The sequence below is a fragment of the Quercus lobata genome, chromosome 5, assembly GCF_001633185.2.
Source record: "Quercus lobata isolate SW786 chromosome 5, ValleyOak3.0 Primary Assembly, whole genome shotgun sequence".
NCBI lineage: Eukaryota > Viridiplantae > Streptophyta > Magnoliopsida > Fagales > Fagaceae > Quercus > Quercus lobata.
This window is the reverse complement of record NC_044908.1, coordinates 88,823,264-88,893,419: the sequence shown is the minus strand read 5'-3', so window position 1 is coordinate 88,893,419 and position 70,156 is coordinate 88,823,264. Positions and strand designations below refer to the sequence as shown.

Sequence of the window (70,156 nt, the reverse complement as noted above, 5' to 3'; positions counted from 1 at the left end):
ATGAATGTTTTAGAATCTAAATTTTTTAGGTTAAGAACATTTATAATAGAGTACATGAAAAAAACCTAATGTAGGTTTAGTACAAGGAAAAAGAAAGATAGAAATGTTTTAAAACTTGATTAGGAGAATTCAACGAATTAATGTTTTCGATATCTTGGATCAATAATCCATAAGGATTGAGGGATTAAAAATTGTATAAATCATACGATAAGAGCATGGTGGATATAGTGAAAAAGTGCATTAGGAGCATTATGTGATCATAAAATACTTTTTAAGCTAGAGAATTTTTTTATGTGATTGCTATAAGACTAGCTATGCTATATGATACAAAATGTTGGACTATTAGGTTTTTTCTATTTATTTATTTTTATTTATTTGAGAAGATGAGCTATTAAATAGTTATGTCCATAAAATGAATGTAATTGAAATAAGAATATTAAATTTGATAACTGGAAGTACCAATATATATATATATATATATTGTAGTGGGTTCAAATCTCGTTCGGTTGACTTTCCTACAATAAATTTATTAATTGAAGAAGTGTCTACTGAAGCTCAACACATCATGAGTCGTGGGGGGGTGTCCTTAGGGGAAGGTGCTTGAAAGGGTCAAAGATAGTGTACCTAAGAGGATCAAAGAGTGTGTACTTGAGAGCATCAAAGGTAGTCCTTGGGAAAATGTCATCGGGCAAAGGGAGTTCTTAGGCAAATCTTTGCAGCAAAGTCAGAGAGTGTGTTTGAGAAGGTTAGAAAAAGTACTCTAAAAGGTCTACTCAACCAAATGAAGTCCTTCGGCTAGTCTCCTCAGCCAAGTCAGGGAGTGTGTATCTAAGAAAGTCAAAGGGAGTACTTAAGAAGGTCTCCTTAATCAAAGGGAGTCATCGGGTTAGTCTCCACAGCAAAGTCAGAGAGAGTGTGTACTTGAGAGGATTAGAAAGAGTACTCCAGAATGTCTCCTCGGCCAAAGAGAGTCCTTAGGCTAGTCTCTTTGGCCAAGTTAGAGAGTGTGTCTGAGAGGGTTAGAGAGAGTACCCCTGAAGGTCTCCTCGGCCAAATGGAATCTTCGGGATAGTTTCCTTGGCCAAGTTAGAGAGTATATATCTCACAGGGTTAAAGAGAATATTCCGGAAGATCACCTTGGGCAAGTCAAAGATAGTTCCTAAGAGGATTAGAGTCCTAGTAGAATGAGAGAGAGAGAGAAAGAGAGAGAGAGAGAGAGAGAGAGAGAGAACCCCCCCCCCCCTTTTTTTGGAAAATGGGTCTTCCTTTTTATAGAGAGATGTGTGACCATAGGAGTCCAAAGGAATATGTGGTCATGGGTGAGTAGAGAATTTGTGGTTGTAGGAGCTCAAGGGAATATGTTGTGGTGGGTGAATATAGAATATGTGATTATAATTGTTTTTTTTTTTTTTTTTTTAATAGTGAGACCCCCACATAATTGACTTGTCATGTGCAAATAAAAGTAATCAATGTACTAGTGAGGAAGTGTGATTTGATTCAAGTCACAAAGATGAAAGGGAAATAAGAATATTTAAAATAACACTAGTACAATAAAAATTATGAACAATATAACTAATTAAATAGCAAAATGTATAATTTTAGATAAGATATAATGGCATAAATGAATACATTAAAGTAACCTTGATAAGTTTGCGGATCATTCGTATAGATGGTTTCAAATTTTGGGACTAAAGGTTTGTTATTGTGGTTGGATGAAATTTGAGGGACATAATGGAACTGGAAGAACTTCTAATACAATTGAATTGTGATGAACTCCTAATAGAGTCAATCATTTGCTAAAAGAGATGGTCTTAGACCAACCTAGGTCACCTGAAGGCGAGTGGCCAAAAAGGCTATGATGATTAAGTCAAAAAACTAGTAGAGAAGATGAAAAATGGAAGACTTCCAATTCATAGAGCTTCTTAGGCCTATTTCAATAGTGGGGGAATATTTATAGAGTATAGAGAGATATTTTTGGCATTGATTTGACCTAAATCCTGGCAATAGACATGTCAATTGATTGTTCTGTCAAGCCAATAAAATGAATGTATATCAAGAGGAAGTATACCCTGTTTCAGGTGTATACTTCCTCCCACTCACAGCTAGGTAAGTCCCACTAACTATGAGTGAGAGAAAACATGCACTTGAAACAAAGTGTATTTTCTTGTGTATCTAAATAATAGACCTAATATGCAGAAGAACGGGACATGTACATAACATTAAATGTGATAACTAGAGTTCAAATGCTAAGATAAGCCATGATCCTTGGAGAATTTGTATTTTATTTTAGGGCTGTGGAGCCCATTGTTATAATTACTTTTGTGGGGAGGACAGGTCACCCAAGCTAATAGCTATGAGCCTTGCCTTCCTTATAATTATCCTATTTGTTCTATTAAATGATGGTGAATATGTTGCTCCGTAATTGTTAAGACTTTACTTGTCAAACAAACTAAAAGGCTACCAATAATAATTATAATTGACACTTGCAAGTTCATTACAGATACTCAAAAATAGAAATGGATAGTATAAAACCATTTTCACAAATCCATTGTAGTGTAGTTGGTTAGGAATAAGATAGCTCATACTCATATTCTTCGTCATGAAATGAAACTATCACGCGGAGCACAAGCCCAAGATTAATTCCATCATGTGTTCCAAGCCCGTAGGAAATTAAAACTAAACGGAAAAGTGTAGTAGTGGCTTTAGATAGAGATAGAAGACGTACAAAAAAATATTTTTTCCTCACAAAGGAGACTTGTGAGCTGTCGTTGGATAAATATAAACTAACCCAAAATCTTAAAAGTGTTGTGCTGTGTTGTGAAGAAGCTGGGAAATCTATTGAGCCTAATTAGAAGAGGATAATTAAACTGGTCAAGCTTGGGTATTAAGGAATGTGTGCTATAGCTTATTGCATTACTTTTACTAATGTGGACTTGTAATATGATGGTTAAATTAATGAAGTTGTTGTAGTATTTGGGAATGGCTTACCAAATATTCTACTGTATTTTTTTATTAAAAAAAAGAGGAAAAAGTCTTATGTAAATGGTGTGTATTGTCTTAAGAGAGACTACCTCAACTTGGTTTGTAGAATATGGCTTGAATTAAGAGTTCAACTCCTTGTTGGATTTGGATAAGAAAGAAATTTTATTCCTTTTAGGTTACAGTTGGTTTTAGATATGCTAGCCAACTCAAGTCTTCTATATAAACATAGTGTTGCTATGATAAAGAGTGTGTTAGATAAAAAGGTTTTCTCTTGTTTTGGTTATTTGATATTTGTGAATTGCGATTTGGAATAGTGAGAGAGGTTTGTTGTCGCCTAGTTTTGATTTTGTGATTTGGTGATTTGCTCTGTCTTGGTTTGTTGCAACTTTTGGAATTGATTTATGGCTCTCTTTTTAGTTTGCACGCAATTCATATTTAGTATTTGTGAACCTTTGATTCTTTGGTTTTGTATTTGTGAGAGAGAACTATTTAGGTGTATTTGGGATTTGAGTTTATGAGAATGCCTCAATACCAGTTTGTATTATTCCAAATTTGTTATAGTGAAATTTGTTCATTGTTGCCCATTGATGTAGGCTATTGCTAAACCATATAAGGTATTTTGTGTCTATTTTCTTTTAGATTAATTTTCTTTGTTCCTACTATTTGTTTGGAGATCTTTCTTAGGTCTAAAATATTTTCACAATTAATCTTGATAAATTTGAGATTCCGCTATTTTACAACATGGTTACCCATAATTTTTTTGGAAAAGGATAGATAAATAATAAATAGGGTTTTCTTGTCATCTTTTGAATTACAATAAGGTGATATCTCTCTTTTATCATTTTCATCTTTTCCCTCTTATACAGAGGTAAATTAAATTCTTATGCATTGAAATGAATAAGTTATGTTTTTATATATATACTAGCCTCATCACACATATTTTGTGTGTCCGATGATGCTTTTTTTGTTTAGTGTCATAATTTTCTTTTTCTTTTTGAAATTTTGGAAAAAATTGTTTTGAAAACATGAATTAATAAGAAAATATCTTATTTTATATGCATTTTAAGTAGAGTTGGAAAATTATTTTTACTGAGTTGTCCTTAAATTTTTTTCCTGTTAAACCTAAAGGTTTATGAGTATTTCTAAATCACATAAAAATCTAAACCAAAAAAAGGAGAATCCTCTTACAAATATAGATGGTATGGATAAAAAAAGAAACAAGAAAAAAAAGAGGCAAAGTACAAATTAAGCACAGCAGAAAATGATCTAAATTCATTCGAAAACAAGTTGGGCAATGGCAAATTGCAATGGGGATGAATTTGATTGGGTTGGAGGAGATAGAGGAAGGGCAGAAGCGTCATTTGGTGGGATCCGTACACAAATCAAAAGTCCTTTATTAGCGCGGCTTTTTTGAGACGTTATAACAAAATAATAATAAAATAAGAAGAAATGATAGTGTATTAAGTAGAGTAGTGTAGTGTAGTGGATCTTTTCTTTTTTTTTTTCTTTTCTGACAATATTCTCTTTCTCTGTACGAGGACTCTGTCTCAGTTCTGTCCACTGTTCTGTTTTCTTTGGGTTATGTGTTTTCAATCTCACTCCACTCCATTTTACCATAATAATAATAATAATAATAAATCCAACCTCTTTAATTTTTATTACTATCTTCTTAATTACTACTTAACTCAATTACTTACACTTCTTCTATTACTATAAAAACCAAGTTTTTTTATTGGAAATGCAAATCAACTCAATTTATTGCTCACTGTCACAACACATTACAACACCTCCACATTCACTGTGTTCTCTCTTCACTCACTCATCACTCTTCTTCTTCTTCTAGGGTTTCTCTTTCAAGCCCTTCTTCACTTCTCTCTTCTCACAAAATGGGTTTTACTTATTTTGTGAGAGGCATTGAGGCTTCTTCTTGTGGTTTTTGCTTTTCTGTGTAATGCTGCCCAAAGATGTGCCTTTTCAGCACTCAACAGTGAAGAAGTTGGGAAATCTTGTTTATGATCCTTGTCAATGACGATCATTGTAGAGGTTTGTTGCGTACTGTTGCTCACAAAAAGTGTTCCCCTTTAAGCAATAAAATGCTGGAGGGATCTGCAAACCTTTGACAAGTCATTTGGGTTATGGTCTCTGTAAGTGCACCCACATTGTTCACCAAAAGGTAAATGCTTCATCTATTCTGTGTCTTTCAAGCATTTAATGGATTGAGTACTTAGTATTTTCTGTAACCAATTGTGCTCTAGTTCAGTTTTGTGACCCATAAAAATCTACTTGTATTTTGAGGTTGCATCACAATTGGGAAAGTTGCCTTCTTTCTTAAAATAATTTATTTTGAATCTGATGTCAGCTTCAAAGTAAGTGTACTTTTGATTTTTTGGTATTTGATCACTGACTCCTTGTTAAGAGGAATTTGGATTTGAAAGGCTTCTTGCTTATCAGATTCTGGATTTTCCATTTTAAAAAAAAAAAACTTGGGGATTTGTTTGTTTATGATTTAATTAGGCAGATTTTTCACTGTAGGGTATCACATTTGGTCTATTAGCTGTTAGGCATAAACAGGAGGTTTTATTCCTAGAATAAGAAAATTGTTTTGTGTCTACAAAGTTGCTTTTGAGTACTAGTATGATTTTGGGGGATTTGAATTGTGATTTTGAAGAAAGAATCTTATTGATACTCTTGGCAACAGAAAAGCTTATTAGTGAAGAACGGTAGCTGAACATGGATTTCTTTAAAGTCAAAAAATTCAGAAAAGCTCACAAACCTGTCCCAGAAAAAGATTTAGAGGATAAGCCAGTGCCAGAGTCTGAAGAACCAAAGAATGACAATGCTGGTGATGATTTGAATAAATCAGCTAATGCTGATCCTGTTGCTGAAGCTGAGGACGATGATGATGATTTTATCACAAATGAGGTGAAGAGGAGGTTAAAAGAACTGAGAAGAAATAGTTTCATGGTGTTGATTCCAGAAGAAGAGTCATGTGCAGAAGAGGAAGAGGATGAGGAGGAGGAAGGTGAGACAAGCTCTAGTGAATGGAGGGATGTTGAGGCAGAAGCTCGGCAGTGGTGGTGTGGGTTTGATGCTGTGTATGACAAGTACTGTGATCGGATGTTGTTCTTTGATCGGATGAGCAGGCAGCAGCTCAATGAAGTTAGTAAAGGTAGCTTGCTTTGATAGATGATGTCTTTGAAGACATCAAGTCTTTAACAAGTGGTATTTCTTGTTTCAAAAGTGACTAACTTATTTGTATTTTCTAATTAGCAAAATATATACTTTTCTTACATGTGCTATCTGTGAGTTTTAAATATTTAATGCCCAGTGAAATAATAATAATATTATTCAAAGAATTGATCAAACTTAGCTGACTAGACAAGCTTCAGAATACTAGAGACTTGATCGATTTGAGCTCCCATGAGTTTGGAGTGGGCTCAGAGTTGGACTTGATGAAACCCAACTGAGCTTCCAGTTTCAAATATTGTTTGGTCAATTTTAGTATCATTATAAAACCTATTAAATTCGCTATGCTGTTTCACCAAGGCATCAATTTTGTGCAAAATGGGAATCACAAATAAAACACTATCAGATTGTTTGAAAATTTAATCATAAAAAGGTATAAATGCTCCTTTCTATGCTCTAATGTTTAAGCTGGATTTTAATTTTTAATTTTTTTCATTTACTTATTAAAAAAAATGGATCTGCTATGATTTAAGAGTAGAAGGCAATTGTAAGAGGGACAGGAAGACATACTAAAACATCTGAAACAATTTAAAAAACGCATTTTGGAAGTGAAGCACCTTTTTGGCTTCCTGGCCCTTTTCTGGGATATAGAGACCAAATTTGCACTTGGCAACATTGGACAAACAAACAAGCATTTCTATCTGGTGCTTGCTTTCATACCTGGGTTGCAACTGTATGCTCTGTAGAGTCACTTACCTAAAATATATATATAATTTTTTTTGTCATAAATCATCTCCTGTTTATTTAATTTATTCTCCAGCTTCCTATAAATTTGCTTTGTAATTGTAACTTTGTAAGACAGATTTTTTAAATCCTCTTCACGAATAAAGGTTGTCTTCCAGGATCTCAGACCCCTGCAACTCCATCACCAAGATCTGCATCTAAGAAGCTCACGTCACCTCTTCGCTGTCTTTCTTTGAAGAAGATTGAGGAACCTGATGATGAAACCGAGCATCTTCAGCAGCCAGGTCATGACCCATACCAAGATATTGAAACAGCATATGTAGCTCAAATTTGCTTGACTTGGGAAGCACTTCACTGCCAATACACTCAACTGATTCAGAAAATCACATGCCAACCTGATAATCCCACCAGTTATATTCACAGTGCTCAGCAGTTTCAACAATTCCAGGTTCTATTACAAAGGTTTATTGAGAATGAACCCTTTGAGGAAGGTCTCAGGGCAGAAATTTATGCTCGATCAAGGAATACTTTGCCTAAACTGCTTCAGGTTCCCAATATAAAAGGTAAATTCTTGTGAATTAATCCATAAAACTTTGATCATTTCAATTCGAGATGATGATGTGACTCTTTCATGATTATTTTTTCACTTGGCGTACGGTAACTAGATCATATTTAGCAAATGTGTATGCTTTACTTGCCAAACTGGGCTGTTAAGTAATTGCTTCAATTATCTGTTCAGGTTCAGATAAGAAAGTAATGGATGAAGAAGAATCAGATCTGACAGTCCTCGCCCCAGATCTCATCAGAATCCTTGAGAGCTCAATCCTCACTTTCCACTTGTTCCTGAAGATGGACAAGAAAAAATCTAGTGGTGTTCTTCAACTGTTTGGAAATCAGAACCAGATTGCAACCCCTCTTCAACAGATTCAATCTGCTCTTGAGAAGGTAAAGTTCTACGATATATCCAGTATTTCAACTTTCTATGCTAACATCTTTATCTGATATAACCATAAGCAAGTCTTCTTAGGAGTATAGTGTGGGAAATGCTTGTTGCTCATTAAACCTTCCCAATCATGTAATATCCTATCAGTATTATTAAATGCACTGTTTGTTTGAGAGTCACACTGCCCTTTGTTCAAATCATTAATTCTTGTTTGAATGGCTGCTTTCAACAACCTGTTCTCAGTTTGCATGAAAGGCAATGTAGCAACACGATAGTTCTGCATATGCTTGTACCAATGTTTGAATATACTGAAGTTCATTCTACAGTGCTTATAACATATTTTGGATGATGGTGCAACTTGCTTTTGGTTGAGCTGAGGTAACAATTGATGTAAAATTTTCCAAGATAAGAGTATAAATAATAATAATAAAACAAACTAATTAAAAATTCATTGTTGACATGAAGCAACAAATTTAAAGTTCATTGAATGAAATTTGCTAAAAATCATCTTGCTTCACCAACTTAGAGAATGAATAACATCTTCCTTTTTTGACATGAAGCAACAAACTTGAAGTTCATTATCCATGCTACTAACTTTTTGCACCTTGAATAAAATTTGCTAAAAATCATCTTGCTTCACTAACTTAAAAACTTTTGATGGCTGGAAATCTTTTCTATAATTGTGTCCCATTGAACTGCAGAAAGGGATAAGACTGAAGGAACTGAGAAAAAAGAGGAAAGGCGGGAAGAAGAACTCTTGGCCCCAGACACATGAAGAGATTCAGCTATTGTTTAGCCTCGTTGATGTGAAAGTCTTATATAGGGTTCTCAGAATGGTGAGGATCACCAAAGAGCAGTTATTTTGGTGTGAAGAAAAGATGAAAAAGCTTGATTTGTCAGATGGGAAGTTAAGGAGAGACCCCTCTCCCACCCTTTTCCCTTGTTAATAATAGTAGCTGTTAGCTGTGGTGTTAAGATGGGTAGAGAAAGCGGGTTTTTGTTTTTGTTGGATGGTTAGCTGCAAGTGAACCCCATTTTGGTCCTTTTGTTAATGCTGCAAAGGAATTCTCATATCCTCCTAGTAGGAACGGCTAATGTTTTTGCTGATTCGTTATAAGAATTGCAGAAAGGGCTCTCTGCTGTGTATCATCTGACAAAATCGTTAAATTGTTTAGAGAGTATGTAACTTTTGTATCACCATGTTGGTGTTGCAGTGCAGATAATTGTTATGGATATTTCTTCTTGTAGTGTATAATTCAGTGCCTTTTTTTTTTCAAAAATTTTTTTAGGTGGTTGCTAACAAATTTCTAAATTATATAAAAAATCAACTCCCCCAATTGGTTCGAGTTCATTAGTGGCAGTAATCATCTCATGCATCCGAGAGGTGTAAGTAACATAACATTCTTCTCATAACATATGGCGGGTCCTAGTAGAGCTTTTGTGAGACTTGCAACTGTTTGATGCATGAGATATGTTCACCATTCCAGAGACTATATATATTTTTATATAAAAAAAGAATGCCATGATAGTTTTGCCGTCACAAGTTTTTGTAACGAAATTTCTTTGGATACTTTTTTGACCAAGGAAGATCTACATTTAGTTGCAGGTTTTATTGGTTCCCACTTGCAAGTTACAACTTCCAATAGAGCTAGAATTTTATTTAACCTTTTTTTCTTTCTGTATTTTTTTTTGTTTGTTTGTTTGTTTGTTGTAACTTGCTCTTGACTTTTGCTTTAACCTTAGTTGCATCAATTTCGAGAAGGATCTTGGGCTTTTGCTTTTTGTTCGTGACCTTACATTGGTATCATCAACTGCATGCGGAAAGGATATTGGGCTTCTGTGTAGGAAAGAAAAACACCAACTAGCCTATTAGGCTTTAAATGAGGTTCAAACTTCAAATACAAGTTTTTTTTTTTATCTCAATTAGGTTTCAGGAAATGGCATTATTTTTCTATTTTTGGGGTTGGGAATGTGGTGTTTTCTTCTTCTTTTTTCATGTAGTTTTCTTATGTAAGCTGTGAAAATTCACTTGAATGTTGTTTGCATTTTTTTTTTCCTTTGATTTGCTAATTCTTACAATTTTTTATTTTTTATTTTTGGCTTACAACAATTGGAGGGATTTGAAAATATGTTCTCGGAATCAGATATTATTATTAAGCCACAAGACTTTTGATCTATTTTTAAATTAATAATGATTATGGTCCAAAGCCTCAAGATGATGGTAATTAAACATCTTATTTTGTAAGTTCTCTCAACAATTTGGCTTTAAAGCTTCTTCCTCTTCCTTGTCATTTCCTTTGCCACCACACACCCCAAAACCAAATCTAGCAACATTTAGCTAAAGGGGGTTTAACGTCCGTTTAAGAAATTTTGGAAGTAAAAAGAAACCAAAGAAAGGGAAAGGGGGGGAAAGGAAAGAAAAACAATGGAAAAAAGCATCAATCTCCATTAAAGAAAAAAGAACTTTAACTTTTTAAGTCTTAGGGTCTTCATAGTAGGGAAAAATAATAGGGGAAGAGAGAGGGCTAATTGATTTAGGATGCACCCTTAGAAGAAATTATTCAATACAACAGGATAAAGTTTTAACTTCTAATAAGTCTTAGGGTCTTGGTAGTAGGAAAGAATAATAAGAAAAGAGAATGGTGATTGATTTAAGGTGCACCCTTTTCCCTTTGGAGAAATTATTTGAAAAAACACTTTTAAGTCTTAGGATGTTCGTAGTAGGAAAGAATGATAGGGGGGAGGGAGCGGTGATTAACTCATGGTGCATCCTTAGGAGAAATTATTTAATACAGCAAGAGAATAGTCATGTTGTCCTCTGACCAATAAAAGAAGACATTTCTTATCGACTGCTAATTTCAAAGGATCCAAAATTCTTTAATAGTATTAGTTGGGAGTACCACTTGTTTGCCCTCTCATTTTGTTGAATAATGAGACTTTTTATACATAAAATAGAATTTCAGTCTATGGCGTTCGATATGATTACTTTTTTATTATCAAGCCAAAACACCAATTAATTTTTGGTGTAAGCGAGGTTCAAAACTCAGACTTTACACTTTACCCCCCCTCCCCCCCTAAAAATATATCCCATTTTACACTTACTCTTCTAAACTATGAGAATGTACACTTACTTCCCTAAATTATTTCCTGTGTAACACTTTGCACCCCATCCCATGGATAATTGTTTAGAGAAGTGTGTATTATCATAGTCTAGGGGGGTAAGTGTAGAAGGGGATATAGTTTATGGGGTTAAGGCTACGTTTGGTTAAATATAAAATATTTTCCAAATGTAAAATATTTTTAGGTGAAAATATTTTCGGGAAAGGAAAATATTTTCAAGTGTTTGGTTGCATTTCAAAAAATGCTTTGGAAAATATTTTCTAGTGATTGGTTGTGTTCCTGAAAATGCTCTAAAAAACCTATTTTTATCACGTTTCTCACATTTTCTTAGGATCCAAACCAATATTATTACAGAGAATCAAGATATATAAACAATCAAAGAAACAAAAATCAAAACAAAAAAATCAAAATCCCAAGATCAATCGTGAGAGAGGGACTTAAGTGACAAAGAGAGAGAGATCAAAACAAACGGTGTTATCTGACGATGAGGAATGGGTCGGCGGAGTGGGTCGTTCACTGGGTCAGCTTAAAGGTGGGTTGCTCAGGGTGGGTCGGCTCAGAGGTGGGTTGCTCATGGCGGTCCGATTGGCTCAGGGGTGGGTCGTTCACTGTGTCAGTGACAATGAAGAATGGGTCGGCAGAGTGGGATAGGTATTTTTTCACTAGAGTGGGATGAACAGAGCACTCACCGTCGCGTGGAGGGTATGAGGACGGCGATCTGACCGGCGCAATCGTGGGTTCGACGGCGCGATCTCTCTCTCTCTCTCTATTTGCGCGTTTGTGAGTCCTTCTTTCTCTCTCTCTTTCTCTCTTTGCGTGTCTTTGGAAATGGTTTGAAGTGAAAATAACAATGGAAAATATTTTACACCCCGTTGCCCTTATTTTACAGTCAACACTGAAAACATTTTCAGTTTGACCCAATTTTCAGTAACAACCAAACATACACTTTTATAGAAAAGTATTTCCAGAAGTGGTTTGAAGCCAAAACAAATGCACCCTAAGTATAAAAAGGGTATAGTTTAGGGGGGTAAGTGTAAAATGGGACATTATTTAGAGGGTAAAGTGTAAAGTGTAATATGTGATAATGGTGATGATGCCAAATGTAATATGTGATAATGGTGATGATGCCAAGTGTAATATGTGATATCACTGGTTAAACTTAAAATCTTTTTATAGTTGTATTAGAGCCAATATTGTAAATAATATTTACATTTTCTACTACTAAAATATTTTTGGCTTGATTTTGGACTTCATCTGCATCTTACTCATTAATATGGATGCAATTAATTTATTCCTTAATATCAGTTTATTCTTGTTTGGCTAATTTCTTGTGACTTTTTTTTTAATATTATTTGATAATTCAATGATTAGTGAAAGAGGAAGAATTCAAATTATGGATGCCTTCATTTAAAACACTAACAAGTGAGAAATGAAATAAAAGGCTATAAACAATTTATTATAACTTCAAACTTCAAACTATTAGTGGCTTTCAAATTATGTTGTGTCAATGATGTTGGGTTTACACATGAGTGAAGTCCTATGTTGAATAATGATGAGAAGAATGATTGATTAATATAACATAATTGAGCACATACTCATAGAGTTTTGGCCTTTTGGGTTAAAGCATGTTTCTAAATGTTATATTAATTATTTAAGGAAGCTCTCCAAGATGTTTATCTCCCTAACAAATGGTATTAGAGCTCATGGTAATGTGGGGCAAAGGAGGCAAGGTTAACGAAGTTCCTTTTGTAGTTGGAGCGGGAACGGAGTGTGTGTACTTAAAACCCTTTCGCAAATGAAGTAAGACGGGTCCCTTTCGTAGTTGGAGTGGGGATAGTATATTGCACTAAGCAAGTCCATAAAGCCCATGCAAACAATTTTGGAAAAAGGTCCAACAAAGGAATATTATTACCAATGGTGCTAAACAATAGTGAAGTGCGAGGTTCTCATGGAGAATAAAAGACGTGCGGGGTTGGCATGTAGAGGCCTATGGATGATGCTCTAGGGTAGGAAAGAGCCCATTAGGGAAGGGGGAGCGAATAGAACTTGTTGGTGGCCTACAAAGAGACAGAAACTCACATATGAGGGGGAGATTGTTAGGTTTACACGTGTAAGTGAAAACCCACATTGAATAATGATGAGAAATATAAATAGTTAATATAATATAATTGAACATATGCTTATAGGACTTAGGTCTTTTGAGTTAAAATATATTTTTATATGTTATATTAATTACTCAAAAAATCTTTCCAAAATATTTATTTTCCCCAACAAATGATGCTGATATGATGCCAAATCTAACATTGTATGAGTCGCGTATGAGAACGTTTGTTCCACGATTTGTATATTCTCTATATAATCATCTTTTTTTGCTGAATACTCTATAGAATCATCTGTAACCGATACAAAGGTACCTGACATATTTTAGAGTAGATGGTGGTAATCATGGTCTTATTTGGTCAACCAATTACGCTGATCTAGATTCACTTTATTGATTTGAACTTTCACCTACTTAACTATGTTCTACTTTGTAAAGTAACACCTATGTTCTAATTTTGTTATATTTCAAAACCCTTTCACACTAGAAGATATCTTATATATCTAAAATCTTACATAAATCTCGTTTAGAATTCATTCATCTCAATACAGTTTAATTTTTCCTGTGGTCACGCTAGGAGTTAGCTTATTTTATTTTTTTAGTTTATCTTTACTCCTAAAATGAGTCTTATTACACTATTAAATGGATATCATAGTTCTAAAAGTTAATTTTTAACTTTTTTATTTTTATTTTTTTTATATACTTTCAACTAAAAATTTTTAATTTTAGTAAAATAAGTTTGCGTTTCCAAAAACCCCCCATATATTACAATACTTATGATATCTAAGCAAGCTTTCCGAAAGTTTTTGGTACTAGGCTTTAGCCAAAGGGAATAGGGGGGAATTACTTTAGGATCATCATCTATGTATCTCATTGCCTATGGAAAAGACAGACAAGTCCCATCACAATTCACACATGCAATTAATGCAATGTCCTAGCAAACCAACCCCAAGTGCAGTGAGCCCTCCCCTACACAAAGATTTGGGTCATCATCATTTTGTCCTTCCACTGGACCCATCCAAGAATCATTTCACATCTGTCAATACTCCAGCTAAAGCTTACTAGGACAAGGGTATGTATATACTTATATGCGTGCCAAGCTCTTCTTTTTTTAATCTGTACTCATGGTTAAGAGGCATCTGTTCTGCTCTACCTTTTTTTTTTTTTGGGGCAATACGTACGATTTACCTAAAACATACCAAGTTTAATATGATGAGTTTTAATTTAATTTAATGGTTGAAAATTGGAATTAAGGGTGGCCTTTAATTATGGACCTGCTTCAGTGTTCGATCATTATTAGTTGTCTTTAATTTGGACTTGTGGAGAGTGCAGTTTAAAAATAAATGGCATTTTGGCATCACTCTCATTTTACTATTATTGTCCGTACGTTGTACAATATACGGAGTATATTATTGGGAATCATTATTATGACTGTTACACGTTTCAATTATAGTTGATGCTGGTGTCCGCTCATATTGTGTTAACACTCATCACCAAACAAATGAGTCATATTAGAATTTGAAAACTTTAGTATAACTAATAGAAAAGGAAGTGTCATCACTAGCATATTTGGCATAATTTGAAAAGATTAATTTGCTAAATAAGTTGAATAATTCTAATGAAAATTCCTATCCAAAAAAAAAAAAAAATTCTGATGGAAATTATTGGTACCAAAGTTTCTTACCTTGGCTAGACATTTATAATGAAAACCCTACTTTCTCTTTTTTCTTATTTGACAAGTTCTAACTTTAAAAAGATCATGCCTAATAATTGAGCTTCATATAAGAAAGGCAATAAAATAATCAAAAGTTACAGCTTCAAGGTAGATAACTATATATAATAAATACAAATTGTAAAAGTAAAATAAAAATAAAAACATAATTGTTGTTTTCATCTTTTATTAACCCTTTATTATATGTGGGTTTCAGTTAGTTCAACTGGTAAAGTTTTAGATGGTTGAATAACAGATAGAAGGTTCATTATTTGCCTATACCAAAAACTAATTAATATCTTTGTCTGATAATAAAGTTAAGAAATCTGGAATTTAATCCCTACACCAAAAACTAGACATTTGGAATGAAGAGAAAATGAGAGGAAAAGATAGGTGAAAAATAGAGGGGAAAAGTGACCAAATAATTAAGTAGTATATTTTTACCTCTCTTTGTTCCCATGATTCTTCTCTTTTCTTTGCCTCCTCGCATCCAATGGTGAAGTTGAAAATTTATTGGTTTTAATTTAAAAGAATAAAATGATAATGTTTTGAAAAGAAGAAGGATAATAAGTTAAAGGAGTAGTTTAAAAAATAAAGATGAAGGGAGTATCATATATATAAAAAATAAAAATAAAAGATGTAGTGAACGGTGTTGGTTAAGTTATTCCTCCTACATCAAAAACAGGGGGAACCAAAGTACCAACCCTAGACCTAGAGATTTGTTTTGTTTGTAGGTTGTTGTATCATGAATGGAATATTATGGAATATCGATGCCGAACTTGAACTGTTTTGCTTAAATGCAGCATCAGTCATTGATTCTCTCTCAAGAACAAAATAAGTCAACCATTTGACTAAAAACAGGATCGACGGTGGAGATATCTGTGGTTACCTTTGCTTTATTGATACGTTTTTCATAATCTAAAAATAGTTTATTCTCCATTAATATTCTAATATTCCATAAGTACAAAATTGCCCCTAACCATGAACAATTAAGCTTTGCTTAATCTCAGACCTGGGGTTTGCTAATTTGACATGTTGGTATCAACTTAATGAATGAAAATCTTACCTACATATATATATTCCCAACTGGGTGGGCATTATCTACATCCTTTAGGGACTGTTTGCCTTGCTATTTCGAAGCAATCTCCAAATAAATTTACCATTTCAAATGGGTGCAAAGGCAATAAGTTAGGAAGAAACTGGGAATGATCTAAATTCATATAGGAAGGAAGCATAAATTTAAATTTAAATTAATTACAAGGCTTAAACTTATGAACTGCCTTCATGGATATATTAATTGTCGAGGGCTCTTATTTGAACTTTGAAGTAGTCATGTCAAAGTATATGTTTCTATTAGAGTTGATAAATTCTGTAATCATAATATACATCAAATGGGATATTGTATTTTTTTTTTCTTCTAAGTATACATGTATCCTATTCCTAGCACCATCAAAATGCTAAACAACGAAAAATGAACCATAGAATCCTCATAATCCTATATTGGTTGATTTCTCATTTCTCGATTTTTTTTTTCTTAGGTTGACCTAAATTAGCAATATCCAAATAATATAAATGTCATAAAATTAGCATATCCAAAACAAAATTTACAAGAAGATAAAATATTAATTTGAGCTGTGATAGTTTTTTCTTCAAATTAATTTAAAAATACATATGCCAGCTCATACATATGATGTACAACGTATTTTAATCATATAATCCATTAACTTATTGTAATTTGTAAGTAAATAAAATTTCAAAAGGAAAATTGTTACAAACATATGGGTACTCTATTAAGAAAGAGAAACATTATTTCATTTTGGACCAACTCACTATTGGTTAGGGAGATTCCAATGATTCTCTCTCTCTCTCTCTCTCTCTCTCTACTGCTTATATACTATTTATATGATAATAACAATTTTTTTTTTTTTTTGATACAACATAGAATTATGATTATAACAACTTATAAGTACACGTAACATAATCACTTTTGTTTGAAGCTTCTTTGGAATTCTGGGGTTTGAAGGACCAATTAAGACATAGTTTGGATAGTATTTTTCAATAGGCGTTGTGCATTTGCATTTAATTTATGTGGATTCTGTGCAATGTTCACGGGACTCGTAAATATTTTTTTAATAAAAATAACTTTAAAACTGGATCTTACGATACTATTTACATATTTAAAAATTATTTTATTATAATATTTTTAATTTTTAATTTTGAGTAATAATCAATATTCAAACAGACCAATACGAAAGCCCAGGTTTCTTCCAAACAATTCTTACCGATCACAGTCAGGAAAGGAATAGACTCAACACAGACACGTGTTGGAACCTAGCATTTGAAAACTGAAAAACATCGAACAAAGCTGAATCAATGATCGCATGTCTACATTTCTTTATGACGAAAAACACCCCAACTCCATACCCAAATTTGCAGCCATTTCCAATTCCACCCATGAAATGTGTGGGATGGCATTAATGCCATTTCACGTAACTTGTGCACCCATTATTTACTTCCATTTATTTATTCCTCTTTGTGTTTTTTAATAGCAACACCAAAAAGAAAGGAAAAAGTAATAAAATAAATTAAAAAGTTTTGATATTCATATTTCAGAGTCACACCTTGCCTTGGGCTAAACCTCAACTGCAAATGGTTCTGGTTCTGGTTCTAGCAAGCAAGTTATGTTATTTTCTCCAAACCCAAAAAACTCTCTCTCAAAGACTTTTGTCTTTCTAATTCCTAAACGTGTTCCTACTTCTTCTTCATACAGATAAAGAGCTTCTAACAGACTTGGGGGGTTTTTGTTCCTGACTTTGAGGATTGTATCTTCTTTACCTGGTGAGACTCTCTCAATGCTTTAAGATTGTCTTATAAAGTTCTGGTTTTTGTCTTTTAATTCTCGTACTTCTTCTTCTTTGTGATGTTCTTCTTGTTCAAACCAGTTACGGCCTTCTTGGGGGTTAACGTGTTTTCTTCTCTTCTCTAATATTTTCAAATTATGTCTCATTTCCTGTTTCTTGAATTTTTTTTTTCCTCTTTTGGGTTTGAGTTGTTGATTAATAGTTTCATGGGATTCATGTTTTCAGCTGTATGATTAATGGGTTTTGTTTTGTTTTGTTTTGATGAACTTTCCTCTCAAGTTGGCTGTTTTAAATTTTGGTGTATAACTGATGTGTGGGGTAATGTAAAACTGTTATGTGACCATTTTGTGTTAAAATGTTGATGAAGTTTGACATAAATTCGCTTGAGTTTTTGTTGCTCCTAATGATTTTAAGGAGCTTTTATAGCTGTACACTTAACAAGGTTGAAAGACCCAATTATGATTGTGAAAACATTACTGAAATAGTGTTGTCAAAACCGAAGTGGCTTATGTAATGGAGACAATTCAACATGTATGAACTTGTTTCTTATGGACTATTAGTTATCAAAGCAAGTCTGTTAGAAGAATTACTATTGAATGTCATCAATGTAACCTACAAAAGGAAGATAAGAGACATTGCCTTTCACATTAGACCTTCATAGAAATTATGTAGAAATATGAATTTCAACTCAAGAGTGGACAATATAATGAAGTAGGAACTGAGTTTATAATATAATGTTGACAGGTGGACCACTCTATTTAAAGCTGGTGAATTCTAGTATTTGCATGGGTGATTGTTCATTCAGTCCTTGCTATGAAAGATACTTTTTTTATTTTTTTATTTTATGGAGAAGGCATATTTGAGATGGATTGCTGCTATGTTTCAACATTAGTGTTTTTTGTTTGTGCTATTGGGTATTATCATTAAAGCTGTATTAATTTATGGCTGTTGTTAAGGTAACTGTTGTTTAGATGTGTAATAGTCTTTACCCGAGTAGCCTCATTGTGATGTAATTACTGTGGATGTTGTAATACAAATTTGCCTCTGTGGAACACTGGCCATCCAGTTTATGCATCAGGAAATTAGATGTGGATAAACACTTTGAAATTTCTGCATCAGTATCACCACAAAGTCGTGAAATAGTATGATAATCTCTGATCAAGTCTTCAAAGTATGCTTGATATGAACTGGCTTGTAATTGATGATGTCATTTCTTTCTTTGCATATGTTATGTGTCCTCTTTTGGTGATGTCTTAAGATAGTTCTTTTTGCACTCTTATATGCAGCTATTTTTCCTGTCCGAATCTGTGAGTTTATTACCAAATTGACTTTCTTTTTCATTGTCAATTTGCTAAAATATGGCCAGAGCCAGACACTGTAAATTGTTACATGGAGCATTGGATTGAGTTTGCTCAACTACGGTGCAAAGTAAACTGTGAACTCAATATTTAATCGAAAAAGCAAAATGACAACTGAGAGCCCTGTGAGAATGGTGGAAAGCAGCGGAGATAGAAAGTGGCACTCTTCTAAGGATGCTGCGACTTTTGGATCTCCATCAAAAAACTTGGCGGCAGAGCAGTTGGGATTACTCTCAAAGGTGCAAAGAGTTAATGGAGGTCAAGCAGACATAATACCCAATAGAAGTGGTAGTGCTCCACCAAGCATGGAAGGTTCACTTGCAGCTATTAAGAATATCTTAATGCAACAGAACTCTAATCCAAATTCAAGCTTGGCTAATTTAAGCAGTGCAATTGAAAATTGCATGTCTGAGGAAGAACTGCTCTCTGATCCAGCATATGTTGCATACTACAGCTCTAACATCAACTTAAACCCAAGACTTCCTCCACCTCTTATCTCACAAGAGAATCAACGCCTGATGCGCCATATGGGTGTTTTTGGCAATAATTGGAGATCAACTTCAGTAGATGACAGTGGCAATGGATCCTTACATTTGTCTCAGGTCACCCTTTCTACTCACACGGAGGAGTCTGAGAATGATACATCACCAAGGCCAGCTTCCAACAATTTGGCTGAAAGTAGTACTGCACATATACCTGGACAGAACACAGTTTCTTTGGCTAGTCGTCATAAAAGTTTGGTTGATCTGATACAGGTATAGAATTCAGTAAGTGTTTTGGATTCTAATATGCATTATTCTCAATCAACAACCATTAAGCTTTAAAGTGCTTTTGAATGTTCTGTTGTTTATATTTGATTAAGTGTGTTTAACCCCTTCCCCTCTTTTCCATCTTGAATATCACAAAAGAAAGTTCCTAATATCCAACAATTCAAGTAGGTAAAGTTAACAAGGAGATAGGAAAAGAAAAATATTATTAATTTGCTTTCATATGGATTACCTCATGAATTTCAAAAAACTTGTATTTGAGTGCTAGAAATGCATTTATTCTTATAGATGGTTTAAATAACAAACCACCCCCTCCCCCTCCCCCTCCCCCCCACAAAAAAAAAGAATCTATTTGTGTTGTTCTTTTGGGATATATGTGAATTTAAATTTTCTAGTATTATAAAAAGAAAAGGTGTTGACTTTGGCATCATGCTTCACTTTCCACAACTATCCTATCAGTTGTCTTAAAAAGCACTTAAATAGAAGGGTATCATTGGAAAGTAATAAGAATGCCCATTAGGAGTATATCTAACTGATGCAGTGCATCCTTGCAGCTGCATTGTGTTTCCTTGGTACTTGATTTTTTGGAACAGGTTTAAGTCTTGTGCATATTGTAACCAAAGTTGTTCGAGATAAGTGTTAGCTATTTAGTTGTATAGTATGTTTTGCGACATGCAACTGATCTGAGTGAAGTTCTCCTATGTCATAAATAAATAAAAAAGTGTTAGCTAGTTAGTTACACAATTAGTCAACCAGATTCTAGGAGCCTATGTTGTAAGGTTAGGCAATGGCATGCATTCTTTCCAACTATAAGTAGGCAAGGCTATTGTATTTTGTAATCAGTTGTGATCTGAGTTTTAAAAGTACAGCCTAGAACTATTCTTTCAAAGAGTGTCCTCTTGAAGAGTTGTGTTTCCACTTTACATTCTCTAAGCAACTTAATCCCATTCCTCAAAACCAAAGTTCCTAGCCCGAGCCACATCACTCACTCCTTCTCTTGTCCCAATTAATTCATACACTAACATAAAAGAAAGATTGAGAGACGGCCATTCTGTGTGTGGTCTGGTGCAATGCTAGTGGTTTCATTTAAAAGATGATCCAAGTAGGGGTGTTTTTTTTTGGCACAGATAATCTCTTTAGCTAGGATTGAAACACAAGTTGCGACAAATTGGAAATTGTCAGAGTCTACATTAAGATTGAGAAGATCTAGTGATCTTTTGTTGGTGTTGAGCCATGTGTTTTATATACTTTAATCAATACAGAATTATGTTTGACATTTGTTTATGGCAGAAGGGTGAAACAAAGAAATAGTCTGGGAATTTGTTTCCCATAAAAAAAATTTCTTGGGATTTTTCTGTACATTCAATGTACTCTACAGATAAAAGAATACATAAAATTGAACATATAATTTTTCATATCATAATCTTTCAGAGACTGGCATCGCTAGTTTCTGACTTTCTGGGATCTTTGATTGAGTGAGATTGATAGAACACAAAAACTTCATTGATGTTTTCTGTTTTTTGATCTTGTGGTGGCAACTAACCATCGAAAAGATGGCGAGTTCTATATTATTCAACCATTACCTCATTAATTTTAGTTGCTTGCTTGTCAAATTGTCTGTTTACTTTGATTTCTAGCATTTGGTGCTTTAAATCTTTATCAGTTCTTGTCACCCGATTGTAGCCTTTTCCATTTGTGACATATGTTTGTAATTTCAATTTAAACAATGTCTTGCTAATGGATTTTAATGCCTGATTTTACATGATGAATACTAGCCCTTTGATTCATAGTTTGCTATTTGCTTTTTATTTACTGACAATATCCTATTTCTGTCTGAACTTATCCTCTACATTTTCTTGGTGTATTTGTAGGAAGACTTTCCCCGTACTCCTTCTCCAGTATATAATCTGTCTCGTTCAGCAGGCCATGCAACAGCAGAGGAACCAGTTGATTCTGATGTCCTTGCAATTTCATTGAATGTTTCTTCTGTTAATATTTCAAAGCTACCAGAAACAAATTCAGGCACTACTGATGTTTGTTCAGAGTCTTGTGCTCTGGATGCACATGCTGTTGGATTGATATCCGATAATAGTCCTTTAGTGACCTCTTTGATGAGTCCTGACGGGATAGGGAACTCACCAATGCAAGAAAGCAATGAATCAAGCAGGAAAGATGTTGTTTCAAAGGATGATGCGTCAATTAGTGGAGCCCTTGGGCCAGATGTTTCCAGAAAGGAAACTAGAGCATCCAATGCAGAGAGTAACAGGATCAAACAGGAAGAGCCACAATCTTATGGGAGGAATATGCTGCACCACCATCCTTCTTCACAACGCGGTACTCCATATCAATTTCAGGGGGTCCAGGCTCAACTAATTTCTCCAGGAATGAATCGTTCACATGTTATTATGGAAAAAGTTCCAAATGGTCATCCCCATTTCTCCTCTCTTGGGGTACAGCCTCCATTGCATTCTCCTGGACTCACACCTCCCTTATATGCAACAGCAGCAGCTTATATGACGTCAGGAAATCCATATTACCCCAATTTTTATCCACCAGGGTTATTTACTCCTCAATACAGTGTGGGTGGATATGCTGTGAGTCCAGCACATCTTCCCCCATATATGGCTGGATACACTTCTAATGGTGCTATTCCTCTACCATTTGATGCCACTTCTGGCCCAAGCTTTAGTCGTCGAACTGTTGGTGCTTCAACAGGGGAAGGTTTCCCACTTGTGGGTGATGTGCAACATCTGAATAGGCCTTATGGGCAGCAAGGGATAATGCTTCAACCTTCTTTTGTGGATGCGCATCATATGCAATACTATCCGCAACCTTTTGATAATGCATATAGCATTGCATTTCATTCTCGGTTGGCATCAACAGGTGTCACAGAGGGCCAGTTTGATCCTTTTGCTTTACAAAAAGAGTCAAATGTTGCTTCTTATATGAGTGACCAGAAACTTCAGCATACAGCAAATGGAAGTCTGAGCATAATGAGTCCAAGAAACATGGGAGCAACTAATAGTGGCTATTTACGAAGTCCTAACTTGGGTATCATGACACAATTTCCAGCATCACCTCTTTCTAGTCCACTATTGCCATCATCTCCAGTGGGAGGAATGAATCATCCAGGTCAGCGAAATGAAATGAGGTTTCCACAAGGTTCAGTTAGAAATGCAGGAGTATATTCTGGATGGCAAGGGCAAAGAGGACTCTACAGCTTGGAGGAACCCAAAAGGCACTCTTTTCTTGAAGAGCTGAAGTCTAGCAATGCACGGAAGTTTGAACTCTCTGATATTGCAGGGCGTATTGTAGAATTCAGGCAAGGTTCTGTAGTATCTATTTTAAATTATATTTTTTGTTCTTTTCTTTCCCTTGATCTAAATACAATAATTTTTCATTTGTGTTTAACATCAGTGTTGATCAACATGGGAGTCGATTTATTCAGCAGAAGCTGGAATATTGCAGTGGTGAAGACAAGGCATCTGTTTTCAAAGAAGTTCTTCCACATGCTTCAAAATTAATGACAGATGTTTTTGGTAATTACGTTATCCAAAAGGTATGCTTTCCAAATTCATGTGCATCAAATTATAGATTTCTATAATCGTGTATGTTTTTGCTTGACGTGAACTTTCTGAATGGCTGGCTTGATTATTAAGTCATGTTGGTATTTTACAGTTTTTTGAACATGGAAGTCTTGAGCAGAGAAAGGAACTTGCAGATCAACTTGCAGGAATGATGTTGTCTTTAAGTTTGCAGATGTATGGTTGTCGTGTAATCCAGAAGGTATGTTAGAATGTGATGATAGATGTGCAGGCTTATAATTCCACCAAATTTGCTGCCCATTGCTGATGGATCTTAAGATTATGCACTAACATTTTAAAGAGAGAAAACAAAAAAAGAAAAAGAATCCTAAGTCGATGCTTTTTGACCTCCATGTGATTCCATAAAAGCTTAGGGATGGAGATAGCATGTAGGGTCCATAACAGTGGTAGATTTCAAGATTGCATCACTAAAGTTTCCTTCCTGACAGAATTTTCTTTAAGGATTTAGAAGAAGAGATATGGTAGTCAAAGAAATTTAATTTTGCTGTAAATTTGGGATGGAAATTTATTTTTGTCAAGTTTGTGTTTTGTGAATGGCTGCTTAGTATAATGGCTAGTGAATTTTCTTGGGACAGAGGTATTTGATTTACAGTGAGTTTGTTTAATGTTTCTCTGCTGGAGAGACAATCATGTTTGGTTGAATTCACAGTCTGACAATGGTCAACCTAATTAATCTTCCCTTTTCACTATCTCTATGATAGATTAATGAGTCATTGGTTTCTCACTAGGAAGGTTGGTTTTATGGCTTCTATCCTCGGAGTGCACTTGAATGATTGAGAGGCTTTATAATTATGATTAAGTGATTAAATTCATCATCTCCTAATAGCTTAAGCTTTTGGGAGAATCGGAAATTTATCATGATATCATATCAAGAGGTTTGAGTTTGATCCTTGTCTTCACTTTACCTCCCATTTGAAATTTTAAAAATCCCACGTGTTGGGTCCACTTGTTCAGGTGGAGTTTGGGTTCACATATAAGGGGGAATGTTAGAATTATGGTTATATGATTAAATTCATCATTTTCTAACAATTTAAGCTATTGGGAGAATCATTAATTTATCAAGAAGTTTTAAATTATATCAATAGCCTTCTTTCTTGAAACCTTGTTTTGGGGAAGTAATAAAAGTGCACTATATCTTTCCTGAAGTTTCTTTGAGTTCCTGATCGCTGAATTTGAGAGATACATTTAAGACATTTAATATTTGGATTTTAATTGAATCTGCATTTTCCCCCCTTGAATATATTAATTCTGCTATCATATAATATTATTAATAGAGAATCATTTTTGTCACAATTATCATGTGCATGATGTCTTCTGAAAAAATGCATGATCTTTTGTATCTATAGATTGTGTTGCAGATCTTTTAGATAGATCTTAGGAATCTTCCCAGGAATCACATTTTAAAAGAGGTGGACTACTTTCATAGTTGCAATGCTTTTCTTTTCTTTTCTTTTTTCTTTTTGAATAATTTAGTATATCGTAATAAATGAGCAATGATACTCTTACACTTGTTTTTTAACATCCGTTTTCATGTTCTAAAATGTGGACATCCCTGCATCAATTGTGGATATTGATGTAAAATAGTGGATGTAAACAAGTGTAAGAAAATATTTTCCCGTAATCTATATCCTGGGTTGTATAGTATATTCTTGAGCTTACCTTTTTGGAGTGATAAAAACAGAATTTTTGCTTTATACACCATATGTTTTTGTAATTTTTATGCATTTTAGTCTTTTGTTCTGATATCCATAGCGCACTGCCTGTGTGCTCTGGGTTTTTGTAAAGCTTAGTTTTTCTTTCAATGAAGCATTATTACTTATCAAAAATGTTTTTGTTTTAGTTTGAGAGTGAATTTGAAGAATCAATTTGAATGCTATATAACATTACCATTATTTATTCAATCTTATTTTTCGAAGGATGGGTCTAGCAAAGGGTGCCAAAGTGAATGTATTGATTTGTTGCTAGGATATATTGAAATATGTCAAAATTTTGGGGGTATAAACATTATTATAAAGGGATTCAAATAAAATTAATATAAAGTTTCACTACTTAAAAAATAAAATTTAGGGGCCTTTGGGGGCCATGGCCCTCACTGATCCTACTGTAAAATTGTCTCCACTTCAATAGCATTCTCATTGACTCTTGATCGTGTGCTGGATTTTTATTTTAGGCCCTTGAAGTTATTGAGCTTGATCAGAAAATACAACTTGTGCATGAGCTTGATGGACATGTTATGAAATGTGTACTTGATCAAAATGGAAATCATGTTATACAGAAATGTATAGAATGTGTCCCTACAGAGAAAATTGGATTTATTATTTCTGCTTTTCGAGGTCAAGTCGCCACACTTTCTACCCATCCTTATGGTTGCCGTGTCATTCAGGTAAATAAAACATTTTGCTGGTTGCAGAGGCTCTAATCATACTGTGTTGTATCTTGGTATTGAATTTTTTATGTTTGATTTGTGATAGAGAGTTTTGGAGCATTGTTCAGATGAGCTGCATATTCAATCTATTGTGGATGAAATCTTAGAGTCAGCATATGTCCTTGCTCAAGATCAGTATGGCAATTATGTCACACAGGTTGGTCTTATCTACTTTTCAAAAAAATTATATTAATAGCATTAACTTTCCCTCGGTGAATCTTGGAAACTAAGATGGATCATACTGGTTGCAGCATGTTTTGGAGATGGGAAAGCTGCATGCAAGAAGTCAAATTATCAAGAAGTTGTCTGGGAAAATTGTACAAATGAGTCAGCATAAGTATGCTTCAAATGTTGTTGAGAAATGTTTGGAGCATGGAGATACTGCTGAACAAGAGTTCTTGATTGAGGAGATTATTGGGCAATCCGAGGAAAATGATACTTTATTGGTAAACCTTTTTATTTTTATTTTTTTTGCCTAGGGTAAATCAACTTAAAAGCAGATATAGGAAGCTAATATCATGATATCTCAAGATTGATTATTACCTTCAGTCCTGATAATCTTACCTAGTACTTTGGCTTGGCCTGATCTTTGGGCTTGACTCACTGAGGTCAGCTGACCCAAGCCAGTTTATATTGGCTTCAACTGTTTCCCAGGGTTTAACAGTTAAGTATGGATCTAATTCCAGGCCTTTTTTATTTTATTTTATTTTTTGATAGAAACCGGATCCAGGATTAGTGCAAATATATAGGCCCCAAACCAGGCATGTTTATAACTGCTGCTTTTAGATGCTACCTATGAAGATATCTCAAATCATGCCTTTTTTCTTAGGCAACTCTTAAGCCGTGCTTTTAGTTACCAGGAATCATGTATAAACATTAACAGAAAGTTATATGAGCAAGGTATAGGGTGAGGCCGTAGATCAAAGACCCAATGGGTGCATGTGTAACTTAACATTTAAAAAAAAAAAGTTACAAGAAATCAAATTCGTTAAGAAAAATTACCAAGGTCACCCCCCCCCAGGAAAAAAAAAATCAAACTTGGCCCACCCAATTCCATATTAGTTTTTAGAACTACTGCCAAGAAATTTAGGTCTCACAATGTAGCAAATAAAATATACCATTCTGGTGCTTTTCCTCATGTCTCCACCAGCTACAGATTAGATATGGCTAATTTGACATTAAATTAATTAACTTTTAATTTGTTTTTTTTAGTTTTCAATACTGATGCGTTCCCGATTCCATTGAGTACTTAATTCTTGTGTCTTTTCACTGCTGAGATGCTTTTCCCCGTATATCCTAATGATACTTTATTTGTACTTTCATTGTTAATGTGAACCCATTTTCTCTTCCCTTAACTTGTTGTAAACTCTTTAAAGTGCTGAAAAAAATGAAATAACGTTGTGTTTTACTTGATATGCACCAGTGAGCTCTAGCTTAAATATTACTTCCTCCTTACATGGTGTGGTCATGGGTTTAAGATCCATTGAGTGCATGTGTAACTTACCAATGGGGAATACTCAATGTCATTGCATATTCTTCTCTCTTTAATGAGCTTGTTGTGAAGTAAAATATGGACATTTCTGGACATTGTTCATAGCTTGCTAGTCTTGGGAGTTATAATATGGAAATACATTATTTTGCATCTTGGAAGTCGGATCTTTTTTTTTCCTAGTTACTAAAGCTTTTTGTTGTTTCAATTTTTATTTACTAGGCAATGATGAAGGACCAATTTGCAAATTATGTGGTCCAGAAGATTCTTGAAATGAGCAATGATAAACAGCGGGAAATATTGCTAAATCGTGTAAGAGTTCATCTACAAGCATTGAAGAAATACACTTACGGGAAACACATAGTTGCTCGATTTGAACAACTCATTGGTGAAGGTGTGAAAATTGTCTCTCTTTAATCCATGTGCATGTATAAATCCATGATTATTTGGCGTCCATTTTATCTATAAAGGAAATGGGACTAAAGCTTAGCTTGGCTTTGTACATGTACACACACTTATTTGCACGCAATTAAGCATGGCTTGAGCGAAATGCTTATTTAAGATTCAGACCAAAGGGGTCCAAATATGCGAAATAGTTGTCATCATGAGTCCTCTTTGAACATACTATGAGTTCTACATGAGTTGCAATAGAAAGGTATTGGCCAATTAACGTATGATTCCATATCTCTGACCATTACATCCGCTTGTCCTCTCACCTCTTTGACAAAGTCAGAATAATTGTTAATGCTATAAATTTTTTTTATTTTATTTTAATGCTTAAGCTGTATATCAAACCCCACACTGCAGTCTATCCTTTGACCAGTCAGAATACAGGCTTGTTACTGAACAAGAAGGAACACTAAATTGGTTCTCTTTTTATTTCAACTGACTTATTGCAGTTAGCCTTAATGTTTGTTTAAATTGATGTAGTGATATTTTCAAAATTCTTTGTCAAAAGGCTGATCAATTGATCTAGTTGTACGCAATATAACTTACCATCATTCATGAAGACATAATAGATTACCATTTAGTAGAAAGTCTCGTAAACATTGTGATCTTATTCATCTTAGCATTATACTTTGGTAAATGGCTTGTGCACACATCACTTTGTTGAATTGGGCTTTCGAAATTGATAGTTCAATAGAACAGCATCTCTCTCTCTCTCTCTCTCATGCACTCCACAAGCACAGGATCTTTTTCTGTGTTAAAAATGAAACGAATATTTGCCTTGGATGGTGGGCTGCACCTAAACAGTGGCTTTCTTGATCAGATTATAAATATCTTCTGTTGTTGATTTTGTAACATGCAGAAAGTCAAGCCTCTGAATCTGAAGGTACTCAGAATGGGACAGCATTGCTTCCAAGTTAAATGCCGGTGGGAAGCAGATAGTCGGTAGTAGAAAAACTTAAGATGGGCAAAAACTGATTTCATTTTTTTTTCAAATGTAATCCCATTATTGCTGCTGCTTCTGCTGTTGTTGGCTGCCAAGTATATTTATGTAATTAAATGTCATCAAAGTGTGTCTATGTATATATATCTGTATAGAAATTATCAATAAATCATTGATCAAAGTAGTCTCACTGCCTGGAAATTATGTGGTTTCTTGTGCAATAATCTTTATCCTTGTTGTTGAATTTCCGTTAATTATTATGCTATAAAGGAAAGCTTGTTCTTGCAAGCCATTGCGTGGCTGCTAGGTAATTGAAGTGAGGAAAAAAACGAATATGGGAGTTGATCAGTCAGTTGGACTTTTATTTATATAAATCAAATATAGAAAAAGAAACTATATTAATAGGGAATGTTCAATTTCGGCTCTGAACAAACATTTGATGAATTTATGATGTTGGTAATGGTTGACGAGATGGAATGAAGTATGAATTTCTTGTAATATAAAATTATGATTCTAAAAATATACTAAATCTTAAAAAATTAATGTTATATATATATATATATATATATGTGTGTGTGTGTGTGAAAAAGTATGATTTATTTTTTCTTTCTTTTTCTTTTGGATAGGAAATTGGAACTTTTAAAAATTAATTGAAAGAGTATACATCGTTTTGAGAAAGCGTGTTCTAGAAGACGAGTTCACTTTAATATAGGTAACATAATGCTCAACACCCTGAGCATGTTTTGCTCTTAAACAAATAAGGCTATTGCTATTCCAATGAACATGAGAAACTTCAAACCTACGAAAAGTATGAGAAGGAGAAACAATTCCATACATAACTGGTATTAGAAACCACCAAAGAGTCACCCTCCAAGAATGACAAGTTGCTGAAATTTGGGCTAATGTGATAGGAACATCTTAATGTTTTTAAATTTGGAGACATCCAAGTTTAAATCCCTCCCTCTATTGTGAAAAATGAAAAATGAGAGCTAAAAATTAGATAGGTTTTTTTTTTTTTTATTTTTTTCTAGAATGAAAAATTAGATAGGCTGAATAATAAAAGTAGAAGTAGACAATGTTATTGCATAGGTGGGTGGGTCAAAGTTTGATTATTTGACCCGACCCACTGCGGCATTTTATATATATATATATTGGGGTTTGAATGAGTCCAAAATGTCCAGATATAGAAACAAGAAGAAGAAGAAGAAGAAGGAAGGAAGGAAGATGAAGAGGAAGATGAAGATGAAGAAGAAGTAGAGTAACAGAAAGAAAGAGATCTGGGATGATGGATAGCAACAACAATAGCACAGCAAAGAGAGAAAAGAGGAGGAGGCAGAGTGAGAAATCTCGAGCGTTGATATTGATTGGAGTAATTGTAAGCGGTAGTTTGGTTTACTATCACTGCGCCTATCGAGGAGCCAGCATCGTCTCTTTGATGTCGGACGTACTCATCGTCCTCCTTTGCTCTCTCGCCATTCTCGGCCTCCTCTTCCGCCAACTCACCATCCAGTACTTCCTCTTCATCTTCTCTTTTTCTTTGCTTAATTACTATGATTTTTACGAATAATTTATTAATTGATAAATAAATATAGGGTTCCCGTAGACCCACTGGAGTGGCAGATATCTCAGGACACAGCCAATAGCATAGTGGCTTGGTTAGCTAATACCATTGGTGCTGCCGAGTCTGTTCTTAGGGTTGCCGCCACTGGCCATGACAAGCGCCTCTTTTTCAAGGTCTCTCTCTCTCTTTCTTTTACTTTGTTTATATGATGATTGTTGATTTGTAAGATTAGCAGCAGGGAATATAGCCTACCATTTACAAATAATTTATTTTTATTATTACAAATCATTGATTTTTCAGAGTGTGAATTGGGGGAAGGAACACCTTCTACTTCATTGTATTTTTATTACCATTTGCAAATAATTGATTTTTCAGATGGGGGGAGATTTTTGTACTTCAAAAACTTAATTGAAGAACCTGCAACTAAATATTTTTCATTTTTAATAGAGAGAGACTTTCTAAGTGGATCTTCTAATTTGCGCACCATATTCCTGTGTATGTGACAATAACATTGCTGCAGGTGAAATAGGTTTAAATATACTGAAGCATGTTTTGGCATGCTAAAATGCTATGGCTTTGGTAGCTTCTTCATCTGAATAGTTGATTCCCTAGATTGCATGTGCACCTGTTGATCATCATTCAGTAAGCAACAAAGTGAACCTAAACATCAACTTTAATGGTGGAATTTATTTGTGAGAATTTTGTGCCACTTGCAAGATGGAATTTTAGTGAAGCACTCAAACCCTGCTACAAAATTATTAGGAACCCTATCCCCCCCCCCCCCCCCCTTTTTATTTTTCCCCCTCTTCTTCTCTTATTAGGTGTGGAGGTGGCTCATTTCATCTAGGAAGCACGGACACTTCATTTTGGGAGTCATACCCACCGTGTCATGTTATAATTTTTCAGAAATTGCTCATGTCGTACCTGTACCTGCACCTATGTCTATGCTTCCTAGCATTTCATACTAGTAATATTGTAGTTAATGTCATCAGAGAATGAAATAAGTAACTTCTTTTTTTTCCTTTTTAGTTATGGTTGTTGTGGATAGCTAACCTGATAATTTATATATGATGTAATTCTTTCTTCAGGTGGTGATTTGTCTTTACATACTATCAGCTTTGGGAAGATTAGTTTCAGGTGTTACAGTTGCCTATGCTGGTATGTTGCTGCTTACATGTACATCAAAACTTGATGACAATCTGAATTGTTTTACATCAATGTTAGCAAATTTTTATGGGTGGCGCATGATTTTAATAACTTCCTTCAACAAAGATGCAATGAAGTCTTTAATTTGTAGATACATTGTGGTTGATGCCCTAGACTCATCTGTCTAGCTCATTCTTCTTTTTGTGGTATAAATCTCTGTTTGTACATGTCTGTGGTGAGTCTGATTGTCTACTCTTATTATTTTATGATGCCATCATTTTTGCTACCTTGTAATAGTGGGAAATGGTTCTGGTACATTTTCTCTTGAAGAATATGTTACATTGTTGCTAGGAACCGTGTAATGAAAGGAAGAATCATTTTTTCAAATGCTTGAGAGGCAGCTGGCTTCCTGGATGTGGACTTGCTGTGCATAGTGCAATTTTATATTATACATATATTTGGGTAATGTTGCATGGTAATGTTTGGCCATAATAAATAAGGTTAGAAAGTTGAGACCTCCTGTTGTCCTAGATCAATATTGATGCTAGCCAATTTGATCTGCTACTCATGGAGTGCCTACTGTGTAGGAATCATACTTAGATTTCACCATTTATGAAATACTCCCTTTTCTGATATCATTATGACTGCCAATTCTGAAGCCTTATCTAATTTTGTTGTAGTTTCCATGTCAAACTGTCCGTGTTAGCTTTAAGAATTTTATTTCTATACCATCCATGCTGTCATGCATGTAATGTCTAATGCCTAGTTAACAAAACAGTTAAAATTTGGATGCTATACTCCTAAAACTTTGGGGTCAGCTATGGCTCTTCAACAAGCTAATCAAAGATGGCCATATTTATTTTTTCCTGCCATTCTATCCTATGCAAAATCACTTTTTGTAAGCTCCTTCTCTGACATGTCATTTTTTACTATGAATATCATTTTAGGTCATCCTCCATCTTTTTACATTTCCTCGACTTGAATCAACCCACTCTTCTTCTTTGATGCATATTTTGCTCTTCTTTGCACATGACCAAACCATCTCAAGTGACTCTTCCTCATCTTTTCATTAATAAGGGTCATTGCTATCTTTAAGCAAATCTCTTCATTTTGAATATCTCTGTCTTGTATTTTCACTTATTCATTTCAATACTCATTTCAACTACACTTATTTTAGAACATGTTTCTAAAGAGACCAATATTCAATATCATAGAGCATAGTTGGTCTTATGGTAGTCTTTTTAAAGGAAAATATTTGTGTAGGTTAAAGGAAAATTCCGAAGCCCTATTATGGTTCTTAAAAGTGTAGAAAAAACTCTTCAAAAAGGAATCATACATAAAGTAGGGAAGATATTATAACTTGCTTAAAATATTCAAAGTTCATTTGTTTGGATTGTCTTCCATTTTAGTGAGGCTTATTTTTCTGATATATCCACGTTACATTTATAGATCTCAAAGCTTTTATGTATCTTTGAATCTCGCTTGAAATTCCAGCGACTTATTTGTATATTTTTTTTCTTCTTGCATCAGGGTTGTGCTTGTTTTGTCTGTACATGTTAGCAGAGACGTCTCAATCAGTGTCTCAGTTTCTGAGGGGAAGAAATGGCAATACAGATACTTCAGAGCAGGATATCATGTAGTCTGCTTGTTTTTTAATTTATCATGTATGGCCATTGTTATATTTGTAATTTATCATGTAGGCAGTCTCACTCGATAAGTGTTAACAAAGAGTTAGCCGTAGAGAACCAATTTCAGGTTTAAGATTTTATTTTTTTGGATCTTTTTTTTTATAAGATTTTTTTTTGGATCTAACAATGGGAAAAGTCTCACATTATTTAAATTTTAAATAACGTGGTACTTTGATACATTGTTATATTTGTAATATCTAATCTTAGCAATGAAATGTAGCTATTTTAAATGTGGATGATCCTAATACCCAATGGAGATGCTACTGTTCTCCCTTTTTCTTTTTAAGTATTGTTTAATGAGTGTCCTGCAAGCACAAGTTAAGGTGCATTTGACACTTCATTTAATGATGTTTTTATATTTTCTTAAAAATAAAAATAAAATCAAACTATATACTAAATAGTATATACACATCTCCAGAAAAGCTTAAAAGATCACATTGAATTTGTACTTGCAAATCAATTAATTATTGATAAGTGAATTTTTATCTTCAAAAAATATACATTTTGGCTCATTATTAAATATATATTATTTCTCAACCTACACCTTTAAGGTGCTTGTTAAAAGACCTTTTTTATTCTTTGTCCTTTTTATGATATGCTCTTTTTGCATTTTATAATATGCTCTTTCTTTCACTGTCTTCTTTAAATTTATTAGTATTTCATAAATGAAACCTTGTAAATACCATCCTGGAATTTTGACAAAAATATTAATTTAACCAATTGAGTCTTTATTTGAAAAAATTAATTTTATTCATATGAAGTATGTGACAAATCAAACATTCAGTTAGTATTTTATGTATATCTTGTAACTCAGTGATGTTAGCTTCAGCTTGTTCTCTTTATAGGGAGAAATTAGGCTGGAATTTCCTGCCACTTATTATAAGGGAAAGCAAAATATATAAATAGTAGACCTATCGATGTTTTTTTTTTTTTTGAGAAAACAGTAAGGAAATTTTATTAATAAAAATCAGATCGGAACACAGCGTCCAAATCATCAGGTAGATCTTCTACCCATACATCAGTATCGGCAGATAAAACTGCTCTTCTAGCTAATTCATGAGCTTACTTATTTCCCCCCCTTCCAACATGAAAAAACTGACAAGAATGTAAAGCATAGCCTAATCTCCGAGCATCATCAATCACGTGTCCATAAAAGGTTTTGCACTGTCCCTGGGATTGCAAAGCACGAATAACCCCCAGACAATCCCCCTCAACCTGGATATGAAAGAAAGATATTTCTTGAGCAAAAGTGATTGCTCTATGGGCTGCCCGAGCTTCTACCAATGCAACTGACTGAGGGAGAGCAATTTTCTGACTAAGGGCTGCCATAACTTCTCCTCTATAATCTCGAACAACCACCCCAATGCCCGCACAGCCCAAATGATCAAACAGAGCTGCGTCGAAACTGATCTTATAACAGCTCTCAGGTGGAGGCGACCATCGTGCTACCAATCTTGGGCCTGGGTTACTGATATGTTTGTTCGCTTCTAGAAACTCTACAACCATAGCTTTAGCTCTTTCACCAACTTCATGCAATGGCCAAGTTCCTTGATTCTCCCTAAGTCGATTCCGATGTTGCCACAAACTCCACGCAATGGTGGAAAACAGAGCCACACGATAGCCCGAGCTGTTCTGCATTACGTCATCCAGCAAATCGAAAAAACTCCTGTGCTATGTTTGACTATGTAAAATATTCTCAAGTAAAAATATTTTTCTAAAAAGAAAATATTTTCAAGTGTTTAATTGCATCCCAAAAAAATGTTTCGGAAAATATTTTAATGTGTTTGGTTGTGTTTTTGAACATCCTCTAAAAAAACACATTCTCTACTAGTTCTCACATTTTTTTTCAGCTTCCAGACAATTATTATAATAGAAAATCTCAATATATAAACCAAAGAACCAAAAAATATAAGAAAAAAAATTGTCCTTCCTTAAACGGGACATCGATAATGAGAGGGGGGGGGGGGAGAGAGATAGATTGAGAGAAAGAGATAGGTAAAGGCAATGGCAAGATTGTGAAAGATGGTGCCAAGCTTGAGGCGATGGTGACAAGATCGGTGGTTCGATCTAAAGGTGGCAGCGATGGCATGGGTGGGTGGCAGGTTGTAGATCGATGACATGCGGTTCAAGATTTGGCATTTGGTTGGTTAGAGTGAAAGAGAGAGATAAAGGGAGGAAGAGAAGAGGAAGAGAGATGAAGAGAGGAGGAAGACAGAGGGATGGCAGACAGAGCTTGCACAAGGGACGGTGGTGTGGTGAACCGGGTGTCCGAAGCTTTTTGTGCTCTCTCTCTCTCTATCCGAGTGGCTGAGTTGTGAGTGGGATGGAAATAGGTTGAAGGTAAAATGACTATGTAATCGGTTTTACACTCCTAGAGGCTCTAGTTTACGGTTATCTGAAATTTATTTCCAGTTTAACCATATTTTCATGTGTACCCAAACATCCTCAATGGTGTAAAATGTTTTCCCCAATTTCCTTTATAACCGAAACAAACACAGCCTAAATTGTCAATACTTATTGGCGTTTATTTTTTAATGGTACTTCAAAGACTCATTTAATAATTTTTACACTCCAAAACAGAATTGGACCAAAATAGATTGAGTGGATCAAATTGGATTGAAATGGACTAAATAAACCAATGGACCGAAATAGACCAAAAGACCAAAATGGGTAAGTGAAAAATATTCACTCATATTTTTTAATCTTATTCTTTTGTATCTCATCATTGTCTATGTTCTTTTGTATATTTCAAAAACTTGTATTAAATAAGATTTTTTTTTTAAAAATCTTAATTAGACAACATTACAACAAGGGGTAGAGTTATGATTTACCCCAAGAGGCAAGACATTAAATTGCCAAACTGGTCAGGTTTTCCATTTTTATTTGAAGATATGCATTCATGTTTTGGTTAACAATGTTAAACGAAATCATCTATGATCTATCCACAAGAGACAAACTTATGCAATGGGGTCTCAAAGGTGACATAGCTTGTGTTTTATGCAGAAAATACTTGGAAAGGTATTAACTATTAAGGTAAGACTCTAACAACTTTAGATGTTGTTTCGAACGGAATAGGATAATTCATGGTGGCCAAGTAAAAACTCAAAATTGACAAAAAGGTGTTATTTTAATTTATATCAAATGAGAAGTAAAACTAAAATCTCAAGTGGCACTAGCAACAAAAGGAAGGCTCAAGCATAGTTCTTAGAACCGGACCGGACTGGGAGGTCGGACCGTGAAAATCGAGAATCGGAATGAAAATCGGTTTTTTAAGCATAAAGAACTGGGCATATATGACAATTCTGTGAACCACTAAAACCGGGTTGGACCGCACGAACCGGTGGCAAGAACCGTGCGGTCCAAGCCCTTAGCAATTTTTTTTTTTTTTATATAAACAACTTAACACAATTTTATTCTACTTAATTAAATTATCCATCTCTTACAAGGAATAAAAAAAATTATAATTAAAATCCTTCAAAGATATTCAACTTTACTTCAAAAATTAATCATAAATTTTAATGTTTTCATGGTTATTATTTTATTTTATTAACTTTCTTATTTAATTATTAAATATATGCTTGAAAATCATTAAATTTCCCTCACATATATAGATATATTAGTCAATTTTGCTAGTTTTATAAATTTAATATCTATATTTAGGCTTTAATTAATTATTAAATTAATTATGACGTCATCACGGTTCGACCTCAAAAATCTTGTATCTCTCTCTTTTACGGTTCAATGAACGGTCCGGGTCTGAAAACCTTGGGCTCAAGGACTTAGTATTAAATCTCTTTGCTAATAATCTTGGTGGATTCCAATTTTTGTCCTAAACAGAAATTCATCTTTATAACTCTACCAAAGATGCATTTGCGCACATCTTTCTAGAAAATGAAATGCATTTTGCATTTCTAGTTTTTTGGAGCCAAGTTTCTCAAAAAATTATTTACATTCTGCAACATGTCCCATTAAAAAGAAATTCAATAAGAACGGTAACCATTTTTTTTTTTTTTTGGGAGCAATTTTAAGCACTCCTATTAATATATAATCTTAAATAACACAACAATTAGGTTCGATTCAAATAGCGGAGATAACACATGGAGTTGGAGGAAAATTCTAAAACTTAGAGAAGAGGTAAGAACCCTCATTAAATTTGAAGTAGGTTCAGCTAAAAATATATTTCTTTGGCATGATTGGTGGCATCCAGATAGTACTCTATATCAAAAATATGGACTTAGAGCTATATATGATGCTACTAGTAACTTCAATGCCAATGTCTCAACTCTCAAGTGTCTTACAAGTTACAAGGAAAGAGTTGGATTTGGAAACCTGCAAGATCAGAAAATTTAGTGAACCTACAAAGCAAGCTTGGTTTAGTGGTATTGGGAGAGGAAGAAAAGCCAATATGGATTCCCTCCTGTTAGAAATTGGGTAGGTTTTGACCCAACCCATAAACATAGGATCGTCTACATTGGTTATCTGATAAGTAAGCTTGAATTTAAATTATCTAATATTGATATGAGTTGTCAAGATCAGTAGTAAAGTAATTTAAACTTAATAGTTGAGTACTTTTAGGGATCATTTATCTGAATCTCTACTAGTATTTAAAGTACTCCTATAGCAGTCAGATGTGAATTACCATGAGTGAAGATTTGTATAGTTTTTGAGTACTTTCTCAAAATAAGCCATCTCTCTGGGGCAACATTTATTGTTCCCTATAATTTGGAGCGTGGAAATTAGGAGAGACGTAGCCTCTTCTACGACTTGAAGGTGTCCACAAAGGAGAAGTGATTGTGAGGAGTAAGTAAAGCAAGTGAAGAACAAGATTCGGCAATTTGGTGATTCATTCCACCGAAAGTATGTGTCTATATGACCCATAGTTTTTTATTTAGCAAATCCACATCTGATCATCACTCTTGTATAGAAGCTAATGTGAAAATTGGTTTGGTTTCTTAGCCATATTCCTAAGCATGCTTTTATAGGGTGGCTAGCTATTCAAAATAGAATCACCACAAAGGACATATTGCTACAACGGGAGCTCAATATTGATCCACAGTGAGCTTTATGCAGGAGCAGAAGCGAGAAAAAAGAATGGAATCATTTTATGATAATATTACTATTAGAATCTTATCTTAAATATTTCTTGAATTTAACTAATAATTTTATAAAATAAAAACATGGACATAAACATAAACTTGTATTTAAACATATGAAAAATATTAATAATTTATACACTTAGTGAAAAATGATGTATAGATTTGTTAACAAAAACCACTTAGATAATATGTAAATTTGAATAATTCAACAAATTAAGTTTTTATTGTCACTAGTACTTCTTGGTGTTTTCAATGGAGTCATTCAAATCCTCCATCTTTTATTGTAACCAGTAAATTCAAAATAACAACAACAACAACAACAACAACAACAATAATAATAATAATAATAAAGAAAATTCTATTGGCAACGAATCATAATTTGAAATTATTATAAAGGAAAAGTAATTAAGAAATTTATAAATATGTATATTAATAAATATGGTTCTAATCACATTTTTTGTCAAGTCAATACTTTTTCACAATAAAATTGGTAATAATTTTAGCATTTTTCATCAATAAATTATATATTAACAATCGATCATATTGTATGATGTTTCATAACTTGAAAAACATTTGAAAGGCAGCTGGATGTAATTTATCATTTTAGCATTGGATGTATTCTATGGTAAATAGCCCAACCAAGTGGACAAGAGAGTCATTATTATGAGCCTATAGGGAATCTCAATGGCTGAAAAAATTAGTCAGCAAACTATCACCTATTGAGATTAAAATTTCCTTCTTTTTTTTATTTTTTATTTTTTAAATGAAAGTAGAATCTAACAAATAGAGTAATTAAGCACCACTTACTGAGTTCAAATATTCTGTCCCACTCTTCCTGCTCTACTATATACTCTACAAATAAAAACATGCCACATGTCCATCTATTTTATTAAATGCTAAATTTATGTCTTCTATTATTACAATTTCCTAAAATAAACAAATAAATAACTCATCATATTTAGGTAATTGAAATAATAGAAGGCATAAATTTAGCATTTAATAAAATAGATGGACATGTGGCATGTTTTTATTTGTGAAGTATATAGTAGAGCAGAAAGAGTGGGATAGAAGATTTGGATTCCCACTTATTGCACATTTCTGGCATAATTAAAAAGAGGGATTTGAGGAGACAATTATACCTTAAATGTAAAAATTGAATATTTCAAAGAAGACAATTATACCTTCCCGCCTATCGGTAAGTATCTAGTCTGGGGCACAATACCTCAAACCAACTCCCTGGGGGATGTGGTATTTGGCTCGAAAGCCCTCCATACCAGCAGGAGAGTCTACTAGGTCTTTAAATCTACCCATTTGAACAAAACAAAAATGAAGATTTTGAAAAAGGGGAAAAGATTAAGAGGTCGAGGAGAAAAAGAACCTAGGAGCGTAGAAACTTACGAGAGAGAGAACAGAAGACTCTTCAGGAATTTCTTGAGAGTTAGGAATGTGAAGGACTCTTAAGGTTAAGCAATTTGTGAAGTAAAGGAAAAATTGTGATCTCCCAAGCGTTTTTATATGAGAGGCGGGATTGAGTGGGAGTTATCCTGCTCAAAATTCAAGGAGGAATCCTGATCGTAGGATCTGCATCCCACCGTTGGATGCTGAGGACATGGCGCCGCCTGGAGCATATAATGAGGCATCGCGGGCCTCAAAGCGTCAGAAATAGTTACCAAAGTGGGAAACGACATTCTCACGTGTAAAAGTTGGGAAGCATGTAGAAACTGTTGCACTGGATCAAAACCCCGTTTTTCTCCTCGGATAGGAGAGAAAAACGGAGTTTTGAGGGGCTATTGTGGGGATAACAGGCCCAAGATGCGTTTTTGGGCTATGGGCTTTGTCCGAGGATGTTTACCTATTCGAGGACGGATTGGTAGAGATAAAGATGTCAAACTTGGAGACCCACGAGCAAATTGTGGCAGAAGAAGACGAGAGAAGTAATCCGAGGAGGGGTATCTCCTTGGCTAAGCGAAGTAAGGATCATATGATGCATCATGTTGTCCAGAGTGATCTTCTAAGAGGGCCTATAGATGAAGATATGTTTCACGGGGGCACAGAAAGCAGGAACAGTTGGGAAATATTTAAGAGAAAGCTGCTACCACCCCATTGAATGTTCTGTACTTAAATCTCTGGCCGCATTAATAAGGAAGTGATATCTAAAGGGTGATTTTCAGCCTTACAGCTATTATCTAAAGACTTCTTGAAGGTGTTGATGGGACAAGTATCAATGTTAGCAATCAAGACCTACATGTGGAGAGTAGAAAGGTGGAAGAGGAGGAAGTATAAAAGGGAAGAAAGTCTCGGAGAAAAAAGGGGCAGGAGATAGAAAGAAAAAACACTATAGACTGGATATCTGTAATTAATCTTTAAGAGAGAAGAGATATAAGAATCTGCTCCTCGGCTTAAGTCCAAGGACAAATTTCATCGTATAAACCCATCCATCCTTATCATTTTGTAATCTTGGGCCACTGTTGTTACCATTTAAGCTCATTAGAAACAAGATTTCTGACCCACTCTCTATAAATTTATTGTATTAGGTTCTTTGGGCCTATACCCTTCCTCTAGTTGGGCACAGGAACAAATTGCAACCTTACAGTTAGTATTAGAAATGGAAAGCAACAAAAATGAGGGTGGGGGTTGTGAGAATTGAGTGAAAAATAGATAGCCCGACGATTGGTGTATTAAGATATTCAATGGGAGTCAAGATAATATGTTTGAGTCTTCATGATGTTCAGGAATATAATTACAAAGTAAGGATACTTTTGGAAAAGAGGTTTTAAAAAAAAATTGATTATAATTAAGACTTAGATCGTGTGAATATAACTGAGAAGGTATCCTATAATGAGGACAATTCAAGAAAATTAATTGAAGTATCCTATTCCCTCCTTAGTTTCAACATTGGTCCTTGATCTGACATTTTATCTATCTTTTTCTTCAAAAGAAGAGACTATTGAGCAAGTTCTAGACTGGGGTCAAATGAGAGATATAAACAACTTCAAGACCTAGCCAAAAAAGAACAACAACTACTAGTCAATGAGATATACGCAAATTAATTTGCGCAACTTAGTTCAAGGAAATATACGCAACTTCTTGATTGGGGGCAATGAGTTAGTAAATAAGACATAAACAACTTCTGGTACAGGGAATGAAATCCTTTGAATTTGACTTTAAATGCATTTTCTAGCGATGTGTATGGGCCAGGTAATCAATGACAAAGTCAAGATTTTAGTTTAGGGGGAGCCAAGATTTGTAAAATCTATCTCAATAAATGTTTGTTTAGAATTGATACTAACTCATTATCATGCTCACGATTTTTCATAATTTTAAATATGAATTAACTACAAGTATATTTGTTATATCATTAAAACAAAGAAACAAAAATTACCAATTCATGGTTACTAACAATTAAAGTAAGAGATTAATTTAAATATCTAATTTGATTATTTTAAACAAATTGACAAAATAAATCAATCTAAAAGCACTACAATAATAGCAATATAACTATGAAGTTGTATACATGCCTCATTGTCTTGATTGCTTTTAAAAAATAGCTAGAACTCAACATTTAATTTATTTATTTTTAAAAGTATTTTAAATTTAGGTTTATAGCAAAATCCTAGAGTTTGAAATTGAAAAGTTAAAGATGGAGGAGTAAAAAAGATGTGGATTTAAAATTAAGAGATACTACTAAAAAACATATATATAAAAAGAAGAAAAGAACTGGAAACCACAGCATTATGAAATTGAAACCACTATTTCCTCTGGCTCCGGATATCAGTTTTCTCGTTGCCATTCACTGGCTGGTCAAAAAGCAAGGTAAAACACGAAGCTTCCTTGCAAATTTCGTACGTGACCCGCAACTGAAGTGAATGAAACACGGAATGCTAAAGTAAAAGATACGTTGAATGAAGCTTCTGGGAAATTTATTTCCTACATACGCGTGACGAAGCCCCAATCTACACTCTGCTCCTCAAAAACTGTTAAACCCAAGACTATTGCTGCCTTCACCACCTCCACAAGGCCTCTTCGCCGCTGCCTCGCCGCTATCAAAAGCCACAGCCGTCGCATCATCAAGTCCGAGCCTCCCTTCAGATCTGTTATTTTTTCTCAATCATTTCGCGAAACCACTGCCGCAGATCTTTTCTTTGGCCTCCGATAAGCAAAACCCAAGAGTCTGAACTCCATCTTCACCTACACGCGCCGCCACGCGCGGTGGCCGTTGATCCACGCACCGTCACAGTTTCTCCGTCGACAGGTGGTTCACGAAACCAACGCCACGGTTCTCTTCGTTGGCCTCTGATATGTAAAACCCAAGAAGTCGGCCTCCATCTTTGATCACACGCGCCTTCACGCGCGGCCTGAAATTTGGCCGCCGATCCACGCGCCGTCGATGGTTGCCGTTGACCATTGCTCTGACTCCAACGAGCCCATGCCTTCTTCTTGCACTTTTTATCTCAAAAAAAGGTTTGCTTTTGCATCTATTTTTTAAAACACAAATTATTAATTTTCTAACCATTGGATCATTTTATTTACACATGTCACTCATCTATTTTAAAACTAAAGAAAACTGGAGGTGATCCTCTCTAAAAAAAAAATTCTATTAAAAGAAATTTTCAATAACTTTCTCCTCATCTTTAAATTTTAAATTTTAGTGTGGAACAATCATGCCACAGTCGTGTGTTTTTTTTTTTTTTAATTATTCTGCCACACACAAAGTCTTTTTAGCTGTTTCCTACTCAGCTACTCTCATTAGTCAATTTTCCTCTTTACTCTCATTTCTTCTTTTTAGTTTTTACTCTTTAGTTTGGATTTGGATTCAGCGAAAAATTTTAGTTGGGTATAATCATGCCACAGTTGTGTGTGTGTTTTTTTTTACCTTATCTTAGCCACATACAACTTTTTCCTTTAGTTGTTTCCCACTCAGCTACTCTCATTAGTCATTTCTCCTCTTTACTCTCATTTTTCCTTTTCAATTTTCACTCTTTAGTGTGGGTTTGGATTCAGTGTTTCTACTAAATCTTGCGTTGCGTTTTCATTTTTTTTTTTTTTGCTTTCACGCGTTTCACGCACAGACAAAATTTACTGTTCATGAGAAAAAATACTGTTCATACACTGTTCATGGGTTCTACGATACTATTCACACATTTAAAAATTATTTTGTTACAGTATTTTCAGTTTCAGTAATAATAAGTTCAATCCAAACGGACCTTTAGGCATTTGCTCCTTTCAAGTCTCTGTGTCTTCACACTTTAGCCTCTTAGAGCATCCACACCAGCTCGTGTAAACTTTTTATCTATTTTACACGAAAAAAGTTACTTTTTCTATTTTACACGAAAAAAACTATTTTTTCTATTTTACATATCTATTTTTACAAAACACTCATATCAGTTCATCTATTATACAATATATTTTATATAAATAATATTTTTATATTCTTTTTTTAATATTATTTTACCTATCCGTTTCTTTTTCCAATACCTCATTTTCTTTCTTCTTTCTTTCTTTTTCCTTATCTCTGCCGTTTCCTTTCTTTTCTTCCTCTTCTTTCTTCTTCTTTCTCTCACGGTCAAAACCCAAAAGCACCAGAGCAAAAACTCCATCAACACCACAGCCATCACAAGCACCACAACGCCTCTCCAATCCACTGATCTCCATCTCTATACCCATTTTTGAATCAACTCTTCTCTCGGTCTAATCCACACCATCTCGATCACAAGCACCGATCCACAGCTCCAATCAGGCAAGCACTGATCTCCACAGCTCCGATCCACAAGCACCGATCAAGTAATACCCATACCCACAAGCTCCGATCAAGCGAGATCCACGACCATCTCGGTCACAAGCACCGATCCACAGCTCTGATCAGGCAAGCACCGATCTCCACAGCTCCGATCCACAAGCATCGATCAGGCAAGACCCATACCCACAAGCTCGATCAAGCGAGACCCACGAGCTCCGATCGTTCCAGTAAGCACCGATCTTTCTTTGTTGTTTGTCCGTTTGGGTTTGTTTGTGTGTGGGTGTGTTTGTGTATCTCTGTGTTTTTTATTTATTTATTTTTTTTTTTTGAGCAAGTGTATCTCTGTGTAAATTTGTCTATGTAAACGTGTTTAGGTTAATTTTCAGTTGATTTTGGGTTAATTTTCTGTTGATTTTGGGTTGATTTTGGTTAATTTTCAGTTGATTCTGGCACGCTGGGTTGTTGTAATGGTTGGGGAAGAGAAGTAGTTTGAAAGAGGAGAGAGAAAATAAAATAAAAAAATCATTTACACGGTGAACAGTAACTGTGTATATATACACGGTTACTATTCATTTACACAGTCGGGTGTATATTTTGCACAATTTTACACCCACTGATGTGGGTGTATTTTTGGCCAAAATGTGTAAAAATGGCTGCTTTATGTATTTTGCAAGACTATCCATGGACTGATATGGATGCTCTTAGACTCAGAAGGCAGAACTCAATCATCCGCTACCTACATTTCTCTTCCAAACCCTAATCCCGCCGAACAAAAATTAGTTTTTCCCTCTCATTCTCAGAATCTCAGGCACTCACCTAATCATTTTTCTCTTCTTTTTTGCTCTCAGCCACGTAATGTTTCTTCCAAATCCTAATCCCGCCGAACAATTAGTAGTGTTTCTCTCTTAATCTTAGATTTTCAGGCTCCCACCAACTATTTTTCTCTTCTCTTTTGCACTCGGCCACATAATTTTTTTTCCATACCCTAATCCCGCTGAACAAACAGTAGTTTTTACTTCTTAAATTCTCGATCTTAGACTCCGACCCAACCTCCCATTATTTAAGAACACAAGCTCTCAGTCTCACTCTCAACTCTCAAGCCCATATAACCGAAAAACCTAATCATGGGTGGAAGTTCCCTCTAACTTCTCCTCACTTTTGTTCTTTTTTCGCTATGCACGAAGCCAACTCTTGGAAATTATTTGGGTGTGGGAGATATTAACCTCAGCTGCATAGAGTAGGAGAGACAAGCACTTCTTAAGATTAAAGAGGGCCTTATTGATGACTTTGGTCATCTTTCTTCTTGGAGTTCTGAAAAGGGTAAAAGAGATTGTTGCAAATGGAGTGGGGTCAGTTGTAGCAACCAAACAGGCCACGTAGTCATGCTCAATCTTAATTTCTCAGTCTTGGAACCTTTAAGAGGTAAACTTAGTCCATTCTTGACTGACTTGCAATATTTGAATTATTTGAATGTGAATTTCAATGATTTTAATCAGAGCCCAATTCTAGAGTCCATTAGTTCTCTCTCCTCCTTAAGTCACCTTGATAATAATGCTAATTTCGGAAGAAACATTCTTTTTCAGCTTGGAAACCTTTCGAGGTTGCAGTACCTTGATCTAAACTACAATCATTTTAATAATCCCAAAAACCTAGAGTGGCTTAGTCAACTTTCTTCTTTAAAATACCATGGCATGGGTGGGGTTAAACCATTGGCTCCAGATTAATTATTAAACTACCTTAACACAATGGAAACAAAGAGGACCTACACAGTGAAATCTGGCCATATTCACTTCTATTGCAACATAAAACCTATCTTTAAAATTGTTCAAGAATCTGAAATAGGCGACTCGCAGAGACATATTCAATAGTAATGTGCCAACAAATCCCCAGAAACCTGCAATAAATCGAAGTGCCAAACTAACATAAAATTCTAGTGATATAAACCCTTCTTTCTTGTCTTGCATGCTAGCATGTTCTCTTCTCCTGTTCATGGCTGGATTTTGAGCTATTCCTTCTCCCAAACATTTCTTTGGGAGTGGGGCTCCACAAAGATTTGGATTCCCCTCATATGAGGATGCATTAAAGGTATCAAGTTGAGGGCTTGTAGGAATTTTTCCGGACAAATTGTTGTTTGACAAGTCCAAGACACTTAGACGATCAATATGAGAAAGGCTGAAAGGAATTCTACCGGAAAGCTGGTTCTTAGATAGATCCAAGAAATCTAAAAATTGTAATGCACCAATATTTGAAACAATTTGTCCAAATAAATGGTTTCTTGAGAGATTCAAAGATATCAATTCAACAAGTTCTATAATTTCTTGAGGAATTGTGCCAGTTAATTTATTGCTCGAGAGATCAATGCTTTTTAATAGTCCAAGGATATTCTTGTACTCATGCTCGCTTCCTTTCCACGTCCAAAGCGCTTGGTCGTCATATATAATTGAATATAGTGTCATGCCCAGAATTTCAATATACACATGGGTGATGGTGGTGCTTGAGCTCAATTTTTGAGTCAAAGCAGTTATATTGTTGAGAAATTTTGGTATACTTCTAGAGATTTGGTTTAATGCGAGGTTTAAAAGTTGAAGATGAGCAAGATGGCATAGATGTGAAGGCATGATTTCGTGTAAGTGATTAGATCGAAGGATGAGGACAGCCAAATTTGGAATGCTGGTCCCTAACCACATCGGTATTTGTCCCAACAAGTTATTGTGTCCAAGATTAATATATTTCAAATTTGTACAATTCTTCAAGGATGAAGGAATTTCCCCACTAAAACTATTGTTTCTTAAATCAATTGTTTCAATCCCAAGTAGCAAGCCCATCGATCTTGGGATTTTCCCAAAAAAATTATTGTTTTTCAAATTAAGAATTTTCAATCCTTCAAGATGCATCCAACAATCAGGAAGCTCTCCTGATAATTGATTATTGGAGAGATCTAAAAAGATCAAAAATTCATTTCTGATTGCACATAGAGATTGGATTGGCTCTGAAAACATATTCTGGGAAAGATTCAAATGTGCTGCTTTAAATAAAAACGATAGTATTTCACCTTCTAGATTATTTGAACTCAGGTCTATAAAGGGGAAATTGGAGATTTCCAATGAAAAATTTGGAATATGGCCACTGATTTGGTTATTAGACAAATCCAAAAATTGTAGTTGTGGAGAAAAGTCCCAACAGAAATGGGAAATGTTATCAGAAATTCCAGAATTAGAAATATCAAGCCAATAGCAATTTTTCTGAGTTTGAAGCCATTTTGGGAATTGAGGAGGGCCTAGTTGGCAAGGCCTTAAAAATATCCTTTCTAATTGGAAAGGTGGAACCCAATTAGAGCTGAAGTTGAGAATCAATGGGGTATGTGATAAGTCCAAATTCTTTAAATTATTTTAGTTTTGAGAAGTGGGTTTCAGAAATAACACCTTCGAATGAATTATCATGAAGTCTGAAAGTTCCTAGGTTGAATTGTTTTCCCAAACTTTCAGGTATTGTCCCATTCAAATGATTGTTAGAAAGTGATAACACTCTCAATGATGGAAATGTTGAGAGATCAGGTAATTTTCCAAGGATTTGATTCGAATCTAAAAACAAGTTCTCTATTGAGTGTTGTGCACACCCAGTCAAGTTGTGAATAATTCCTAGGAATTTTCCATTGACATTGGCCCGTATGAGAGACAATGTTTTTAAATTACACATACTGCCAAAAAAAGAAGAATACTACAATGCAAAATGTACACCCAATAATTGATTTGGGATTGTGTGTACGAGTATTAAACCTACTAGTAACCATGTTGTGCTATCAATGTTTAATGGGGTTAACCATTGGCAATATGTCTCTATTTTAAATTCAACAATTGGCTCCAAATAATGAATAAACTTCCTTACTTGACATCCTTGTTCTTGGAGAATTGTAATCTTCCTAATATTTTCTCTGTTTCCCTTGCTAATTCTTCTACTTCTCTTGATGTTCTCTATCTCCCTTATAACGGTCTGACTTCCTCTTCGTCAATACTAGAGTGGTAGTTCAACTACAACACTAGTGTTGTTGAACTTGATCTCTCTAATAACCAATTGCAAGGCATGATTCCTGATGCTTTTAGCAAAATAAAGTCTCTTGCACATCTCTATCTTAATGATAATGAGTTTGATGGTGGAATACCAAAATCCTTTGGCAGTATGTGTAATTTAAAAATATTGTCTCTCATACGGGCCAATCTCAAAGGAAAATTCCTAGGAATTATTCATAACTTGACTGGGTGTGCACAACACTCAATAAAGAACTTGTATTTAGATTCGAATCGAATCACAGGAAAATTACCTGATCTCTCAATATTTCCATCATTAAGAGTGTTATCACTTTCTAACAATCATTTGAATGGGATAATACCTGAAAGTTTGGGAAAACAATCCAACCTAGAGACTTTGAGGCTTCATGATAATTCATTCGAAGGTGTTATTTTTGAAACTCACTTCTCAAAACTAAAAAAATTGAAGAATTTGGACTTATCGCATACCCCATTGATTCTCAACTTCAGCTCTAATTGGGTTCCACCTTTCCAATTAGAAAGGATATTTTTAAGGCCTTGCCAACTAGGCCCTCCTCAATTCCCAAAATGGCTTCAAACTCAGAAAAATTGCTATTGGCTTGATATTTCTAATTCTGGAATTTCTGATAACATTTCCCATTTCTGTTGGGGCTTTTCTCCACAACTACAATTCTTGGATTTGTCTAATAACCAAATCAGTGGCCATATTCCAAATTTTTCATTGGAAATCTCCAATTTCCCCTTTATAGACCTGAGTTCAAATAATCTAGAAGGTGAAATACCATCATTTTTATTTAAAGCAGCACATTTGAATCTTTCCCAGAATATGTTTTCAGAGCCAATCCAATCTCTATGTGCAATCAGAAATGAATTTTTGATCTTTTTAGATCTCTCCAATAATCGATTATCAGGAGAGCTTCCTGATTGTTGGATGCATCTTGCAGGATTGAAAATTCTTAATTTGAAAAACAATCATTTTTTTGGGAAAATCCCAAGATCGATGGGCTTGCTACTTGGGATTGAAACAATTGATTTAAGAAACAATGGTTTTAGTGGGGAAATTCCTTACAAAATTGAAATATATTAATCTTGGACACAATAACTTGTCGGGACAAATACCGATGTGGTTAGGGACCAGCATTCCAAATTTGGCTGTCCTCATCCTTCGATCTAATCACTTACACGGAATCATGCCTTCACATCTATGCCATCTTGCTCATCTTCAACTTTTAGACCTCACTTTAAACCAAATCTCTAGAAGTATACCAAAATGTCTCAACAATATAACTGCTTTGACTCAAAAATTAAGCTCAAGCACCACCATCACCCATGAGTATATTGAAATTCTGGGCATGACACTATATTCAATTGTATATGATGACCAAGTGCTTTGGACGTGGAAAGGAAGCGAGCATGAGTACAAGAATATCCTTGGACTATTAAAGAGCATTGATCTCTCGAGCAATAAATTAATTGGCACAATTCCTTAAGAAATTACAGAACTTGTTGAATTGATATCTTTGAATCTCTCAAGAAACCATTTATTTGGACAAATTGTTTCAAATATTGGTGCATTACAATCTTTAGATTTCTTGGATCTATCTAAGAACCAGCTTTCCAGTAGAATTCCTTTCAGTCTTTCTCATATTGATCGTCTAAGTGTCTTGGACTTGTCAAACAACAATTTGTCCGGAAAAATTCCTACAAGCCCTCAACTTGATACCTTTAATGCATCCTCATATGAGGGGAATCCAAATCTTTGTGGAGCCCCACTCCCAAAGAAATGTTCGGGAGAAGGAATAGCTCAAAATCCAACCATGAACAGGAGAAGAGAACATACTGGCATGCAAGACAAGAAAGAAGGGTTTATATCCCTAGGATTTTATGTTAGTTTGGCACTTGGATTTATTGCAGGTTTCTGGGGAGTTGTTGGCACATTACTACTGAATATGTCTCTGCGAGTTGCCTATTTAAGATTCTTGAACAATTTTAAAGATAGGTTTTATGTTGCAATAGAAGTGAATATGGCCAGATTTCACTATGTAGGTCCTCTTTGTTTCCATTGTGTTAAGGTAGTTTAATAATTGATCTGGAGCCAATGGTTAACCCCACCCATGCCAAGGTATTTTAAAGAAGAAAGTTGACTAAGCCACTCTAGGTTTTTGGGATTATTAAAATGATTGTAGTTTAGATCAAGGTACTGCAACCTCGAAAGGTTTCCAAGTTGAAAAAGAATGTTTCTTCCGAAATTAGCATTATCATCAAGGTGACTTAAGGAGGAGAGAGAACCAATGGACTCTGGAATTGGGCTTTGATTAAAATCATTGAAACTCACATCCAAATAATTCAAATATTGCAAGTCAATCAAGAATGGACTAAGTTTACCTCTCAAAGGTTCCAAGACTGAGAAATTAAGATTGAGCATGACTACGTGGCTTGTTTGGTTGCGATAGCTGACCCCACTCCATTTGCAACAATCTGTTTTCCCCTCTTCAGAACTCCAAGAAGAAAGATGACCAAAGTCATCAATAAGGCCCTCTTTAATCTTAAGAAGTGCTTGTCTCTCCTGCTCTATGCAGCTGAGGTTAGTATCTCCCACACCCACATAATTTCCAAGAGTTAGCTTCGTGCATAGCAAAAAAAGAACAAAAGTGAGGAGAAGTTGGAGGGCACTTCCACCCATGATTAGGTTTTTCGGTTATATGGGCTTGAGAGTTGAGAGTGAGACTGAGAGCTTGTGTTCTTAAATAATGGGAGGTTAGGTTGGAGCCTAAGATTGAGAATTTGAGAGGTAAAAACTACTGTTTGTTCGGCGGGATTAGGGTATGGAAAAAAAATTATGTGGCCGAGTGCAAAAGATAAGAGAAAAATAGTTAGTGGGAGCCTAAAAATCTAAGATTAAGAGAGAAACACTACTAATTGTTCGGCGGGATTATGGTTTGGAAGAAACATTACATGGCTGAGAGCAAAAAAGAAGAGAAAAATGGTTAGGTGAGTGCTTGAGATTCTGAGATTGAGAGGGAAAAACTAATTTTTGTTCGGCGGGATTAGGGTTTGGAAGAGAAATGTAGGTAGCAGATGACTGAGTTCTACCTTCTGAGTCTAAGAGAATCCATATCAGTCCATGGATAGTCTTGCAAAATACATAAAGCAGCCATTTTTACACATTTTGGCCAAAAAAACACCCACATTAGTGAGTGTAAAATTGCGCAAAATATACACCCGACTGTGTAAATGAATAGTAACCGTGTATATATACACGGTTACTATTCACCGTGTAAACGATTATTTTATTTTATTTTCTCTCTTCTCTATCAAACTACTTCTCTTCCCCAACCATTACAACAACCCAGCGCGCCAAAATCAATTGAAAATTAACCTAAACACATCTACTGAAAATTAACTAAAATCAACCCAACATCAACTGAAAATTAACCCAAACACATCTACACAGACAAATCTACACAGAGATACACTTGCTCAAAAAAAAAAAAAAAAAAAAAAAAAAAAAACACAGAGATACACAAACACACCCACACACAAACAAACCCAAACGAACAAACAACAAAGAGAGATCGGTGTTTATCGGAACGATCGGTGCTTGATTAGAACGATCGGAGCTCGTGGGTCTCGCTTATCATAATGATTACAAAGTGGTTGTCAAAAGGTTGGCTTGAATTTTTGAGCCAACATTAAATGGAGGATTTGACTTAGGTTCGGTGCTCTTACATAGTAGACCTATTAAAAATCAAAATTATAAATGGTTGTGTTTAGAAAGTTATAATTTTTATTTTTAACGGGTCTACTATATAAGAGCACTGGACTTAAGCCAAGTCTTCCATTTAATGGTAGCTCGAAAATTCCAACCAACTTTGCTTAATATATTGATTGCCTTGTTTCACTGCATTATCGCATTGCCAGCCCAATTTAAGTTTATGCTCTCTCTCTCTCTCTCTCTCACTATATATATATATATATATACATATATATTGTTAGGTCCATATTTTTAGGTTGATAAATCATGAACAATTGTAATGTTTAGAACATATTTTGTCTAGTTATTTGTTATCAGGTTATATATTTGATCAAGATAAATTAGTTTCAAATAGTGAAAGACTCAAGATTGCAAAAACCGAACTACTACTACACAGATTCTTGATTGCAACTCGACAAGTTAAGAGTCAATTAACTCGACCAGTCAAACTGCACATCTCGATTGAACAAGAATCGGACATATTAGATTCCTAGCAGTTTTTGTTAGCCATTGGATCTAGGGTTATGTGCTACTGAAGTTCACTATATATACAAGCTATAAAGCACATTTTTACATACATAAGAGGGTATTGTTTTTTAACACAGATTTGGAATTTTTCAAGCTTTCTTGAAGCATCAATGGGAGAACTACGTGCATGTTGAAGATCTGGTGATTAGGTGAAGTTGCTGCAACCAGATTTCAACCAAAGTTACTAGACAAATCATTGAGAGTGGATCTTGGAGTTGCGAACTGGGAGTTCGTGTGCAACAAGTCAGAGTAGACGAGTTCGTGGATCTCGTAGCTATGTGTGGTCCCATCAATTAGTACTACTTGAGATAGCATTAGATTTAAGGTTAAATATTCTATATAAAATTTTACTCTATTCTAGTGGATTTTTTTCCTTGAGGATTGATGATTAAATCCCCCCAGGTTTTTACTGTGAAACATTTTGTTGCATTGGTTTTCCTAAGTCATTATATCTTATCTTATTTACTATTCTGTTGTGCATGACATTTTTGGGTGCATTTTATTCATAAATATGATAGGATTTGTTAGCAACACTAAGTTTTTTCACAATATATTAAGATGATAAGTTTTATTGTGTAACATTTTTTCAAATAGGGTAAATTATCAATTCTTCTTTAAACTTTCACAAAAGTTTGTTTTTTGTCCCTAAACTTTCAAAAGTTTTTGTTTTTGGTCCTTGAACTTTGGAAAACGTTTTACTTTTTGTCTTTCCATCTATATCAGTTAGTTTATATCCTATGGGCCTTAATGGAGTGTTCACGTGGCATCTAATTTGACTAAACTAGTTTACGTTAAATAACAATAGACACATGGCTCACAATGAATAGCACACATGGAAACTATATTTTAAAATGACAAAATATCCCTCGGTCCCTTGAGATATAATTCATGTGTTTCAAACTATATATAAAGGGCTAGCTTAATTTTCACTTCTTTTTTTCCTTTGTTAACAAAGGCATTCAAAACTCTTTGAGTATCTAACTATTTTTTAGATATGTGTAGTCTCTTGTCCCAACTTTAAAATATATTTTTATTTTAATTGATACTTTTCACAAGTATTAGTTGAACGAGTTGCTAACCCGTGCAATGCATGTGAATAGTTATTGAATAAGTTTTAGGAAAAAAAAAAGTCATTATTTTTGAGTTGGAGTAATAAGTAAAAATTCATGAAATTTTTAAAAAATGATATTGAAAAAAATAACTCAAAGTTTTATTTAGTTTATAAAAAGAAAGTAATGTTGTTTTATTTATTAGTTTTTTGTGGGAAGGAATAAGAGACAGCATGTTTTATATTTTGTCATTTTAAAATATAGTTTCCATGTGTGCTATTCATTGTGAGCCACGTGTCTATTGTTATTTAACGTAAACTAGTTTAGTCAAATTGTGGGACTGAGATGAAAGTCCTCCCACAGACTTTTAGGTTGAATAGAATTTAAATTTTTTGAAATTCAAATGATAAAATTTTACCTAAATTAAATAGCTTTTAAATATTATCTCTTAATTTGAGAAAATGTATCCTAATAAATAATATAAAATTAATTTACTAATTAGTGAAAGTAGTCATCTGACACAACTACGGTTTCTAAGTTCAACTTTTATTATTATACTTATAGTATAAGATATGATATAATATGAAATGATTCGTAAGTTATGTGGTATTTAAGCTTAAAAAAAAAATTATGATAGACTTTTAGTTTTATTTAAATTAAATATTTATTAAATGTTATCCATTAATTTGAGGAAATATATCATAACAAATAATATAAATCAACTAATTAGTTGTTCTTAAGATGTTGATAATAGACTTTTAGTTAGAGTAGAAGTCAAAAGGTTGTTTATATATTTAAAATTTTTGAAGTTTAAATGATATGTTTCATCTAAATTAAGCAATTGCTAAATATTATCCTTTAATTTGAGGAATTATGTAATAAAAAATAATTTATTAATTATTTGTTTTTAAAATATTGATCATAGATTTTTAGAGGGAGTATAAGTCAAATGAGGTATTTTGTAGAAAGAAAACTTGGGTTGTTGTTTTCGATTAAAGTTTAGAATTTTTTATAATATATTTTTTGTTTGAATATAATTTAAATTTGTTGAAGTTTAAATGATAAAGTTTTACCTAAATGAAACAATTGTTAAATATAATCCCTTAATTTGATGAAATATATCCTAAAAAAGAATATATAATTAATTTATTAATTAGTAAGAGTAACCACATGGAGAAATCATGACTTCTTAATGAAGATTCATATTTAAGCTAAAAAAATTTAAAATAACTAAAACTAAATTGTTAAGTAAATAGTAATAATAAATTATAAAATAAGTAAATAATTTTAATAAAAAATTACTAATAAATTTTGATTTTTTAGAGTTTCGTCTTTATAATATAATTATTTATGTATTTTTATATTTTAAAATAATATTTATGCTTTGTGTTAATTTCTAAATATGAGATACAGAGTGAGTTTGATCATTCCTATTTGAGTTATGTTTAATTTATTCCTTAACCAGTACAATCAATAGTAAACAAAATATTGTTGTAAAAATATAGTTTCTATCGCATACAAAACATACGCAGCAGAAAATTAACGGATCTACTTCATTCGCAATTAATAACATGTACCATGTAAATTTCAGAATTTAAGAACAAGAGAGCGTACCTCGGTGCGGTGAAATTCAAAACCAAAGATTAGAAGTACTTGAGAACACTTTTAATCTTCACTCCAATTCCACTTATGCTCAAAAAGTGTGGTCTCTCAATCAATTTTCACATTTGTGTTCAAGGGAAAATAAGAGAGTGGCTTACACTCATATACACACCATTTCATCTATCCATAAAACCTGTATGTTTCTCTCCTTATATACAACTGATTATCTAATTGGGCTAGCCATTTGGGCCATTCCAATTGGGATTTAGCATGTGGTTTGGAGTAAAACCAAAATAGACAAATAAGACACTAGCTTCAGTAGGTTTTGGGCCTTCCTGTCAACTCTTAACAAGCCCAAAATTACCATTAATTATATTTAATACCACTATATAAATATAATTGCACTCTAAGCATTATTAATAAATTATATCCCAAGACTTTATTATATATGCAACCCCTTCATGAAAATATTCATAGTAATACAAAGTCATGAATATTGACTGCCACTTTGAAGATTACTACATGTTAATCCTTGAGTACCCGGTTCAATCCTTTAAGTTATTCATCATATATTTATGAAATCTAATTTTATAAATATATACTTTAATAACTTCTTACTAAAGTAGTTAGGCCTAACATTTAGAATAACCAAACCTATTAAACTTATCTCAAGAGAATATTTTATATCTTCGTTAAGAGATTATAAATTTCATCTTGAGAATATATGTTCCTTCAACATTAAATGTGGCTGCTTAACATACTGAGATTTTGATCGTGACTTTAGATCTCATTCCTGATATATCAAAGCAACCTACACTTCATAATCAAGTTCATTATTCACTCAGGATTGAAAGTTCATGTAAATAGAAGTCGTGAGATTTATTATTCATTTAACAATCGTTGGTAGAATAATAAATCTCACAGCGGTCTATTTCAATATGTTTTAACACTTAAAACATATCAACATATCAATTAGAAGTCTTCACTTCTATGAACAAGACAAATTTTCTTAGTTGATATGTTATAGTCTTCACAGATGAAATGCCCAATTTCATCATCGACTATGAACTAAAATTCTGAGTTTACAAAGAACTTGTTATTTATATTCTTTGTGACTAAATCACATACTATGCATCTCATGGACTATATGATAATGTCCAAATATTCATGTTACCATTATTTTAGATAATAATAAAACAAGTTTATTACATAGAACATAATATCATACATAGCATCATACAATAGGATTTAAATGGCACATATCCTAACAATCTCCCATTTGCCCTAAAGACTATTGAGAACTAATCTAACTCCCATTCCCTCCGAATGTGACTCAAAAGTCCTTTGGGGCAAGGTTTTGGTAAATGGATCTGCTAGATTATTTGCACTATCAATCTTTGCTACTATTACATCTCCTCGAGCAACTATGTCTCGAATGATGGTACTTTCTTTCAATATGCTTTCTTTTCTTGTGATTTCTTGGATCCTTGGATTGTGCAACCGCTCCACTATTGTCGCAGAACAATGTGATTGGAACTTGTTCCGTTCTCATAACACCAAGATCAGAAAGGAATTTCTTGAGCCAAACATCTTCCTTTGCCGCTTCACAAGTAGCAACATTTTCAGCTTCCATGGTGGAGTCGGCAATACAAACTGCTTAACACTCCTCCAACTTATGGCTTCACCTCCTAAGGTGAACACACAACCTGAAGTGGTCTTTCTGAAATCAAGATCTGACTGAAAATATGAATCTGTATAACCAATAGGTATCAAATCCTCACAATAGTAAACAACCATATAATCTCTTATTCCCCTTAGATACTTGAGAATATGTTTTACAGCTTGCCAATGTTTAAGTCCTGGATTTGATTAATATCGGCTGACCATGCCAACTGAATAACAGATATCTGGCCTAGTACATAGCATGGCATACATGAGACTTCTCACTGCAGAAGCATAGGGAAGTTGTCTCCTCATATTTTCTTCCTCAAGAGTCTTAGCCTTTGGTCATCAGACAGAAGAACTCTATGTCTGAAAGGAAGTAATCCTTTCTTGGAGTTTTGCATGCTAAACCGTTCTAGAACCTTATCTATACATCCAACTTATGACAAGCCTAACATTCTATTCTTTCGATCTTGCCAAAGCTTAACCCCTAGAATAAAGTTAGCTTCGCCCAAGTCCTTCATATCAAATTGGTTTGACAACCAAATCTTTACTGATGACATTACCCCTACATCATTTCCAATGAGTAGAATATCATCAATATAAAGCACTAAGAGCATTACTACTTTATCTCGATGTCTTTTGTACACACATGGTTCATCTAGATTTTGTTCAAAACCAAATGACTTGATTGCTTGATCAAATCTGATGTTCCATGATCTAGATGCTTGTTTAAGTCCATAAATGGATCTTTTCAACTTGCATACCATATGCTCTTGGTTCTTCGCTACGAAACCTTTCGGTTACATCATATAGATTTCTTCTTCAAGATTGCCATTAAGAAATGCAGTCTTGACATCCATTTGCCAAATCTCATAATCATAATGAGCAGTAATGGATAAGAGAATTCTGATAGATTTAAACATGGATACTAGTGAAAAAGTTTCCTCATAGTCAATACCTTCTTTTTGTGTATATCCTTTCGCCACTAGCCTTGCTTCAAAGGTTTCAACCTTTCCATCTATCCCTCTCTTCCTCTTGTAAACCCATTTGCAACCAACAGGTTTAATGCCGTTAGGCACCTTTATGAGATCCCTAACTTGATCGGAATACATAGAATCCAATTAAAATTTCATAGCTATGACCCAATGATGTGCATCTATATCTTTCATTGCCTCTTTATAAGTGTAAGGATCAGATTCAGCCTCTTCTAGAATAGCTTCACAAGTTTCTCTAGACCTATAAATCTTATAGGTGGCTGAACAATTCTTCCACTACGACGAGGCACTTGTGTACTAGTCATCTCATGAGTAGAATCTTGTGGTGTATCTAATACAGTCACATCATCCCTAGTTTCATCCATTGGTTGTTCAATTACAGGTTCATTCATTTCAACCAAAACAACTCTACTTCTAGGAGTATAATCATTCATATAGTCATTTTCCAAAATTTGGCATTTGTACTAACAAACACCTTATTATCTTTATAACTATAGAATAAACCTCCAACAATTCCTTTTGGATACCCTATAAAGAAAACCACTTCTGTTTTAGATTGTAACTTGTCAGACTTTCCTTTCAACACATGTGTTGGACAACCCCAAATATGGAGATGTCTCATACTAGGCTTATGCCCAATCCACAACTCTACAGGTGTTTTAGGAACAAACTTCGAAGGTACTAAATTTAGAAGATACATTGCAGTATTTAAGGCATATCCCCAAAAGGAAATTGGTAGAGTCGAATGACTAAACATGGATCTAACCATATCTAAAAGAGTCCTATTCCTCCTTTCTGCTACACCATTTTGTTGTGGTGTTCCAAGTGCAGTCAACTGGGATATAATCCCATTTTTAGTAAAGTAATCCTTGAAATCCCCAAGAAGGTATTCGCCACCACAATCAGATCTAATGGTCTTTATGCGTTTACCTAATTGATTCTCAACTTCAGCCCTAAACTCTTTGAACTTTTCAAAAGCTTCGGACTTCCATTTCATTAGGTACACATAACCAAATCTAGAGTAATCATCAGTGAAAGTAATGAAATACTCATAGCCACCTCTTGCTTAGATAGACATTGGACCACCTACATCTGAATGTACTAGTTCTAGCAAATCTTGGGCTCTATTTCCTTTTGCATTAAAAGACATTTTAGTCATTTTACCTTCCAAGCAAGATTCGCAGACTGGAAATTCATTAAAATCTAATGGTTCTAAAAGCCCATCTTTAACCAGTCTTTGGATCCTGTTTGAATTAATATGACCCAAACGTAAATGCCAAAGATATGCATCACTAGTAAAAGGAAACTTTCTCTTTAATGATTTGACATGTGAATTATTATCTAATTCAGAATTGTATAATTCATGCTTATTAGGAGTTATAATATAGAGACCATCAATAATATTGCCAGAATAGATAAACACTTTATCCTTCTTTATTACAACATTGTCTTTCAAGATAACAAAATATCTATGTTAACCTAAATAAGTTGTAGAAATTAAATTCCTACGAACATTAGGTACATATAAACAGTATTCTAATATTAAAACTCTAGAATCAAAGCATAAATTAAACACTCCAACAGCTACAACTGGAATTTTGCTCCCATCAGCCAAAGTAAGAAACAGTTCTCCTTCATTCAGCTTTCTGGTCTCCTGGAACCCCTACAAAGAATTGCAGATATGATTAGTACAACCTGAATCCACACACCAGGAATCCATGGGATTTTGTATTAAACATATGTTGATGTGGGCCGTGTGGCTTGTATTGCCAAGCCCAAGTCAACACAAGTTTACCAAATACTTGTTGTATTAGGAGTCCAAGGTAACTGACCTAACATATATCCCTATATATATGTTATTAGTTACGGCAATAGGTGAATTCTAAAAAAAAAAAACCTAGTAGCAGCCGCATAAAAGGAAGAATAGTGTTTTCTTATCTTGTGGGTGAGAGAGAGTTAGGGTGTTTTGGATTTAGGTTTCTTGAGAGTGTTCTTGTGCACTATTGTATCTCCCTATTTTTATAGTGAAATTTCTCCGTAATCGCCATGGAGGTAGACAGTTTGCCGAATCACGTAAATTCTTGTGTTTTTTGTGTGTGTGCTTGTTATTTAATTTCCGCTTATTTACCGTTATTGATTTAAGTCCTGGGGTACTATCTACACAACAAGTGGTAAGGGAAATTTTTGTGGTAAGGGAAATTTTTCTCTTTGACAAAGGCGGATGAAGAATCTCCTAATTCAACAAGGAGTTCATAAGGCCTTGCTTGGGAAGGAGAAGAAACCGGAAACAATGAAGGATGTAGAATGGGTAGAGATGGATGAGAAAGTAGCTAGTGCTATTCGTCTCAACCTAGATGATGAGGTCATTCAGAACATCCTAGAAGCAAATACCGCAAAGGAGGTTTGGGAAAAACTAGAAGGTCTTTATAATAGAACATTGTTACTTGATGAAACTGAAAGTAAATCTGCACCAACTTCACTGTCATCTGATGTTTCTTCAACAACACTAGCTAATTCTAGGGGATTCTTTCCATTCTTCTTCTCCTCTAAATGCTCTTTCAACTCTTTACACTGATTCTTGTAATGCCCTTTCTTGTGACAATAAAAGCACTCTACATCTTTCTTTGCACGTGATTTAGACTGTGATCTGTTCCTGTTGGAGTTCCGTCCTCTTAATCTGCTTCTACTCTTATTACTTGACTCAGACTTTACAATAAGTCCATCATCCTGAGAACCATTACCATCTTGCTTCATCTTCATGTGTGACAAGAGAGCACTAGTCACCTCCTCGAGTACTATAGTCTCTTTCCCGTACATCAACGTAGTCACTAGATGATCAAAAGAAGTAGGAAGCGATGCAAATAAGAGTAATGCTTTATCTTCGTCCTCATAATTCACCCAAAAACTTGACAGTTGGGTGTTCAACATGTTAAACGTGTTGAGATGCTCCAACAGATTTGAACCCTCCTTCATATACAAACTATATAGTTTCTTCTTCACATACAACTTTTTCGTCAGATTCTTTCTCAATAGACCCATATAGACCAAGAGATACACCAACAAGGAAGAACTCTCTCATAAACTTCTCTATTATCTCCATCTCTAATCTTCTTTAAGCTCTTAGTGAGGTTCTGAGTCTCTGAGCTCTTAGTTTCAAACTTAGAAAGTAAGTTTTTCAACCCCTAGCTCACAAATACCCCTCACACCTCTACTTATAAGCTCTTATCCATCCCTTGCAGAAAGCCCCAGCAGCTTTACTAAACACTCTCTCTCACTACTCATACTACCCAAAATGACTCCCGCTACTCATTACATATACTATATCCACGAGCACACCCTGGCATCATAATGATCTTGCTGCGCTAGCTGGAATCTCTCTCTCTCTCCCTTTATCTCACACTAAGTTTCTTCATTATTTGTTATAATGGAGCCCATGGTGTTTGTTTATTCATTTACTATTGAAGGTTATGATGTAATTGTTTCTATTGAATTTTTCCCTCATGTTATTGTATTAGATGACTCTTCTCCAGAACCAGTGGATGATGATTTTGAAGATGCAGATACTTTTCTTAATCTGTAAAATAATTAACGGCTGGAAGTTCATTCTGCTCTGTTTCATTTTACCGCTGGAATATTTACTGCTGGACTATTTCTATATTGCAGTATGCTTTTTATTGTGCTGACGTGTCTGTTGTAGGAAGTGTTTTTTGGGCCATCCCATAATCCTTGTCAATCTCATCCAAGGCCCAAGGCATAAAATAAGGCGAATTCTTCAAAAACTTTACCGATAGCCCTTGGGCCGTACTTAAAGCCCATTGTCAAGTTTTGGTTTAGGCCCCTAACCCAACACAAATCTCATTTGTCGAAAGGAAGACTTTTCCGCCCCCGACAAGCTTTATGTAGGAGCAAAAGTGAGGGAAAATAATGGAATCATTTTATGATAATATAACTATTAGACCCTTATCTTAAATATTTTTTGAATTCAACTAACAATTTTATAAAATATAAACATGTACATAAACATAAACTTGTATTTAAACATATGAAAATTTTAATAATTTATACACTTAGCGAAAAATTATGTATAGATTCATTAACAAAAAAACCACTTAGATAATATGTAAATTTGAATAAATCAACAAATTAAGTTTTTATTATCACTACTACTTCTTGGTGTTTTCAATGGAGTCATTCATATCCTCCATCTTTTATTGTAACTAGTAAATTTAGAATAACAATTATAATAATTAGCCTCATCTCACATGCTCCGCATGTGCAATGAGGCTCTTTTTTTATTTATTTTAAGTTTAATATAATTTTTCAACTCAAATTTATCTATTGTTAATGAGATTAAACAAGAAGTAATTTTTATAAAATTAAAATTTAGGATTTGAAATGGAGTAATTTGCTGGGTTTAGTGTGTGCTAGTTTTTAGGGAAAAAATGTATCAAACGTTCGTGAGATATGTTTTGATAAAGAGTGCTAATTTTTAGGAAAATGTTTATTTGGTAGTTTTTTTTTTTTTTGTTGAATTACAATTTTAACCTTATTTTTTATTTTTTAAGAATAAAGATTATCTAATTAGATTATGGGTATTTTTGACATTTTTTGAAGCCACAACAAATTTTCTAAATCCTCTTAATATCTAGAGATAATAATAGTAATAAGGAAAATTCTATTGGCAACGAATCATAATTTGAAAATATTATAAAGTAAAAGTAATTAAGAAATTTATAAATATGTATACTAATAAATATGATTCTAATCACATTCTTTGTCAAGTCAATACTTTTTTACAATAAAATTGATAATAATTTTAGCATTTTTCTTCAGTAAATTATATATTAACAATCGATCATAATGTCTGATGTTTCATAAATTGAAAAACATATGAAAGGCTGTTGGATGTATTTTAGCATTTCAACACTCAATGTATAAGAGAATTCGTTACGAGTCCGATGCAGAAAGGAGTAATCAATATAAGCCTCCAGGGAATGTAGATAGCTTAAAAAAGTAATTAGCAAACTATCACCTATTGAGATTAAAATTTCCTTTTTTTTTTTTTTTTTAATAAATGAAAGTAGAATCTAACAAATAGAGTAATTAAACACCACTTATTGCACATTTCTAGCATAATTACAAAGAGGGATTTGAGGAGACAATTATACCTTAAATGTAAAAATCGAATATTTCAAAGAAGCCAAAAGTCGGGTGTAAACAATGAATTGCATTCTGCAATAAGCCCTAATAAAATTTATAAATAAATAAATATATAAAAAATCAATAAGAATGGTTACAGTGGTCTATTTTATAAGGAGAAATTTAAGCACTTCTTTTAATATAGAATCTTAAATATTTCAAATTGAGGTTCAATTTAAATTGCAAAGAATTTAAACTTTTATGGATAACATGCAATTACAACTTATGCTCTTAATTATTATTTTTTTCAAAAATTGTTTATTTTTATTTTTAAACATTTGTTGGATTTAACAAACTTTTTTTTTTTGTAAAATATAAACATATACTTAAACATAAACTTGTATTTTAAATATATTAAAATATTAATGATTTATACAATATAGCAATATATATATATTTTATTGGCTTGTTGAACCAAAAAAAAAAAAAAAAACACTCAAATAATATATAAATCAGAATAATTCAACAAATTGAGGTTTTATTATCACTAGTACTTCTTGTTGTTTTTGACGAGGTCATTCAAATTATTCATCCCTTATTGTAACTATTGAATTCATTAAAATAAAACAAAAGAAGAAAACATAAGAAAAATGTTAATGGTGATGCATCATAATTTGTAAAAGTAAAAGTAATTAATTAATTTATTAATTAATTTGGTTCTAATCACATTCACTTTCACATTAATACATAATTTTTTTGCAACCAAATTAGTAATAATTTTTTTCCTTTTTCATCAATAAATTCTATATCAACTAGTGATCATAATGCCGAATATTCAATAACTTGAAATCATTTGAAAGGTTGTTTAGAAAATTGGATTTATTGTATATTGAGATTAAAATTTCCTTTTCTTCTTTTTTTTTTTTTTAATGAAAGTAGAATCTAACAAATAGAGTAATTAAGCACCACTTATTGCACATTTCTGGCATAATTAAAAAGAGGGATTTGAGGAAACAATTATACCTTAAATGTAAAAATTAAATATTTCAAAGAAGCCAAAAGTCAGGTGTAAATAATGAGTTGCATTCTGCAATAAGTCCCAATAAATTTTTTTTTTTTTTTTTTTTAAATCAATAAGAATGGTTAAGTGGTCTTTTTTATATGGAGCAATTTAAGCACTTCTTTTAATATAGAATCTTAAATATTTCAAATTGAGGTTCAATTTAAATTTAAGAAAATTTAAACTTTTATGGATAACATGCAATTACAACTTACACTCTTAATTTTTTTCCTCGATTTTTTTTTATTATTTCTAAACATTTGTTGGATTTAACAAACACTTTTTTATAAAAAAAATAAACATATAAGTAAACATAAACATAAACTTGTATTTTAAATATATAAAAATATTAATGATTTATACATTATAGCAATATATATATATATATATATATTATAGGCTTGCTAAACAAAAAAATACCACTCAAATAATATATATAAAAATCAGAATAATCTAACAAATTGAGGTTTTATTATCACTAGTACTTCTTGGTGTTTTTAACGGAGTCATTCAAATTATTCATCCCTTATTGTAACTATTGAATTCATTAAAAAAAAAAAAAAGTAAGAAAAATGTTATTGGTGATGCATCATAATATGCAAAGATTTTAAAGTAAAAGTAATTAATAAATTTATTAATTATGTTATGAATCAATTTGGTTCTAATCACATTCACTTTCACATTAATATATAATTTCTTGCATCCAAATTGGTAATAATTTTTTTCTTTTTTCATCAATAAATTCTATATCAACAAGTGATCATAATGCCAAATATTTAATAACTTGAAAACATTTGAAAGGCTCTTTAGAAAATTGGATCTATCGTATGCTAGATATCCCAACCCAAAACTGACCGAATCTAGCCAAAAACAAAGTCTCAACAAAACAGGTAGGAGAAAGAGAGAAGTTGTTTTGAGACAAGGGAAATAGTTGCTAAAGAACATAATTTGCAAACTATCACCTAGTGAGATTAATGTTTCTTTTCCTTTTCCTTTTTCTTTTTCTTTTTTTTAATAAAGAAAGTAGAATCTAATTCTCAAGTCAGTCTTACTATCCGATCCACAAAACATTCCCATCAATCCCGTGTAGGATCTCAATCTTGATTATAATGCTTAGAGCCACGTGTTGTTTGTAATATGAATATTTTGTTTACCGTCTTAGGCAAGTTGCATTACTTTGACAAAACCATAACGATTGTTTTGAACATGTACATAATAAATTAATCCTGGCCTCATTTACTTATGCTTTTGTTTATGGTTTTGGGTTTGTAAAACATATAAAATCATACAAGATATAAAATACAAAAACTTCCTATGAGGTTTGGGCTAATACCATATACTATCAAGACTTTTAAAAAATATTCAAATTGCTCTCTAAGCACAAATGACACTAAACACCGTTTGATAGTTTTCCTACACCTCTAAGTCCAAGATTTCCTTCCAATAGCCTATCTTGACTAGGCAAGCCTTATAGTGATTGCATTATGGCAATTATATCTGTGAGAGAATGTTTGGGCAGCCAATGGTAGGTAAATAGCAGCCAAAAATGAAGAAATAAGCAAGAGGAATAAGAAAATTTTCAAACAATATTAAGTGATGTTTGTGCTCAGGAAGCAAAGTGGCTACCTTTAGAAAAGTTTTTTATATTGCCAAGAGCTTTGTAACTCAATTGGTTAACTTATTAGTGGTGTCAATTGACATAGTTAGGGTTTAAATCTCCCATCTCCCAACTAACAAGTTATTAACCAAAAATAAAATTAAAAATGTAATCTTTGGCATTTGTTCAAATCTTAAGGGTAGATTTTGTATTTCAAATCTTTGGCATTTGTTGGTTTTTCGTGAGTTGATGAGTTGAGTTCCATTATATCAAATTTGATTAGATAAGATTTTCAACCTGAGTAACCTAACTCAACCAACGCCATTAATAGTTTTAAAATATATTTTTTAATTATTTTTTTTACCTACAATTCACATATACACACACACACGTTACACCCTAAGTAGGAAGTCCTTGCAAGTTGGGTTGATTGATAGAGTTGTCTTTGGGTTTAATTTTGGTTAGAGATTTCTTAACCCAAAGGAGGTTAAGTTGAATTCAAAGATAACTGCAACTTAACTCATGCACACCTCTTCGATCACATTTTATATTTGGATCCACATTATTATTCCTTAAGGTTTATAAACAAAATTATTTAAAATAAATGGGGGAAGAAAAGAAGGGGCGAGGAGAGAGGTGTTGTCTTGTTTTTGTTGTTAACAACAAGTGGATGAGCATAATCATATCCTAATGATCAGTCTTCTTTTTATTCTAACTAATTATTATTAATATTCTTCGGAGTCCTCCCTCAACTCTTTTATAGTAATCGCTTGCAATGATCGAGTTCTATTCCATGCGCTGATGCCTTACCTTTTTGTCTTTGGCATACGAAGTCTAGTAGAAGTTGGGTGGTCTAAGCCACATCGCCAAGCATCAAGAAAATGCAAACTAGGAAGAGAAAAATCCAACAAATATGGTAAATCATCCTTTTATACTCATACAAAAAAACCTATTAGTACTTTTGATCCCATGGGCACCAAAATTGAAGCTCACCTTCTTTTCTTTTCTCTCTCTCTTTTTTTTTTTTTTTCCCTGTCAGAAGTAACGATGGTGTAGAAACACGGGGAAGCCCTTCCCGAAAACCATGAACTTCCCCAGCCTTAGGAAGGCAAAAGTTATATCTCAGGACTGTCAAAACCACGAAGCGACTTTAGCATGCTAGTCTACTCCTTCCACCTTGTAATTCTTAAATAAATGATCCCAACATAACCATGAACTTATGTGGGTTATTGCTAGATGTATGTCATAGATGACCTCTTCCAACAAGCAATATGTCTTTCCAAGCTTCATAAAACATCCAGGTGATGCCGGACGATGGCATGACCTTTAAACAACTAGCACCCCACCCCCTGTAGAGTCCCAACAGACCTCGTTCACGGATGACTTCTGAAAGTGCTGCTGCCATGTGGGGTGGGCACTTACCCTGTAGAGCTCCCACCATTAGTCGTTTCCTGGCCACCTCCAATGGAAAGCTAATTGTGCTAGCAGTAAAACCTGGAAAAGTGTATGAAAGTCCAATTATTTTAAGAGTGATGATATAATTATAATCAATGGTCAAAACACAAGCTCATCTTTATCATTTTGGTTCCTTTGACAAGCGACATTGTTTGAGTAGATAGTAAAGTTTCAAGAATAACACATAAAAGTAATACAGTGACAAAGTATAATATGCTCTCGAATGGTGCAATTGGCCCAACAGTCTCTTATACTTATCAAGAATAGATCTTACCACTCTCAAAATAGGAGGTACTACATCAATCACACACGATTTACAGATTGTTAGGGCTTTTTCTTGGAGAGAGAGAGAGAATGCATTGTAAATTAAATAAGGAGAATAATGGTTTCAATAGACCTTTTTGAGATATCATCTCCAAGATGCATGTGCAAGCATTCCAATGAACAAGTTAATTAGACCAAAATACCAATTGAAATGTTATATAAAGCTGACATGGGGAAAGATCAGTTCTGATCCAAAATTAGGATCCATAACATTTTCAAAGAAACTGTTCATTACCAACTGGATGGGAATAGAGAGAATTAGGGACTGGGGAGTGAGGATGTCAGACCACAATAATTGAATGAGCTTGTTTTAAGCTTTTATACATGAAGTCATATTCTTTTTTTAAAATAATAAAATAAAATAAAAGACATAATTGAAGCCATATTTCTCACCTGCAAAAGCTCCAAGCAGGAGCATCTCAGGACGGTTCAAAGACTTTTTATTTTTTGATTGGCAGTAAGATGTCTTCAATGTCTCATACATGAAATAGTAGCAAGTACTGTATGGCAGCATTCCAATCAAAGTAGGTGAGATACCAGCATAAAAGGCACCAATCCCACCATCCTTATAAATTTTGCTAATTGCAACGCTTAAACTAGGGTATGCCTCAGGACTGACAGTCAAGCGATCCTGTAAAAAGATAACTATAAATACAACCGGAAAAGATGTAGTTGAAAATATAAATAAAAGAACCTAACAGACATATGACATCATCATTAAGTACAATGTAAATAGACCAGCAAAGAACTATGTTATGAGAAATAACAGATGGAAGATGAAATTTTTAATGTCTAAAAACAATATAAAAGAACTTATCAAAAGCGAACAACATAAAAGATGTGTCTGACTAGACTCAATTTTGTATTTTCATGACTGGATCCCATAGTGCAAATACCTTCAAAACTTCAAGGGGATGGCAAGCAAGTGTGCTAAAAATTCCAGCAGCTGCACCAGCCACAGCAATTGGAGAAATCCAGGAGAGAGAAAACTTCAAATTGAAACGACCAATTTGCAATCTTGGGCATTCTTCCTGATTCCATTTCTCCTGTGCTGATGTCATTGATCGTTTTACACACTCAAATGTTCCAAGCTCAATTGCCTGGGTAGGGATTATACGGAGCATATTGATTGCATTGCCAGCCCATAATCCTTGCCAACCCTGCTTCTCAATCACCTCCAAGAAACTACCCGCAATGTTTTTGGATCCAACACCAACCACCATTCTCGTCCTGAATATTACACGTTACAAATCAGAATATTTTAACGCTTTAATATATAGTTATTATAAAATTGGTAACAATTACAAACATTTCAAAATGTATAATTTAATTAAGGTTCATGTAACTTAAGAAGTTGAGTGTGGAGAAGGAAGCTTTAAAACATCCTCTAACCACCAAGCTTGAAATGGATGGGTATCATGGGTTGCAATAGTCACTGATTTATGCAGCACGTAAATTGGTCAGTGATGACATAAGTCATTGACTATTGCAACTGTGTGTTCTGGTTTAGTATTGTATACACCATAGTACATATTTAACATACAGAAATGTGTGGATGTGGATGTGGATGTGAGTGTGTAGCATACTCCATACAGCTCATCATGAAATTATACATCCATATAAACACTTCAGATTGGTCATAGAATTTAAAAGTAATCAGCCATAAAAAATTTCAGATATATGCACACTTCCATGTAAGAATTTATTACTTGACATCGAAAGTGGATAGAAGATTAAGGTGCTGTAAGGGTAAGGCCAAAAGGGAACATGACTGAGGTAGCAAATAAAGAACTGATGAGACATGTATTTAGAAATACCTGATGCCCAATACCAAAAAGAAACAGGAATGTAAAATGTTAAAATAATAGACCATTCTAAACACAGCTAATTCCTTAATCATAAAGTTTACCAGAACATATCCTAGTATAATGACATTGCATATGTGTATATATGGTCTACAATCATCTTCTTCTTTTCTTTTTCTTTTTCATAGATAGATAGTTAGGGCAGGAGATAGTTGTGTGCATGGGGGGGGGGGGGGGGGAGGATTTGGTTCAACTCTCAAACCACCAACATCACAGAGGGTATCATCACCAATAGGCCATCACTTGAACAAACATCATATAAAAATTATAGGAGGAAATTACATTCTGCCACCGTAAACTATATCCCAAATTACACTTTGCACCCTCAACTTTTAAAATGCACGTTCTGCACCCTAAATTATGACCCTTGTTACATATTGTTCCCCAGTTTCAAGTTTGTTGTTAACTTGGACGGAAATCCAAAGTTTATGGCGCAAAATGTAATCGGAGAGTCTAGTTTAGGGTGGTAAAGTGCAATTTCTACTTTGTTTTTAAGTCTTTTGGCCTCCACCTCAGATCAAATCAGCTTCATAAGGGATGGTGTGTTGGGAGAGGGGCACTCTGTTTATCCTATGAACCCAAGTCACCTTCAACTGTTCAACATAGGATGCATTGTTTTACAAGATTTTCAAGAAGCAGTAGAGAGATTACACAACAAGAACAAAAGATATGTACAGCCAATATTCTTATTTATAAGCCTAACTGTTGAGAACGCCTGGGAAGTTGTGTCCTTTTCCAATTAAGCACATTTTCTATTACTGATTTAAACTGGAAGGTAAAGGGCAATGATTGTAGATATTTGAGCAAGTAAACAAGAAATATTAAATGTGATGACAAATTCATTTACTTCATGAAATAAGAAATGCATGTAAGTAGAAAGCAAAGCCAACCGAATGGTCTCAAGAGGAGCAAGTACAGCCTTGGTCATAGCCCCTGCTAAAGCCCCACTAAGAAACTCACCAACTTCTCTAGTCCTGAAGAAAACCTGAATTACATAAAAGCATGTCAATGTTATAGAACCAATTAAATAATAATTTCTTTCTCTTTCAGCCCCTAAATGAAATGCCAAAACCAACCTTAATGAGAAGGGGGGAATCAGTTGGTCAAAAAAAGAAGTGTAATACTATGAAAAAAGTTGACCAAAAACCATGTAACACAAGCCCCAATGTC

General features: G+C 33.9%; 5 protein-coding genes across 6 annotated transcripts in view; 3 read left to right on the top strand and 2 right to left on the bottom strand.

The window, feature by feature from the left end:
• The first annotated feature begins 4,695 nt into the window (after window positions 1-4,695).
• Window positions 4,696-9,090, top strand: LOC115988398. Of its 2 annotated transcripts, none has more exons than XM_031111942.1 (5): window positions 4,696-5,155; window positions 5,681-6,151; window positions 7,059-7,475; window positions 7,652-7,857; window positions 8,557-9,090. In XM_031111942.1, the coding sequence occupies exons 2-5, from the start codon at window positions 5,713-5,715 to the stop codon at window positions 8,800-8,802; spliced, it is 1,308 nt and encodes a 435-aa protein (XP_030967802.1). In that variant the 5' UTR covers window positions 4,696-5,155; window positions 5,681-5,712; the 3' UTR covers window positions 8,803-9,090. The 2 variants fall into 2 exon arrangements, with proteins under 2 accessions (XP_030967802.1, XP_030967803.1); XM_031111943.1 differs by having other exon boundaries at window positions 4,699-5,155; window positions 7,071-7,475.
• Window positions 9,091-17,353: 8,263 nt separating this feature from the next.
• On the top strand, window positions 17,354-28,900 carry LOC115989637 (pumilio homolog 5). Its single transcript, XM_031113436.1, has 11 exons — window positions 17,354-17,462; window positions 17,555-17,622; window positions 19,012-19,758; window positions 21,642-23,092; window positions 23,188-23,329; window positions 23,449-23,556; window positions 25,546-25,758; window positions 25,847-25,957; window positions 26,052-26,246; window positions 27,512-27,683; window positions 28,599-28,900. The coding sequence occupies exons 3-11, from the start codon at window positions 19,111-19,113 to the stop codon at window positions 28,655-28,657; spliced, it is 3,099 nt and encodes a 1,032-aa protein (XP_030969296.1). The 5' UTR covers window positions 17,354-17,462; window positions 17,555-17,622; window positions 19,012-19,110; the 3' UTR covers window positions 28,658-28,900.
• A 969-nt stretch (window positions 28,901-29,869) lies between these two features.
• Window positions 29,870-33,168, top strand: LOC115988740 (reticulon-like protein B22). The gene is made up of 4 exons (XM_031112358.1): window positions 29,870-30,188; window positions 30,272-30,413; window positions 31,329-31,398; window positions 32,917-33,168. The coding sequence occupies exons 1-4, from the start codon at window positions 29,962-29,964 to the stop codon at window positions 33,024-33,026; spliced, it is 549 nt and encodes a 182-aa protein (XP_030968218.1). The 5' UTR covers window positions 29,870-29,961; the 3' UTR covers window positions 33,027-33,168.
• Window positions 33,169-45,634: 12,466 nt separating this feature from the next.
• LOC115991433 (receptor-like protein EIX2) lies at window positions 45,635-46,525 on the bottom strand. Its single transcript, XM_031115125.1, has one exon. It carries the CDS (start codon window positions 46,523-46,525, stop codon window positions 45,635-45,637), a length of 891 nt encoding a protein of 296 aa, XP_030970985.1.
• Window positions 46,526-66,237: 19,712 nt separating this feature from the next.
• The window catches only part of LOC115992528 (probable mitochondrial adenine nucleotide transporter BTL1), a 5,858-nt gene continuing 1,939 nt past the window's right edge, over window positions 66,238-70,156 (bottom strand). Inside the window, exons 3-6 of the mRNA XM_031116732.1 lie at window positions 69,877-69,971; window positions 68,018-68,351; window positions 67,515-67,752; window positions 66,238-66,836 (exon numbers count right to left, since the gene is read on the bottom strand). Coding sequence (XP_030972592.1) covers window positions 66,586-66,836; window positions 67,515-67,752; window positions 68,018-68,351; window positions 69,877-69,971 — 918 coding nt within the window. The 3' untranslated portion in view covers window positions 66,238-66,585. The remainder of the gene's footprint in view (window positions 66,837-67,514; window positions 67,753-68,017; window positions 68,352-69,876; window positions 69,972-70,156) is intronic.

What these genes read in the sequence shown, in the direction of transcription:
- LOC115989637 (XM_031113436.1), top strand. Translation starts at nt 19,111, where the DNA reads ATGACAACTGAGAGCCCTGTGAGAATGGTGGAAAGCAGCGGAGATAGA. An exon ending in GTAATTACGTTATCCAAAAG is followed by an intron (nt 23,330 to 23,448) that starts GTATGCTTTCCA and finishes GGTATTTTACAG; the next exon opens with TTTTTTGAACATGGAAGTCT. An exon ending in ATGGTTGCCGTGTCATTCAG is followed by an intron (nt 25,759 to 25,846) that starts GTAAATAAAACA and finishes GATTTGTGATAG; the next exon opens with AGAGTTTTGGAGCATTGTTC.
- LOC115988740 (XM_031112358.1), top strand. Translation starts at nt 29,962, where the DNA reads ATGATGGATAGCAACAACAATAGCACAGCAAAGAGAGAAAAGAGGAGG. An exon ending in ACAAGCGCCTCTTTTTCAAG is followed by an intron (nt 30,414 to 31,328) that starts GTCTCTCTCTCT and finishes TTCTTTCTTCAG; the next exon opens with GTGGTGATTTGTCTTTACAT. An exon ending in TGTTACAGTTGCCTATGCTG is followed by an intron (nt 31,399 to 32,916) that starts GTATGTTGCTGC and finishes TTCTTGCATCAG; the next exon opens with GGTTGTGCTTGTTTTGTCTG.
- LOC115991433 (XM_031115125.1), bottom strand. Translation starts at nt 46,525, where the DNA reads ATGCCTTCACATCTATGCCATCTTGCTCATCTTCAACTTTTAAACCTC.
- LOC115988398 (XM_031111942.1), top strand. Translation starts at nt 5,713, where the DNA reads ATGGATTTCTTTAAAGTCAAAAAATTCAGAAAAGCTCACAAACCTGTC. An exon ending in TCAGGTTCCCAATATAAAAG is followed by an intron (nt 7,476 to 7,651) that starts GTAAATTCTTGT and finishes TTATCTGTTCAG; the next exon opens with GTTCAGATAAGAAAGTAATG. An exon ending in TTCAATCTGCTCTTGAGAAG is followed by an intron (nt 7,858 to 8,556) that starts GTAAAGTTCTAC and finishes ATTGAACTGCAG; the next exon opens with AAAGGGATAAGACTGAAGGA.